General features: G+C 30.0%; 2 protein-coding genes across 6 annotated transcripts; one reads left to right on the top strand and one right to left on the bottom strand.

The window, feature by feature from the left end:
- Positions 1-5597: 5597 nt before the first annotated feature.
- LOC121124703 (uncharacterized) lies at positions 5598-11952 on the top strand. 5 transcript variants are annotated; one of them, XM_071891166.1, is made up of 6 exons: positions 5598-5767; positions 5822-6146; positions 7913-8232; positions 8304-8930; positions 9891-10119; positions 10193-11478. In XM_071891166.1, exons 1-6 carry the CDS (start codon positions 5705-5707, stop codon positions 10210-10212), a joined length of 1584 nt encoding a protein of 527 aa, XP_071747267.1. In that variant the 5' UTR covers positions 5598-5704; the 3' UTR covers positions 10213-11478. The 5 variants fall into 5 exon arrangements, with proteins under 5 accessions (XP_071747267.1, XP_071747264.1, XP_071747266.1 ...); XM_071891163.1 differs by having other exon boundaries at positions 5623-5767; positions 7916-8232; positions 9891-11952; XM_071891165.1 differs by having other exon boundaries at positions 5643-5767; positions 5841-6146; positions 7916-8232; positions 9891-11952.
- Positions 11953-13142: 1190 nt separating this feature from the next.
- LOC121124225 (uncharacterized) lies at positions 13143-44614 on the bottom strand. Its single transcript, XM_040719371.2, has 3 exons — positions 44297-44614; positions 15656-16077; positions 13143-13642 (listed from the first exon to the last, which is right to left on the bottom strand). Exons 1-3 carry the CDS (start codon positions 44306-44308, stop codon positions 13393-13395), a joined length of 684 nt encoding a protein of 227 aa, XP_040575305.1. The 5' UTR covers positions 44309-44614; the 3' UTR covers positions 13143-13392.
- Between the last annotated feature and the right edge of the window lie 27475 nt (positions 44615-72089).

Below are 72089 nucleotides of genomic sequence, written 5' to 3'. Positions count from 1 at the left end.
TTGTTTTCGATTTTTAGTTAAAAAAAGTACGGAATCATTAAATGGGTATCGTGACAATACTATCTGAAACCAAGAAGGAAAAAATATCTTGTTTCTTTCAGTAAAGGAAATTTTAATATAAAGCCTCTCAATTTTGGTTTGAACAACAAGATCAATACTTTCAATCTCTGTTGCTCGACATTGACCTAAGTGATCAATTTTTCATCTCCAGTCACAATCTGCTTCAAAAATGTCTCCCTTTTCCCTTTCAGATAATAAAAAAGTAAAATATGGCAAATTTCTTCCTTTGACACCTCCATACTCTACGCACGATAATTCACAATTGAACCGGCCAAGAGCAATACTGAAGACATACGTTTGTAGTATATACTCACAGCTTTACAACACTTCATAGTCTGATCCGAGGTTTCTAATAATGAACAAGATATGGTTAGTTTAAAAAAAAAAAAGACGAGAAATACAAAATTACTTAAATACAAAATTATATTTAAATATATAATTTGTAGGAGTCATTTATTATGTCTTTTAAACATGTACATAGATATGCATGAATTCTTCCTTCAAAAATAGATGTCAACACTACGATCATCGGTTTTAGAATGAAAAAGAAAAAAGAGAACGTGCATCAACATTTTTTGAATTTCCAAAATCGAACTATTCATAATCATAAGTAATTGATAGGGATGACGTTTCTAACCCGAATTTTAATAATTAGTTTGTTCCTCTAAAAATCCTAAGAGACTCATATCGGTCTATGTTTTTATTACCAAGAAGAAAGAATCCTTCTTTAACGATTTAATAGATGAATTGTGTTTTAAAATGGTGAACATTGAACTACAGCAACGTCATATGAAGTTAAATGTGTTCCATAAATCATATTTGTACTTCTCCAAAATCAGGATAGTGGAGAAAATCAACATGGTACTCCTGACAATTTGAAGAATATTTAGGAGGAGGGAAAGAATAATACTTATAACGTTTCATAAGATCCGCTACAATCAGCTGTGGCAAGGAGGAAGGAGAAAAGGATCTAAACAAGGACATTTGTTAGAATTACTCCGATTTTGGTCCCCAATTTTTCTCTGAGTCCAAGAAGGACTTACAATAATAAATCTGCAACAAATCCTAAGGGGAGTGCTCCGTCTTTTATGAGGACACGCAGATTTTGAGAATAATATAATCTATTTAGGAAAGGATTTTCACCACACAGGAATTAAATAACAATTACCAAAATAACGAACTGGCTGAAAATTCACGGGGATTATCATAACGGCTAATAGTTATTACATCCAAGATGAAAGAATTTAAAATTTATGTGGGATACAAAAAATAAAGACTTCGTGTATAAGGTGTGTGCAATACAGGCTTCTCAAAAGCATGAAAATGAACTCAAGGAGAAGGAAAGATAAATGGACCACTGTTAACCCTTTCTTTTATAACATTCCTCAGGAGCAATACTTCAGAAAATAGTCTCCATTATCAAAAAATATATAAAAAAAGGATCACCTTCAAGAATTATTGGGTTAATATTGTGTTTAAGGATAATTATTCATTCATTTGAGTATCGCAAATAACAAATTTTACTTTTTTCACGATTGTTTCAATCCTTTCAGTTTCATTAACCTTTATAGAATTCTGTCTAGAAAATTATAAGTTAATTATTTATATCTAGAATAATAATAAAAATTGTATTAATTTTGAAGATTTTTTAAATGTTATTATTTTTTTTACTTGGTGAATGATTCTTATATTGAAAACATATCTAAAAAGAAATAAAAAAGTTTATATTTGATCTATTTTTAGTCTTTCTCCAGCTTTATGTTATTCAAATTAAATTATTTGTTACTACATTTGAGAAAAATTAACAAAAAAAAAAAAAAAAAAAAAAAGGAGCAAGTGTTTGGCCCTGAGAACGATGCCTAGTGCCATTAGACTATTCGAAAACTGGAGTCTTCTCAGAGCTTGTTGGCACTTGTTGGTCGTTCTCAATGCCAGAAAAATAAGTTGTTTTTTAAATATTTCTTCATTTCCGTCTGGTTGCAGACTCAGAATGTTCAGTATGTTGGTGTGAATGGCGTATTATAATTAATTATCTAAAATAATAATAATTATTTGCATAATAATATATACACAAAAATTAGAAAAATTAGGGGAGAGCAGAGACTCAGGAATGGTTGCAACAGTTAAAATCTCAAGTTTGAGTAAAAAATTAAGGTAATTCGATTAAGTAATTTTTTTGACGAATAAAATATTAGAATCTTCTTAATGTTGAATTATTCAAATTCAATGTAGATTAAGATATAATACGATTTATACTGTGAATCACTGCTTAGTATTATACAGGGTTGTTCAGGTAAATCCTGACCATATTGATTACATCCTAAACAACAAGGAAATCATTTAACTCCATTATTTTTATTTTAAAGGGAAAGGTTGAGCGTTAGCTTTAAGTTGGTGGCGTAACTTTCAATTCAAAAGAAGTATTTATGATGGAGGAGACCCGGAGGAATACCATCATCAAATTTCATGCGTACATCAAGAAGGTATTCGGGTATGCAAAGATATATAAGAAAAAAAACCACAAGTCTCAGAGTGATAAAAACGCACTCTCTGATTCCTCGTAGGCCTAAAATGGTCTATGAAGGCATCTCCTGGGACTCCGAATAACGTTCATACCAAAAAACGCAAATTAAATCGTGCAATAGTCTCTAGGGCCAAAAAATTGACATGAGAATGAAGTCATACGACTTCTACAAAAAGAAATATCCTTACAGACAAAATAAAAGAGCACCCAGGTTCCAAGGGAAGAAAATTGTTGACTGATCTGAAGTCCCATGCTAACCGAATAATCTTTTATACGTCTTTAAAACCAAGTTTCCGGTCAGTACCCTTCGGGTAATTCGGAGCAACGGCAGTTTCATGCACCTATCTTCTTTGAGCCAAAGGAGAGGGTGGGTACTGATAGGTACTGTGAACTCTTGTATGACCAAGTGATACCTTGGATGAAAGTTGAGGCCAATGGTATAGAGTTCCTGTTTCAACAAGATTGGACCTCCTCTTACAAGGCCTGCAAGAACCAAAACTTGCTTAAAGCAGAGAAGGTGTCATTTTGACACCCCTATAGCTCCCCATAAATGAATCCCATCAATTACTTATTTTATGGGGATTTAGAGAGGAAGTTCTCTGCCAATTCACCCGACCTCATCGACTCTATCAAGGCCTCATTATCATGTATCGGAACAAAGTCTACCCGCGAACGTGGACAAGGCCTGCAAATACTTTAGGCCCCGTATGGAGAGAATGATTTGAGAAGAAGGCAAACACATTCATTGAGTTTATTCATTTGTATTATTATAAACTTGTAAATATAATTTCAAATCTTTACTTGCTTCCCTTATTGATCAGGATCCCGTTAAAGGTGGTCTGGATTTACCTGAACGACCTTGTTGATTGGCGAAATTTACTCTCAAAAATATTTTTAGGGGACTTCAAGATTTGATATGTAAATATACAAATAAGCAATTAAGCAAGGTTTATAATTGAACAAGGTTTTTTTAAAATTTCATAATGATATGACACATTTAAAGTTGTTTTTTTTTACACCGTTTTAAAAGTCATATATGATAGGTAACGTCACCCATTGTTCATACACAGAATAAACCCAACTTAGGTGTTTTAATTGCCGGGGATTTTGTCCTTTTTTTTGTTTCAATTTAAATAACTTCTCATATTTATTCATAACAAAAATGATTTAACACGGTTTCATTTCCCCACATATCTTATTTTATAATTGTTGATGATTATTTAGTTAGCTAATAGGTTATTTACAATTCCGCAAAGGTCATAAAAATGACTTGGTTTTTCGGGAATAAATCGGATTCCAATTTTTTTTTTTTTTTTTTTTTTATTAAGGTCTTAATTTTACAATATATAATATTAAAAAAATAAAAATAATATACATCATAATAACTTGGGAAATTACATTTAGTAAAAATATAAATAAACATTGTAGTTTAAAATTAGTTCCCAAAAACAAAGACCACTTTAGTTACACTAAAAATCTATACAATAAATAAGATTAACAAAAAATCCCAACAACAAATAAAAACACAATATAACCAAAAAAAGTCATAAATCTAAAACTAAGTATCTAGGATTTGCCTATTTTTATGTCTATTAAATATCTTGATAATGTGATTTAAAATTTTTATGTATTTAATTGAGTTCTCCAGAAAATACCGAATAATATCCAGCGCTAAATCGAACGTCAATGTATCGTCCTTGGGTATTTTCAATTCAAAAGCCAAGTATCGTGACGCAGCCGCAATAAGTATGCCTCTTAACTCCCTTCCATCTGTTGGTTCCTTCAATGCCAACTTTTTTGCAATATAAGCCTTAGAGTTAAGTAAGCCAAACCCGATTGCTTTAGCCTTCTTCGAAGGAATTAACTTATTTTTTGGAAGCCCAAAAGAATTATGCCCGAGATATGGTTTGGTGCGGTGTTTATATGACCTTCCAAGTTGCATTCAACAAACTTCCTCAATAATAGCAAAAAAGGACACTCAGCAAAAGCATGAATAACAGAATTAAACATCTTGCCGCAGTCTTTACAATAATCGTTAAAAATTATACAGCCCGTAGCCACTTGAAATTGGGCAGTGAATTTCGTGCCATCGGCAATTCCTTTAGTCGAATTCATTATATGACTTGTCCAATCGTCCTTCAAACTAAGAATACGGAGATATTTTCCACAAACCGTGATGGCTTCAGTTGATACTTTTTAAACGAACCCATTTTCATAGGCCAAGGAGTCAGCATACAGTGTGTTGCTGCTGTCCTTTGCAAAGGAAAAAAACTTCCCTTTCGAGAAAATATTATCACATTTTACATCATGAATTGAAATTACGTTATTATCCAACGCTTCCCTTTCCATGCTTATTGGATTTTCATGGTTTTTAAAGAAATACCTCTTTCCCCTGTTCTTATGTATTACGTCTATTGTCGAGTTCGAGTCAAAAACCGCATCGTTTAACCACAAAATTCTATGAGCTGCCCCAATAAAAGAAGAGAATTGGACCACTTGCGAATTTATCATTTTCGTTCCAAACAAAATCCACTTCCAAATCCTACTCGAGGAAATACAAGACTTCCAACCAACATCTGGGTTCACAATGAAATTAAGAAAAATCTTCTTGTAAATTTTAGGCAAGATAGTAGAAATCGTGGCAAGTCCACCTCCAATTTGTTCTTTGCTTCTTTTTAATGACGGAATGTATGTTTTATAAAATAACTTTTCAAGCCAACTTTTTTCCTCCTTAATCGAATTGGATTCCAATTATTTTATTAAGACAAACAGCAATTATTGATATGACATTCAGTAGTCATTATTCATGCATAATTTAAGGGCACACATAATAAGAAATAAAAAAGTTATTTGTGATGATTTATTTTACATTTGTTAGGGTCAACCCTGTATTAAACTGTTGTGGCTATTTGTCCTTATATAACTTTACATGGGTTCCCCTACTTAATTATTTCATATTCAACTGTCTGTTTATTCAACTCTTTTTGAAGTACCTTGACACTCAAATACAAAAAAGTAATTATTGTATGAATTAATTTATATCAATGTTTCTGCTCACAGTCTTGGATTCACTCTCATAGTGAGTGGGATTGACTGTTTTAAGCTGAATTCTCTAATAAAATGAACTTGAATCCATTTCTACAAGTCATATTATTAGTAATGGTCATTTCACTAGACTTCGTGGTATGTAACAGATTATTTTTGATTTATATTTATATTTTGTTCATGAATCCTTAGAAAACCATCAAAAATATAGTGTTTAAATCAGAATTCCCTACTCAAAGCCAAGCGGACAATACTTTGATCCTTAAATCACAAACGTATGCGAATGATTCATCCCCTCAGACTAATTTTACGTTTTGTATCAGCTTTCTTGTCATGTCCTCTGTACCTCAGGCAATTTTCTCAAGTCCCTACTTCAATTTTTGGATAGACGCTATGGCAAAAATGATTGGGGTTTTGAGTTTTGGGTATAATTATGAACATACATTTACCTTTGATTTCTTATTAATACCATTAAGAACGAATGCATTCTGCGTCTGTAAGACTGATTTAGACAATGGTAAGTAATAGAGAGTTGCTTTCATTATTTACAAAGGGGAACCTGAGGCAGTTGCAACAGTTGTCAACTTTTTTGAATATTGTGTAAAAAGCGTTTTTGAGGCATACAATTTATATTTTTGTGATAATGAAGTCAGTTTTTTTAACTGTTGATGCGTTTTCACAGAAGTTATAAATTGCATCATAATGAAAGAAGTCGATATTTTGGGGGCTCAAAGTTGATATTTTTAATACATACAATAGTACAAATTTCCAATAAATATTGATAAAACTTCATCAATTGGCTTTAAGAATAAGAAAAGGTAGAACATGTCCATTGAATACTACCTGACGTAAATGAAGTAATATTTGTAATACCTCAAAGTAATATGTACTAAAAATGGCTAGATTTGTATTATTAATTTTTTATTTGAAAAATTAATGACGACAAAAGTCGTTAGAAAATCAGAAAAATTAGAAATTAGATAATTAGAAAAAAATATTTTATGTTTTCCATTATGATTGCATTATGCAATCAAATGAAGGTCTTGGAATGCTTGCAGGCTAAAACCCACATTTATGATTGTTATTTTAGACGTAAAACACGAAAATGACCATTAAACTTGCAACCTTTAAAGCCTTTTTTTTAAAATTAAATTTTAAAGGTATAGCTACGATTACGTGCCATATTTCTACATGAAAGAACTATATAGATGAAAATCAAAGTAAATAAAAAAAGTTTATATAACCGTTCAGCATTTGAAAAATGAATTATTTATTACTTTATCCTGATTACAATTTAAAAAAATGTATATTGCCACTAAAAAAATCGAGTAAAATGAAGAACCTTATTTAGAAGCAAATATATTTTTTTTATTTTTGTTCAAGTGCTTTATATTCTAGCTGAAGTTATAAAATATAGCTTACATTTTAATTTAAAAGAGGGAGAGAACACATTTTGACACTTTGACGGACCTTGTTATTTATTGCTCACAAACTATTATGTAGTCTAATTTTCTTAATTTTTAACTCAAGCTCAATTTTTTGAGCTGTTGCAACTCTGCCTGGCTACAGGACAGTTGCAACATTTTACGAGTCGCATTCAAATTTAATTTATAGAAAAACTACTGAATTTTAACAGGTGTAGTAAAAACAAATCCATTAATTTTAATGGATTTCTTCCCCTTTCATGTGTACCTCCTTGCAAATCAAAAAAGTGCTTACATCACAATTGTCCTAAGGATTTCCATTATTGATTTAATTTACATTTTCTACAATTGGCCTTCCAGAGCTTAGTGCGTCTTTGAAAAAAATACTGGAACAAAATTGACGAAATCAAAATTCTGCATGATTGGCTGTTACCGTATCAGGACTATAAGTACTATTCCCTTTTTCAGCTCACTGGCTTGCATTTTCGTCTTGTTCGAAAAAAACTGTAAAATACGGCGACTTTTCTCTTAGGAGTTGTCCATCTTTGACGACCACTATAAAAAACTAAGTCAAACAATCACAACATTGTCTAATAAGTTTTTTATTAGGAAATCATATCTCTCTAATGTCATCTAGTGGGAACCAATTGCATTTATACAAGGCGAGATATACATTACTAAAGCCATCTATGGGAAAAATAAAGGATTTAATTTTTCTACACCTATTATATAAAAAAATATAAACCATATTTTGTGTTACATTTTCTAATGGCAAAATTGCAAAAAATGTTACAACTCTCCTGGGGTTTCTCTGACAACCTTGTTATATATACATATTGAATCTTTTATTTTATATAAGCAGGAACTCAGATTAGGATCACAAGGAACACGGAAATAATTTTGGATAACATAAAGAAATTTAAATTTAATATACCGCGAAATGTGTTTCATAACTTCACCCTTGGTGGCTTTATTCAGAATCCACTCAGCACATTTAATAACCTTCCATTTCAGGGTACATTTTTTGCTATATCCGCCTCCTCATCTGTAATCAATTACAGCATCGTGTTTTCTTTTTCTGCTTTATCAATAAACATTATTGATCCTGATTGGTATAAATGGAACAATGGCTCTGACGTACTACACAAAGGTAAATACGTGTCCTTAACGGAGAAAGAGGTAAGATACTTTCAAAATAAGTAGCAAGATGATTAAATCATGTTTTTTTAAATTTCTATTTGATACAAAAGAGTATACAAAACACTTTTGGGCTTCCAAGTGAAGAAAAATTATCCATGGGTCCTTTAAAATATATTGATGCTTGTCGTTCGTGCAGACATTTGCATGGGTATATTATTTATTTCGAGAAGTCTGAATTTGAATATATATGGTCAGGAATGGATAAAACGAATAGTTGTAGAACAATAAATAATCTCGGATCAAAAATGGCAATGAATCAGAATTGGAGGTGGGATGTGGGAGAGCCGAACGGAGGGTCCATACAGAACTGTATCATATATCACCCACAAACAAAGACGTTCAAAGATGACTACTGCAATCTTAAATATCCTTATCATTGTTTCGTAGAAATTCATCATATCTATAGCCTACGTGGACTCCCTCTAAACCTTACGCCTGAGATAGATCATCAATATATATCAACATTAGTTGATGATAGACTTATATTTTATGGGTTCGAAAATAATATAATCCATGAAAATAATGAATCGAAATGGGTCATATCATTGATGCATGACCCTAAAAAAGTTGTAGCTTACAACAATAGCACAAATTTGCTTCCCTTTGGTATAAATTTCTGGTTCTTTGTTAGTGATGGTAACGTTACTCCTGATGGAAAGAATTTGATACTAACAAAAGTAAGTTTTTGAGATGTATTTTTTAGTTCTAGGGCTCTTACCCTCTCCTAAACAACTAACCTCCATATTTTTACCCCTGAACGAATACCCACAGTCCTTTAACCTCCTAGGATTTCACTCTTAACAGCATTTTACCCCGTATTGCAATAAATAGTAAACTTATATACCCAAACATTCAATATTTAAACAATCATACAAACGTAATTATTAATTTAACATAATGACGCTGATCTTGGTGATGAATTGAACTTCTTTTCATTTGTCTCTGCAATATTTAAACTTTGTTAGTATTTTATCTGGGATCTGGAATGCCTGTATCCAATTAATGCAGTGAATATTTATTTTTTTTACAAAAAGTCATTTTTTTTTCTTTTGAGCATGGAATAGCTCGTGGCTGTGGAGTCAAGAGTAACAGGCAGAGTGAAGTCCATACTAAGAGTTACCCAAAGATTTATGGAAAACTTACATATTATCTCTTATTTTTTAAATAAATAAGAAGTGAAGAGACAGTGGCCGTTGAGGACTTAATTAAGTAAAAATACCAACTACTCATCTTTTCATTGAAAAATGATCCCTTAAGACTCAAGGATTCAATTCCCTTGATATATTTTGCCTGAGTCTCTCAGACCCGGAGACGAACTATTTCGCCTTTATATTAAAATATTTATTGATCATTTTTGTGTATCCTAATTAGTAATTACTACTTTCTTTTTTGAACTCTAAAGTAGCGTTGCCCAACAACCGCTCGTAACAACCATAACAATCATTTATAACTTTAGTCCTCTATCGTTTACAAGTTGTACTTCTCAATAATAATAATAAAAGACGATGGAGGGTAAGGGGTTCAGGGGGGTGAGGAGGAGGAGGGGTTAAATGTAGGGAATAATAGTCTAGTAGGTAGTAGTCCTGTTTCTGCATTTTTTTTCTTGTTTAAGTATAATTTATTTTTTACACATACAGTGCTTGGAAAACGAATTCTCATGCAATGATGGCTTTTGTATTCCGATGAATTTGGTATGTAATAATAGTCCTGATTGTTCTGATGCTTTGGATGAGGAAGATTGTTCAATTGTTGATACACTGGGATACAGAAAGGAGTTTCCGCCCATCCTCACATCAAAAAGTGAGAAATCCTTGGTCAACATTACATTTCATCTAAAATCCATCAATAGTATCAAAGAAATGAAAAGTATGTACGATATATCCTTTATTATAGAGCTTCAGTGGAAAGATCCTCGCTTATCCTTCAACAATTTAAACAGCAATGATCAGTTCCCACTAACAGAAATCGAGAGGGGAAAAATATGGTTTCCTCCCATAACGTTTGATAATTCTGCAGGGAATGATGATGTGAGGTTTACCATGGATAGAGATGTTCAAATTTCTGCTACAAAATTCTTTGGTACAATTGGAACTCTCAACTCTGTCTCTGAGCTAAAAAAGAAGCTCAAATATTCAGGAGAAAATGTCATATTGAAACTTAAAGTATCAAAAATGATGAGCATGCTCTGCGTCTTTGACTTTCATCAGTATCCTTTTGACAATCAAAAATGTAAGGTTGAGATTGGACTTACGTTAGAGGTTCAGGAACAAGTTGCTCTGAATATATTGAGAGATATGTCCACCTCCTTTGATCACATTGATCTATTACAATACAACATGAAGAATCTGACATTTGAGTTAGTTGAGTCTAAGGGGATTGTCGTCATAGAGTTACAGAGAATGTTTAACAACATTTTATGGACAACATATTTCCCAACATTTTTTCTTCAAATTGTGGCTATTCTTACTCTTTTCTTCCCTTCGAATAGATTTGATACAACAGTCATGATTACGATCACAACGACATTTGTCAATTACACTCTCTACCAGAGTGTCTCCATCTCCCTTCCCTCCACAGCCTACAACAAAATGATTGACTATTGGCTCTTTTCCTCTCTCATCATGCCACTTTTTATCTTTGTTTTTGAGGTCTACGTGGAACTGGGTGCACCAGCATTGTTGAAAAGTACCTCCAACTTTTTCGGGAGGGGTTTCATAGAACTTTTGTTCAAATATGGAAAAATCATCATCATTGCCTTTACTGTCACATTTGATATCAGCTATTGGATATATAATTTCTTACTTTATTACTACTATATTTAACATTTGAAATTTAAATAGGGATAAGTGGGTGGGCTCAAGGGGCTGTATCAAACCGAGGTTTTAGGGCCCCCTAACACAAAAGTATATAGTGCATTTTGTCGTCAGTTGTTGATGTTTCTGCTTCTTTTTCCAATATCAGTGTTATGAACGTTGACTAGTTAAATTAGAATTAGTTATTCTTATGCTACGAACAATTTCCTACCCTCATTGAACAATAGTACATTATTTGGGAAGAATTGGCTATCTACCGATTGATTTTGGTTTTTTTTTCGGTTCCTTTTCAATGTAAAGGTTATCCCATTTTTTTTTTTTTTAAAGAATAATTTTTGAAATATAATTTTTGTAATCTTTTTTCAAAAAATTAAATTTTTTGTCAACTACTGAGGATATATGAATTTTTTTTCAATTTTTTTTTTGTTAATGTCTATGGATTTTTGAAATTGTTCTCTAAAAATTTTATAATTGAAATTTGTTTTGAACAGAAGTACAAAATAGTTTCCTCATATTCATAAAGTAAATGCAGAAAATAGAATCTTCATCAACTTAGATTTTAACCATTTAAAAAAAAGTGATAGTAATAGAAAGTTTAATTTATAAACAACTATCCTTTCAGTCAAAAGGTATGAAGTATTTTTAATTTAACAAAATTTATAATGAAATACATCTACATTGTATAATATGGTTCCAAGACAATCAATTTCCTCCGAAACTAAGAAAAAAACGAATGGAAAAAAAGAAGAAGAAGAGGGAGAGAAAGAAAGCATTTACTTCTTGATGTCTGTTGGTTGCATAATTTAGTGATGTATGAAAAATGTGTAAAAGATAATAACATTTTTTTTAATGATTTTATCAACAATAAAACTGATTCATATTTAAATGGTTTGCTCTTTTTTTGTAAATTGAACACATACACTCACGCACAAATACCGGCTGATTAAAAACTTGTAGTTGTTTTTTATCACCAGCTATTTATATTGTCTTGCTTAAAGGGTCGTAGCGCATTATATAAGGCTGTGACGTCCCTAATATCATAGCTCTATACTACTCAACACATTTTTCAATCAAATGATATCAAATAATTTCGAAATCTTAATTAAATATTAAGGTTTCCGAAGCGAACAGCCAATTTCATTCAAAAAAATGAATTGAATTGTGAATTGGCTCCATTTTATCTTTAGTAATTTAGTGTAAATTGTGGCAAAATATTATTTCTCTAATCCTTCTTACAAACAAACTAGCCAAGAGGAAAAGCTATCTACGTTCATCTTCGTTGGCGGAGGTAATAAACATTAAAATCTGTGTTAACAAAATAATAAACCAAAAAATGTTTAATCAATTTTTTTTTATTAAATTTAGTATTTGAAATTTAATTCATGAATTTTTTCTAAATTGCTATGGATTTTTGAAATTTTTCCAAAAAGTTTCCTTTTTTAGAACAGCTGAGGATTTTTTTTTTCAAAAAATGTAATATTTGAAATTAAGTTTTAGAATTTTTTTATCTAAAAAATGTAATTTTAGAAATTTTTCTTCGCAAATTTAATTTTTAAAATTTTTGTTCAAAAATTTGTTGTAAATAGCTTTAAATTTAAATTTTTTTTTTTAATTGAATATTGGAAAAAATTTAATTTTCTCTAAATTAAAAGTGAATTTTCGAATTTTTTTTTCAAAAAAATTTAATGTTTTGATTTTTTTCCCAAACGAGTTCCAAAAGCCAAGCCCCTCAAAATATAATTCTGCGGATGCATCTGAGTTATTAGAGTTACCATGTTCATTTCAGTTCAATTTAGTGTTTTTTTGAAATAAAAAAGATTCTCATTTCTAGAGCAGAAACACGTTATACTCTATTTTACGAAATCATAACATAATAGGTAGCGGATTTTGACAAATAAACCTTAGTCAATATTACTGTTCCTCTCATACAAATACCCAGCCATAGTCGGAGATACAAAAGTGGAATCGGGTTACGTTTTAATGTATCTAGGGAAGTATCGTCAAGCTAACAGGATCGTTTTGCCATTTTGTTTTAACGCTTTGAATTATAAATACTAAACAAATAATGTACCAAACTTTTAGAGATAATTTATTTTTATTTTTAGCATTCGGTATAAAATAAGCGTATGAGAGTTGAAAAACCAAATATATGTGTAGAATCCTACATATTTATATGCCTACCTGTTTGGGAAGGCATACTATTCAAATCTGTATAAGGAAAACATGATAGTATATTTTTATCTAAAAAAGAGAGGATAAGATAAGTATTGATTCTAGACGAGTGCATATAGTCATATGGTATAGGAAATTGGTCTAACTATGCTCCTTATCCTTGACTACGTTGCCTTGACAATCGTCCACTTCTTGCATCCTCAAAACGTTGTAGAGCTGGTGGAAGAGGGGGTGGAGTTGGCAAGTGATTTCCAACAGGTCTGAATCCGTTCTCATCTGCAATAAACCGAATGGAATAGACTCGTCCATCATCTCCTACATACTCCCAACCTCCTGTTTGGACGTAACTGTTACTTCCCTTTGGTCGACCCGTCTCATCACGCTTCATTTCTGGAGTCTCAAAACTATTAAAGAAAGACAGATTCATAAAATAACATGGATTTGCGCTGATTGGGATTATATTCGTACATATATAACCTATGCAACAGTAAAATGAGCTACTTTTTTTAACTTTTTACTGTCATTATATCAGGGGGTCTTTACTGTTGGATCCTGTATTTGTTTATTTCATTGATTGTCTGATGAAGTATATAATAGTAGACACATTTAAGATGAGGCTCAAGCGCACCTCCTACAATTGGTGTAGAAGAACTGAGACTACAATGACATAGTTCATTAGGCCATTTGTCATATTTTTATCAAAAAATTACTCATTCATTAGATTTAAATAGTTGAATATTTATTATAGCTAAAAAAGAGGCCTCATAAAGTCTTGATATCGGAATGAAATAATTTCATTGAAACAGTGATTTATGAATTTCACAGCCCTGTTTTTATATTGTAGGTCTATATTTGACTATTTAAATCCAATATATATATATTTTTTAAAATAAAAATATGACAACGTAAGTTCATTTTGCCAACCATTTATGTCATTGCAGTCATTCCTAAGTGCTTCTTTAAATTATCCACTTTTAAAAAAAAGGGTCGTGGGTTATAGTGTCCAGCCCAATTTTACATGTCAATCCCTTGAAAACTCATTGAGGCGTTTGTTTCCTGTAGAAGGAGGGGGGGTGAAATTGCATAGGTAAGCTTCATTATAATGGGGGTACCTCGTTAACACAAAAAAAACCTATGTATTTTTTATTTTCAGCTGTCATTTCCCTTGTCTCACTTCATATGCCATGATTTATTATCTTCGGTAAAATAACGAAGTAATAAGTTAAATTATACTTATGCTTTGTTTCCAAAAGGACAAGAATACAATTTTTTTATTGATTCCTTTTCGTATTTAAGTAAGCCATTTTCTTATTTTATTCATTTACAATTGTACAGCTACGCTTTTAAAACAAAATTACTTAACAATATTATGAAAAAGGATCAAATAAAATGCCATGTAGGATTTTAATATTACGAAATATATATATTATATATATAATTCATTTTAACAATTGTGAAAAAATAATATGGTAGTGATAGTCAAGGAGGATTTAATAGAAAAATATAAATTGGTATGACTGACTTATTTGGCTAACTACCAGATGATTTCGGGCTTTTTTTGTTTATTTTAGAAAAGAGGCTGGGAATAAAATAAATGAATTATATGAACTGTATAAGGAGAGGGGGTTCAACAATTATTTGGTAACATGGGAACAGCAAAAAAAGGCTATATACTTGCCTACATACTTTGTACATGGCCCAAAGAATAAAATGTGTCCCTATTCAATTACTTTATAATTAAAATAGTAATATTCTTTTTAAGATATTTCCCATGTTATAAAATACATATCTGATAGGTATATATTCATTTGCTTAATACACACCATTTTTATGTCCCAGTACTTGAGAAACACCGAAATTGGATGAAATTTCAGTAAGATCTCTTATTTAAGTTTACTAAATACAAAATCAATACCAACTATGCCTCTAACATGGCGTCCCTTTTGGTTTAATGAACAATTTGTAATATCTGTAAAAATATGTAATACTTTTTTTTGGCATCTTAGCCATCTACCACAGGAGTAGCAGGTGCGTCCGCAGGGCCAGATCTTCCCCCCCCCCAAAAAAAAGGATAATAAATATATATATATACATAATCAAACGTACGCCCCTGAGTAGCCAATCCAATCTATAGTGCATCAGTGATGGTGTACTTGTATGTTAAAAAATTGGTACATTGTATGTAAACTATTGACCATCCCAGATCTACCCCTTTGTCCGCATATAAACTTTTAAAAAATAGTAAACATGAAAGTGTCCTTTTTTAATTAAATCGTTCACATAATCATAATTTGTTAAAAATAACATTTCCGGGTTATAATTTTAAACGTATGACCACCCATTGATTTTTGATTTTTTTTTTTTCAAATCTGACAGCTGGAAAAAATACACACATTATCCTATGAATTATGGATTACCTAAATGAGTAAGAATGAGGATCGTTGCTCTTCCCAATATTGATGTTATTATTGTTATTGGTGACCCCATTGAAACTGTTGCTGGGCGGACGACTCAGAATGGGAGCTTGAGGTACTGGATTGAATCCATTATTATTATTTCCGTTACTATTGAGATTGTTATTGCTTATGATGGGCCTTGGAGCAAAGTTATTGTTGATTTGTTGAGTGGGGCGAGAGGCAAAGGAGAGAGGAGGAGCAGAGAACCTTTCGCCGTTGAATCCTGGAGGGGCTGGAAGGATTTTTTGTACGCTTGGATCCACTTCATTCTCAATAAACTGTGACTCTATGGCTAATAAGTCATCGTAGGTATCAATTTCACTTGCGATTTGAGGTAGTCCAGATACTTTTATAAGTAAAAGACTACTTACTATAAATTTGACCTGGAAATGAAATAGAATATGGGTAATAAAGGGTTATTTATGAGGCACAAAAATAAAAGTTTTTTAATTTTCAATTAATGTTCTTCAATTTATATTATATACATAGATATATTTTCCAATTGATCTATTCTGAGCTACGATGATTAGGGTTATTATTAATAAAGTAAAAATCCCAATAGCTCTAAAGCTTTAAAAAGTCGATCTCATAGTGAAGTGGTTCTTAAACAATGTTATGTCAACTCCATCTACATATATGAGGGATTTTCAAGCTTTTTTCTTAAATGTACCAGTCTTAAAATATTTTGTAAGCCAAGTACTCCCTAACCAGCTCAATACATTTCAGTTAAAATAAATAAATAAAATCCTGTGGCAACTGTCAACACTGTCTGTTTTATTGAACTTGTTATTAGGATGTATGGCTCATACTCGTTAGTCTTCTTTCTCTTAACACTATTTTCCCCCATTAGATGACGAGATAGTCAGATCCTAAATCTCTGAACAGAAAACTTTTTAATTGATACTATTTTTTAAGTATACATATATTTTTCAAATCTCAAGTTCACCTTGGAGTGCCTCAAAGTACCACAAGGGGTATACGTACTCTCATTTGACAATAAATCACTGCTACGTGGAGGTCTAACCAAGGAAAAAGTGAGTTAAAGAATGCAGCCCCCCCCCCCCTAAATAAAGATTATTGCCAAATTTGTCTTAAAGAAAAAGTTATTTGTCAATTACATTACTTTTTGTTGTTTTGAAATGAAATATTTCTTTATTAAAAAAAATGTTCTCAAAATGATGAAGTAAGTTATCATCTTGTCTATAAAATTTCATTTGTCAAATTTGCCACTATAAATTTTTTTTTGACAAATTTGCCATTATAAAAAATATTCTTTGACATTTTTGTCAATGATTTGTCAAAACTATATTTTCCCACCGAACAAAATCCTACTCTCTGTAGAGGAATTAGAAATGCATTTGTTTTTCTAATGAAACACGTTATTAAACATTTTTTTTCACGAAGAGATAATACATATTTATGTAGATAGAAAATATATATTGTATCTATATAAGTTCTTTATTTTAAATTCATTTAAAATAAATGATTTTTTTTTAAATAAAAAAGAACTTACATGAGGTTAGGATTTTATAAAAAAAGAACTTTTAGGCTTACAAAAAAATCATCAAATATTGTCCAATTTTAAAAATACTTGTGAAACTTGGTGATCTTGATATTTTCTCATTGAAATATATAATCTTGCGGACGCCTATGCATTTACGCATTGAAAGTTTGCATATCCTGAACGATTTATTGATAAATTATTATAGGACGGAAGCAAATATCTAAGCATGTAGTACACACATATTCATATGAAATTTACTTCCGTATTTTACTAAATACATGTATAGCCTATTCATTCAATTCTTTATCAATATGAATAAAATCCGTCAAAAGGCAGTTTAAACCCCTTTGAATTTTGTACTTTATACATCAGGCAATTCTGTACCATTGTTCCTCTAAAACTTAGTGTTGAGACTATTGAGACTATGTCTAAACCCAATTTGCCCCCCCCCCCGCTCTCAATCAATAAACCAATTTTTTCCTCAATCCTTATTTATAAGTAGTAGAAATATGATATGTCCTACAAATTTAACTTCATATGACGTCATTGTAGATTGATGTTCACAATTTTGAAACACAAATGACGTCATGAACTGTTTATCTATATAATTTCAAGTGAAACCAATCCAGGCCCATTTTTTCTTTGGTACCGATTTGGGATTTTCAGACTGAAGCCCATTTACTAATTTCACAATTCTGATTTATGTGTTGTATAAGTAGGATTTATTCAACACAATTACATTCATATGAGATGATTGTAGGTAGATGTTCAAAATCTTGATATACATCAAAAATGCAATTAACAATTCATCTAAAGAATCCCTCTAGACCCACTACTCATTCTCACTAAGAGTAGTATTTTTTTTCAAAATTGTCACAATATCATCAAAAGGTTTATTTCCCAAACAAAGTCATCTTTCAAGAATTATCGCGCTCTGTCATAAAAAAAAAATAATGAAAAAAGAGAGAATTAATTTTTTTTAAGTATAATTTTTTTCAGATTTAGATTTTGCCTAAATTTGAAATAAATATGTATTTAATGGTATTTTTTTTTTATGCAATTTTTCATTTAATTTGATTAAATAGGATCTGTGGCCCATTATATAGTAAAAAATTGATTTAATCATTTTATACAGCGTTATTCAGCTGATGTTCACATTTTTGAAGTACACATGACCTCTTCAACAATTGATATATAGACGCGGTCTAGCCCAAGTTTTAAATGAGACCGATCCAGTGTGAATTTTAATTTTGGACTGATTTATTCCAAACTTTTTTTTATACCGGTACAGACCCCGGGCACTGAAATTTATTTTCGGAGTGGGGGGATTACATAATCGTGACTTCATTAGGAGTGTATCCAGGATTTTTTTTTGTGGGGAGCTAGTTTGTTTTGCTTTTTGATAATTTTGAAAGAATTTTTTTTTTGGATTTTTATGAATCCAAAATTAGACAAATATTTTTTTGTAAAGGTAAAAATATTTTTTTTTCTTCTCCAAATTATGACATTTAAATCTGTTTAGGCAAGAGAAAAATAATTATTTTTATAACTATTAAAGTTCTGCAAAAGTGGGGGGGGTCAAGACTTAACTTCTTTAAAAAGACTAAATTAGTTCGTTCATACAAAATCATAATGGTTTCAGACCGGTCTAGGATTTTCAGACATACACCCAACACTAATATAAACAAAATATGTACAAACTATAACCCAAAGAAAAACACAATAATATTATATATCCGTGAATTGAATTTTTCAATCATTATTCATTCTATATATATATATATATATCTAATCATATAATTAAGAAAAAGAAAACAGGTTCGATAAAACGGATATATAGAAAAAGTTGCCCATTTTTGAATGAGTTTACCTTTCAACAAATAGGTATGCATGTACGTATCTATCTACATACGATTACCCAATTGAGAATTGAGAAAATAAGGTTAGATTCTCTTTGGTTCATTATCAGTTAAGTAATCGTCATTATGCCTCACAACCATTCCTTACGTGACGTTAATTAGTTGAACTGATGTTAGCTCTTGATTGAACAAATTGGGCTCTAATGAATAGATCCCCCTCGACCACACATTTTAGGTGCATGCCGAGGAGAAAGACCGCAGGGTCTGTCATCCCAACATTGAGGCCCTCAAAGCCACTCTCAGCCAGCACCGAGACGCCATGACATATGACTACATCCGCAGCGGGTCCCAGGGCTTCCACTGCCACCTGGAATCCCTCATTGCTGCTTAGGAGAGCCCAAACACACATCTATTTAAAGTATTACCTTTGTTGCAATTCTATTGTCAATTAATATATTAATTTAACAGTTCAAAGTGTTCAGATTTTAATGAACCACTCGGTACTATAAATTATATAACTAATTAAACGTATAATATCTGGTACTTTATTGCATTATAACAAAAAGAAGTATATTTTTGGCAATAACTGTGCAATGTCCTTAATCTTATAAATTATACAACTAAAAATGTACAAGTTTTGTTATCTAAATTTAGATGCGCAAGAACACCATTGCCTAAGGATTTTAGAATAATAAAAATAACTTGCAAGCTGAAAAATTCTTAAGATTTAGAACCCGAGAGATAAGTACACAAATTAATAGCTAATAAGAAAATACATTGAAAATGTCTTGGGTTAATCATCAGGGGCGTCTGTAGGGGGAGTGCTGGAGGGGATGTAGCTCACCCGCCAAATTAAATACTTTTTGATTCTTACTAAAAAATTTAATATTTGAATTTGTTTTCCAAAAGATTTAATATTTGACATTTACTTAAATTTTTCAAATTTTATTCATCTTCTTTTTTTTATACAATACATTTTAAATTTAGTTTTAGGAACTACTTTCTAAAAAAATAAATTTTATGTGAATGTTTGAAATTTGTTTCCAAAAAAATTATCTTTATGTAAATGGCTATGAAAATTTGAAATTTTTTGTAAATATCTATGATTTTATAGAATTTATCTCCGAAAATTTTAATACTTGAAATATTTAAAAAAAAAATTTTATATTAGAAATTTAATTTTTTGTGAATAGCTATGGACATTTGAAAAAATTTTCCAAAAAAATTTAACTTTATGTGAATAGCTAAGGATATTTAAAAATATTTTTCTAAAAAATTTATTTATATGTTAATAATGATAGATTTTTGAAAAAATTTGTGAATAGCTTTGATTTTTAGAAATTTTCTCCTCATGAAGTTTTACATTATAGATTTTTATTGCAAATAATTTAATTTTTTGTGAGTAATTGCAAATTGTGGGATTGTTTTTTTATAAAATTTAATTTTAGAATTTTTTTTCGAAAAAAATTCCAAAAACAAAGCAATCACCCCCCCCTCCCCTCTTAAAAAAACTATATAAAATCCTGCAGACGCCCCTGATCATCGTTTACGGTTCCTCACCCATCATGGCTCGACAATTATTAGTAAATTTTCAACATTAAAAAAGGGAAGTATAGAATGATGATAAGATTTGAAACGAGGTTCATTTTATGACCTGGTCAAATGCACAATCAAAAATCAAGTCCCATCTTTGTTTTTGAAGTGATATCAACTTTAGTTTGTAAATATAATTAGGGTCATTATCAAGATAAAAAAAATTTAAAGTGTACCACAGGTAATCGTTCTTACATATATACATGTATATACAAGTTCTTTCCCACAAATCTCGTTTCTATGTACAGTATTCACATGAGTGACAGGCATCATGTTATGAGAATTGTTTTTAAATAGTTTATTCCGTAAAAAAAACCAGATTAATCCTTAAATCAATTATAATCGTAGTTGGAATAAAAACGTAAATGAAACAATGAACATGATTATATGCTATGCACTATTAGAGATGTTTTAAAAGGTTTGTACTTCTACTAGAAGGACATTGTACAAGTACCCCCAGGACCACCCAACCCAAGTTTTTGCTCATGTTTATAATGTTGGTATGTACATAAATATACAACACGGCAATGGACAACCCTCTTGGACAGATTCACAAATAATGCCTGTTATATTTTCTTAATATAGAAAGATTATGTAGGCACATACTCAGTTATTAGTGAACCGTTTCGTCGATAATAAATGATGTACTGAATCTTTAGCAATCCAAAAGCAATAAATGATCGTTATTTTGAAGAGTCATTCACTGTTATGTGTGTATATATGTAAATAAAGGCATTATACAACATGAAACTTTTAAAATAAGTACCAAATTGTAGTTATATAATGATTCAAAATGCATTGTAGTCAAATTATATTTAAATGACAGACACAATATAGTTTTATAAATATTATAATCAAGCAAACTGCATTTATATTTACCATGTACAAGTACATATATACAAAGCTTGAAACACAAAATATAGTTTTGAAAATGAGTTGAATTTTAAAAACAAAAAGCCTATTCATTAAACTTAAGCTTTGTTTTTTTCACATCATGCTGATTAGGCAAAACAAAAGTCATTCAGAGTGCTAGGAATATATAAGTGTCATCATGCATTCCATCTCATATCTAAAATACATACTCATAAAATTGCACATTTTATAATCAGATTGTTACAAACAATCTGATTAGTTGAACTTAACTTCTCTTAAAAATACTACTAGTATGAATAGACCAATGGAAAGAAGAATGGGGGTAGTTACCAATGGATTTTGAGGGTTTTTTTTCTTTTTAATGTGGTCTAATAATGGTTGAGAGATAAAATTAAAATTGCAATGATTAGAGCACACAAATCAAGTAAAATACCAAGAAGCTCGTGTTAAAGAATAAATAAAGAGCTGTATTATAGCCAATCAGCTGTATTGGATTGGATTAAAAAAAAACTTAAAAGGCTGGAGTCATATCCAGAAATACAAATTTGTTGCTACGATTTTAATAGAATTTAACTGAGCAGTATTATAATACTGTATTTATATAGATTTTAATATTATGAAACAATCGTGAAGAGATAATTTATTGGTGATAGACTGGGATCACATAAGAGATGTATAGGAGTTGGTATAATTTGCTTATTTGACTAACTATCAAATGATTTCGGGACTTTTTTTTTTGTTTCTTTTTGCAATAAAGGTTGCGTAATGCAATGAAGGTGAGGACGTGATACAGATATATATATATATATATTAAAGGTGGAGTTCGGTCTGGAAACCCTATTAATCATTACCATTTTTAGAGGATCAAACTAATTCCGTCCTGTAAGGAAGTTTGGTTTCGACCTGTTCGAAAGAAAAATTTGCTCTGGATTGGTCTTATAAAAAAATCAGTCTCATTTGAATTCAGTCTAGACTGATTCTCTAAGTCAATTGTTGATGGGGAAATGAGTAGTTCAAAAATGGCGAACATCCACCTTCAATCACATTAGATGTATACTTACAATGACTTGCATTTATTTTGATGTTAAGATAATATATTTCAGTAAATTAAATGTTGTTTCACGTTTAGTTGGTGTAAATGATCATATTGAATGAAAGAATTGTTGTTTTTGTAAACAAAGTACAAAGAATAGGTTACCTGACGTAATAATGGATTTGACTGATAATTAAATTCTCGGTCCACAAACTTAATTTTCTCCCGTTAGATTTTTGCTCGCCTTGGGATAATATTAAAACAGTGAAACCGGAAAGTATTTGCTAGTGGGTCCCTTTTCTTTAATATACATGTATGTTTAGGGAGGACCACTTCGTAGAGCAAAAGGAAAAGACGGGAGAAATACTTATGATACGCCAGACTTTAAAAAAAAAAATCAAAAATTAAATTTCAAATTAAAATTAAAAAAAAAAAATTAAAAAATCCACAACTTTGAACGAAAATTATTTTTTTTTGCGAAATAAAATTCAAAATTACATTTCCACTCTAAATTTTTTTGGAAAAAAATTTCAAAAATCCCCACCATTGCACAAAAAATTAAATTTCTTTGGAAAAAAATTCAAAAATTAGTTTTTTTGCTCTGCTGCAAAATTCTCCTGAATTCCCTTTTTTTTAAAATATAATTTCAAAAAAAACATAAAAATTAATCCTATTTTTGCTTAAATTTTTTCCCTCCTAACCCAATTAAATTCTAGTAAAAAGCAAATAAATCCTTAATTTGGAGGTATACAACCCCTCTTGCCCAGCCTTACGTACCCCCCTGACATAATTTACCTGTTATAAGATTTTAAGGTGATGTAAGATATTACAGATATATAGATCAGAACCTTTATAATTAACATAGCATTAGCTCAGGTTAAATATTGTAAAATTATATTTAAAGACCTTTAGATCATATAAAAAATCTGAAAATATTTTTGTACTTCGAATTTGAGACATATGTTGTCCATTAACACAAAAGCAACCTAGGAGGATATTTCTAGAAAATGAAATGATTTCTGGATTACAAATATTTGTTGGATTATATTCAACATATTATTATGATTCCTCCTGGGTGTGCCCAGTGGGTGGATTCAAGGGGATGTAGCCCCTCTCCCCAGGCTGAAGGATTTTTTGCTTTTTACTAGAATTTTCTTTCCTTATTCTGCCAAATAATGCAGCAGAGCAAAAAATTTATTATTTAAAATTTCTTGTGAAAAGCTATAGATTTTTGACATTTATTCCAAAAAAATGTCGTTTTTAAAATTTAATTTTTGAAACTTTTTTCCAATAAATATTTTGTTGAAATTTAATTTTAGAATTTTTTTTCAAATTTCTTGAAAATGTTTTCCAAAAAAATTTAATATTCTGTGGCTAGCTATTGATTTTTGAAACTTGCAAAACATTCAATTTTCTGTGTATAGTCATGGATTTTTGATTGTTTTTTCCATTTTTTTTTATTCGAAAATGAAAAAAAAAAAATCCGAAGAATTTAATTTTCCCCCCAGTATAGATTTTTGTTTTTTTTTTTCCAAAAAAATAATTTTTTGTGAATAACTAGATTTGTGAAATTTGCATCCAATACATTTAATATTATAAATTTAATTTTTGAAATTTTTGATTTTTTTCAAAATGATTAAAAACCAAAAAAAAAAAAAAATCTAATTACATATATATAATCCTGCAGACACCCCTGCTGCATAAATAATTGTAAGCGACAATTGTTTATCGTTACAATTAAAGTATTAAAAATTTTATTTAAAACTTCTTCTCCGGCCTACGTTAAGTCCCATAAATCAAATTGAGGGCTTCAAACTATACATAACATTATCAACTCGTCCAATAAATTTGATTACAAAGCACTCTACATATATTATGTATAAGGTATTATGTCGTAAAAAAATTATGTGGCATATCTCCTTTACTTTACTCTTTGTTCGAAGTTTTTTTATGTTATTTCATGACATATTTACTTTATTTCCATAAATTTATAAAACCTTTGTCAAATATTATATATGAACGTAAAAAAAATGAGTAAAGAGGCCGAGTTAGTAGATATTCATCCTCCTTTAATACGAGAGAAAGATCCCCTTATGTCATGCAATTGTAATGATGTTTGACTATTTTAAAGTAAATGTCATCTCTAATTTATTTAAAAAAAAACCACCGTATTTGTTTGACAGTTACCAACTTTCTACAACGCCTTAATCTTTTGTCATTAGGCCAATTATTGACTGGTCAAATTACTATAAACTCTTGTTAAGCTGTAGGTACAATTATATTTGATAAACAATATAAGCAAACAATTTGGAATAACTACGAACTGATATATATATTTTTTCTTTGTTGTTTTTTTCCCTTTACCATGTAATCGGAACATTGATTGGTTGAATTCGAATTAGCTCTTTTAAGCTACAAACAATTACATTATAATTCCAAGCTTGGGAAGGATTGGGTACTGATTTTGTGCCTTTATTTCTTTGTTTCTTCTTGAAGACATGGTTGCAATTTGCACGTATCAAAAGAATTTAATTGAAACACTAATTATAAGGGCCCATTACTATAATATTATTTGATAGGTTTAGTGTTGTGTGAGTCTCTATTTAGGACTAAAGACTGCAGTCCCGTCTAGTTCACTCTCGGTCCGGTCAAGTTCAGTACTGCATATCATGTGAGTCCTAATAAATCATAAAGTTCATGTACTGACTGTGCGAAAGACTGACAGTCTTAAGGACTGATAGGACCTGTTCTACAACTGGACTGAAAATATTGTAGACGTACCGGAGTCTGATATTAGGGACGTCACAGCCTATTTGAAGCCCGACAATACATATACTGGGTGATTAAATAAACAATTTTTTAATCACCCAGTATTTGTGTGTGAGTGTACATGTTCAAATTACAAAGAAAGAGAAATCCAGTTAAATATGAATCTTTTTTATTGTTGTTAAAATCTTAAGAAAATCTCTCTCTCCTTTTCTTTCCTCTCCCCCCTTCCCCCCCTTTTTCCTGTTTGGAAATGAGACCGACGCCATTTTTAGACCAACGCCAGAATATTAAATTGAAAAATTAAATTAATAGGATTTTTTTTCCAAAATCCACTGTTATTCTCAAAAAATTTAATTTCTTGAAAAAAAATATTCCAAAATCCATTCCTATTCAATTATATATTTTCATTCAAAATATTATATATTTGAATTTCTTTTTCAAAATATTATATATTTGATTTTTTTTTAAATCTTATAATTGAAAATTCAATTTTTTGAGACGAGTGATGTATTTTTGAAATTTTTCTCCAAAAATTTATTTTTATAAGAATAGCAATACATTTTTGAAAAAAAAAAAAAAATGTCCTCAGTTGCGGAATTTTGAATGTTTTTTTTGGAAATTTTTTATTTTTTGTTAATAATTATGGATATTTGAAAAAGAAATCAAAAAATATAATATTTGAATTTATTTTTTCATAAAATTTAATATTTGAATTTATTTTTTCAAAAATTAAACATTAAAATGAAAATAAAAGAATTATAATTTTCTTATTTTAATTTTTTGTTATGACCTACAAAATTTTGAATGTTATTCTCCAAAAAAATTAATTTTTTATGAATAAGTAGACTTTAAATTTTTTTTGAACATATTTATTATTTTCAAAATTTTTTTCAAATAAATAAATTTTTCAATTTATTTATTTTTAATTTCTAAAAACCAAGGCCCCACAAAATATAGTTCATGGGACGCCCCTGTATTCTTTGTAAAGAGACTCAGGATTACAGGAATAGCATTTCAAATTATTAAATCATATACGTACACGGAAGAAAATTGCCTCACAAGAGAAGAGTCTGGGGATTATGAGCACTAAGCCCGTTATCTTGATTCCATCCCCATCATTATCACTTTTTTACGACTTCGACTGAAAAATTGGATTATGTATGTACATAATATACATTTGTAGATGTAGATCTTTTTCTGTATGCCTATCTACCTAGAGAGATTTATCCTCATCATGTATTCATTGTGTCCCTATGTGTATAAATTTAATTCTTATTGTATTCATACAAAAGGTCGAGAATTTATTTCCTCATTATACTATTTTTATTTTACACTCTCTCACCCAAAAACATACATTTACGTATCCGCGTAGCGATATAAGTACATAACCCATGAAATCTTCAAAAAGAACAATAATCCTTCATAATACGTTTCAATTACCATTAATATTATAAATAACAGGGGCGTACGTAAGGGGTGGGGTTGAGCCCCCCCCAATTAAGAAATTTCCGCTTATTACAAAAACTACGGACTCTCCTGAATAACCAAGTGTAATTAAACCCACTACACAATATGTACAATTAATAGTTCTGGATTCGAGTCAACTTTTTCGTGTCGGAGCTTTGCATCGAGTTGACGTGTTTGTGTGTGAAGAGTACATAATCGTAGTTCAATCTTTTTAATGTCACTCAAGTAATTTCATTGTGGGCATAGAAGTACCGGAAGGGACGTGAAGGACCTCACATGACGCTCCTGGTGTTGGTCTCATTTTAAAAGGTAAAAAAGGGGTATGGATGGGAAGAAAGAAAAAAAGAAAAAATATGCGCAACAGAAAAATTGTTGCTACATTAATCAGCATGAGCCGTTAGGAAGTTGTCCTTAATGCTACACAAAAAAACTTGTCAAATGGATGAATTATCACGGCATCGGAAATATTCTTTCTCCGTACAAGGCAGTAGCAAATATTCTTGTCTCTATACCAGCAACTTCCTGTTCATTCTCAGCCCTTACTCGCTTTAAAACACAGCTGAAACCACTAACTTTGTTGAGACAAATAAGATGGAGGAGATGATCAACGAATTTGCGAAAGAAAATGAGGATCGTGAGCATTTGCTTTTATATAATTCTTGCATAATTTAGTGTTGCATGAAAAATGTGTCAAAGATTATAAAATTCTTTTCGTAATTTGAACACATAAACTGACACACAAATACTGGATGATTAAAAGCTTGATTTTTTATTCATCTAGTATGCATGGATACGGCTCCGAGGATGAAGGGTGTGTGATAAATATTTTTCCCAAAACTGATTTGGCATTTAAATGTATAATTAGGCTAAGCCCTTGAATATCTCCTTATTCATATTTCTGGGTGCCTCTATGTTTTTGCTATCCTATCCTTTAACGTATTTTAAGTTTTTCAAAATGTTTGAAATCAATTCTGGCTATGAAAAACAAAAACAAACAAAAAACAATATCCCAAACTTGTAATTCTATTTCTAATCTTAAAACTCTTATTTTTCTCAACATTTTACCCACCCCTACATAGGCGCTATTTTTCTTCTTCTGAAAAATGTTTTTATTAAATGCAGCGCATTAAATTACGGACGGTAACCGATCAATGATCGGTAGAAATATAACAGGTAATATCCGTTTTACCTTGATCATCATGACCGGTTCAAATGTATATATTTTTCTAAACATACATTTGGTTTTTCTAACTTAAAAACATATGTTGTACTCTGTATTGCGTTGAGTGAATACTTCTTATTTAGAAACTCTTTACAATTAAGACCGCCAGTGATCACTTAGATCGGTGGGTTTAAAATAATTATTTGCAGTGCCGATCTGAAATGATGTTGTGAGTTGGGTTTGTGCATCAAAAATTATGACTCCTCATTCATCCACACAGATTAAATACACGTACATGCCCATAATTGTATGCATGTATAATTGAAAAATGAGTTTGCAAGATTGTTCTTTTGATAATAATACTTAAAGGATTTCAGGATTACTCACATACAACATACATATACAATTAATTAATAATCAAATTCAGATTATAAAAAGACACGCATGAAACTTCATTCATATTTAAAGATTTAATGTTAGAGTGAATTAATTATGTAGAGGTGGAAGAGTTCCTTCTTACTAAAAGGACAGATGAGCCATGGTACTCCAAATACCTGGAATAAAGACGGCATTTTTCCTTTCCCAAATGAGTCATTTTTTTATATTATCTATCTACTGTATATAGCAAAGCTTGTCTTTGTGTCTGTCTGAATATATGAAAACGAGTCATCGGGTAGATTGTATATAGTGCTCACTGATGTATATCATCAACATATTTTGATCTAAGAAATGACAATATAATCGTACCTATAAAATATTGCAGGCGTGTTCATATTGCATCCAACGTGTCTCTATATTGTAATCCCTCATGTAAATCATATAAATATTTTGATTTATGAGAAATATAGTCGTATTAATGAAATATTGCTGGCGTGTACACGGTTAACATGAACACTGTTTCTGTTTATTTTTGTTATTACTCTCATATGTAATTAATCTATGTACATTTTCAGAATATGTTAAGATTTGAATTATATATATACGCTGGTTTGTTGAAATGAATTTTGTTCGTTTTTTACACTCCAAAGAATAAGTACTCATAAGTCATTCAATTATAATAATTTTTTTGCTCAAAACTTGTACTACCCCTAGTAATTAATATTAAGATTGAAGGCAGTTTGTTTATATTATGACTAAATGTCAATATTTAGTATTACTGGTAGCTTCATATTTGAGGCTTGCATTAACTATACATTTATATAATCTCTAAAGTATCAGAGATTATCCAATATAAAGTATCCAAGTAAATTGGGAACATCTTTAAAGGCTTATACCATTGTATTTGTTAGGGTTTTGCACTTTTAATTTACATTCTCTGGATGGATGGAGGAGCTCAGGGAAGAAATTATAAAACAAAATAGTGCACCGGCCCACAAGACCAAAAAAGTGCTGGATGTCTTGACCAAAAAATGTCCTCACTTTTGGAGTACTGTTTTTTGGTATACAAACAGCCTGTACTTGAACCCATGCAATTGGGGAGGGTCGGCATAAGCCCTATGCCAAGAATCATTCGTCTCTGGAGGCCCTCAAGAAATTATTATCCATACAATGGTAAGACTGGATCTGCACGAGGTTGCCTGGGCTTGCAAAAGCTTCCGGGACCGTGGGTCTAAAAATATTAAGAGAGGGTATTCAGCTGGCGGCCTGTTGTCCAAATTTGAACCTCCTGAGTGTTATAGTTGAACTCTGGGCCCAATCTAACTCATCTCTGTCTGCAGATATGATCTCAGATCATTATCTTGTTAGATGATACGTTATTATTTTACTTTTAATAAGATATATGTACTTATTGTTAAATTTATGCTCACTACAAATTGCATTGCCCTTAAACAATGCAATTTGATGTTCCAAAGTATTAAATATTCCATCTCTCTTGATATTTTTGTGATCCACTAAAAAGAGTCATTGGTTACCATAGTACAAATACAAATTATGGGATTTTGTTACTATCGCAAACTCATTATGTCAAATAAAGTACATATATTATATACTTATGTTACTTATGGATTAGAACATTTGTTTGATTTATAGTACTTATATTGGTCCCATATTTATATTTAAAGACATTTTTTTTCCAAATAATTTAACATTTGAAATTTGTACCAAGAATTTAATTTTTTGTGAACAACTGTGGATGTTTGAAAAAAAAAATAATTTCTTGGAAATAGGTGTAGAGTTTGAAATTTTATTCAAAAAAAATTTTAAAATCCCAGTCCCCACCTCTTCTTCAAACGCCCTGACACGTAACTACTGTGACCGTTTTTCATACATAAAGATAAACTTTGCTTTATTCATAAGAAGATAACTTACTTTGTTTAATGCTCATAAGGTAACTTGTATTTTACGTAATAACATTTTTTTTTTTGAAAAATACATGAGTAATCCTAATCTCACACATGTTCATAAAGATGCAATATATGATATTGATGATACCATATATACATCTACAAGGTATGAAAAGGGATTAATGGAATACAATGTTATGTTTTGATCGTGGATTATATTAGTCTTATGTTGTAGTGTTTTTGAATTGTCTTTTCCTTATTTTGAAGATGAATCATAAAGTCTGTAGGTACGTACTATATTCATCTTAATGGTGTGTAGTTATAGTATACTCCATAGTAAGTAACTGTTGCAAGTCAATTTGTACCTGCTATTCCTAACGTGGGTGCACATATGTATGATATGAGTATGGTTTTCTTAATTACAACCAAACATACAATAGGTCGAACAGACATAAGTCCTCTCTTTTAAATATTCAGTTCATGATTATGAAACTCCTTTCAAGAGCGTCTAGGATGATGATCATGTCATTGAAATGCGGAATTCATTTGACAATTACAAGAAGGACTTCCATTTCTCAGATCCCCTTTTGAGAAATGCTGAACTAAGCGTTTCTCATAGCAAGCTGAATAAGTGGATTTTTAATCAATATAACACAATTGGACAACAACATTCTCGTATGCTTACAAATGAAAATTACCTTAATGTAAAATGTTTATACGATTCGGAATGTATAGGAATTTATAGCACTTAAAATTATAATCAAACCATGTTTCCTTATCCCGTAATATATTAACAAAAACATCAACCAGTCATATATGTGAAGGTTCAACATAAGAGCAGGCTGGATTTTTTTTTTGTTAAAATATTTGAATAAGATAAAATAATTGATTAAGTTCTGCTCTTATATTAGTTGATTTGAAGCCCCACTTTTAAAGTTTAATTTGAAAGTTAAGTTCAAAATCATCTGAATATATAATATAGTTTCAGATAAGAAGCACCATCAAAAAAATGAAAGTGTTAGCTATAATTTTCTATTACCGCCTAATATTACTTGTCTGATACTGGAGTGAATAATGGCTTGCAAAAAATTATATGAAACATACACGAGTATTTATGTTATATGCATAGAATAGATATCACTTCTGTGTAAAATTTATAACTTGTATAAACAAAGTGTACAAATTGTAAACAATTGATGATATATAAATTTAAAATGAAGGATTCGCGGTACTTTTCCTGAAAATAGGGCAATATTCTTTAGATGTTGGATGTATTAAGAGTATTGTTTTTGACTATTTTAATGAAAATTAAGAATCTATATGCATTCTCTGTCACGTTTTCATGTTCATATTCTATATTATTCGTAAAAACACTATTATAAATGGATAATTATACCGGACCAATATGAATTGATAACGTCAATTAATGTTTGGCAATTAAAATGACTTGTAATTAAGTAATGCGTTATGAGACGTTGAAATTGTAATTTGCTGATATAAGTTACAAATGGCACATAACATCCTTATTCTAGGTTGTGTCCGGCTCAAGTTCAGCAATTCTATCGGTCCTGGTTCTTTATTTTCAAAGGGTTTGATCTCGATTCTTTTTTATATAGGCTTTGTTTAGTAAAAAGCTCTTAAAACAACGGTGTCGGTAAAAAATTTAGAACCAGTAGGGGGTATTTAGTAGGGGGCTCGGGGCAAAGTAAAGTTTGGGAAACTTAAAACAATGGCTTTCAAATTAGGGACCGTGAGGGTGGCTACAGGGAGTTGGAGAAAGATGGAGAATTGAGGATTGCTTTCAGTCATAGTACACATGTTTCGTAGGGGGTCCTTGGCATAGTAAAGTTTGGGAAACCCTAGCTTAAAAAATATTATAAGACCCCGACAAGCTGGCTAGCGGACCTGGATCCTTTTCTACCCCACCCCTTACCTCTTTTATTTACACTATCTGGTGCCTAAAACCACTTTTCCAGATCCATAAGAAACCGTTAGATATTTGGAACTCAGATACAAATGTATCACCCTAGCCACGTAAAAAAATCATTGGAAAACGTTAGAATTGTACAAAAAAACTTGGAAATTTACTTATTGATTGAAGCTAATTTATATTTTATAATATAAATTTTTTTCATAATATATAAAATATAGGAAGAAAAGCACAATAACCGAGGCCGATAAGCAATATATAGCAGTCTCGGTTCGAATTGTTCGGTTCCGGTTTTAGCAGTTCAAGAACTAGGACAGCAAGAACCCCTAGACCTTGTAACTTGTTCCTATTATTAAATAAAAGACTACTCCAAGAATTGGTAAGCATGACAATTTTACCTAACTACCAAATAATTTTAGGCCTTTTTTCTGTATTTTTTTATCAAAAAAGTGGAGTACCACATTTATATAATTACTATGTAATCCCTCAAGCAAAAATATATATATTTGTGTTTGTTTTTTTGCCGATGAAATGTTAACTCGGAACAATATTGCAGTTTCTTCATTAAGAGAGGTAATTAGTATAGGAAGTCTAGATGATAAACTCCACTATGCACATTGCACCAACATAAAAGAGTGTAAAATTATAATTATTACTATATTATTCTGAGTCCTTGGAGTTAATGAAGGTGGTTGGTTTGAACACATTGCCAATTGTTTTTTTCTTTGTTTTTCTGCTCGTTAAATTTGCAAAAATTAATTTAACTCGTATTTATTTACGTAACAAATAATTAAAACTCTAGGTTGAGTGATATATTTATTTGCCAAAAATATAAGTAACTGGCCGTCGTAACCTGCATTGTTATTAGGCGTTAGCTAACCGAAAAAATTTGTTGTATTAATATAGAAGATAACTCCCCACAAAAACTCTACGTTTCTCATGAGCACATTCATACGACATTACTCAATACTTCGATGTTCTCTTCACAAGAATGAAACAATACTGATAACAGCTTGATAAAAACAACAATATCATGAAGTACTCAATTCATATTTTTAACAGCTCTAAACTACATAATTATTCCTTTTCTATTTTAATATGACGACATTTTTGATGCTACATATAAAACGTATGTATTTTTTTGAAAAATTATTTCCGTATTTTTATTTTTTTTAGTATCAAGTTTTTTTTCCTATTAAAATAGTCTCAAGTCGGTCTGAGATTTTTAATCTCGTGACATGGAGTCATTCATAATAGAGTCTCAGAATTTTTCTAATAAGTTACGTTTGAATAATTACTAACAATCAAAAATTGAGGATATCCGCAGGGGTTGGGCTGGAAGAGCTGTCTGTATCCCACCCCAAATGATGGAAATGCCCTTTTACTACATAATTTAATATTTGAACTTTTTAAAGAAAATTTGATATTATAAATTTTATTTTCTTAATTTGTTTTAACAAAAAATTAATTTTTTAAATTTGTTAATTAAAAAAAATAATTTCCTAAATTTGTTTTCTAAAAAAAATTAATTTATCAATCTTTTTTTAAATGTTAGATTTTGTCAAAAAATTACTAAACCAAGCCCCCCTCCAAAAAAAAAAAAAATATATATATATAAATTATTATTTCATTGTCAATTGAAATCATCCTTGAAGGAGGTCGGTCTAGTCTAAGATCTATGTATGTAGATTGTATCAGACCAAAGTACTATGTATTAAGTAGTCAATTAAAAATATACCTTGAAAAATCATAATTGAACGGTACTTTTAGAGCTTAAGATATACATATTCCTATATAGGCATTCAAAAAGTAATAAAGAAATATATGTACTACTGCTTTTGTGGGTAAATTATCTTGGGGCATATATTTATTTATATTGCTTTTTTACAAAGTAAACCAGGAAATATTGAGTTTCCATATAACGTGGTTACCTGTATTGTATCATACAACCTTAACTTGAAATATAAATGAAAAACATGGGCTCAAAATCAATTGCCATATTAAAATTTAATTAAACCTTAGCCAAATCTTCCCAACTATATAATTAGTAGTCAATTATATCTCTTCACAGCTAAACTACGTTCGGAACATTGATTAGGAGAAGGGAAGCGGAAATATCGACAGTTAAAATCAAAATACTCTGTAATTTGGTACGTTTTTGAGGTAAGGTCGTGAATTGTATTAAGCTATCAATTGTTTTTATTTATGAAAGTAATCTTGCATCATACAAAATCGCCTGTCGTGATAAAGAGTTTTTTGGATATGCAAATCTGTGTTCAAAAACTACGAAGGAAAAACCAGTAAATAACAATATTATATCTAAATAACGGTCATGACACAATTATTATGAATTACTTTAATATTATTTTGTATCTGTTTAAATAGATACATCCGTGGCTCATCGACACAAAATCAAGCCAGTATTATTTTTTCTCGAAATTAAGTCTGGATTAGTACATTAAACAAATGTTTGCTAGTGTCAATCAATAATAATTATTCTGATTAACTCTTTGGAGGAGTCGCAAATTGTACTTCAAGTAGCGAAAAGGGATCATTAAAATAAACGAATTTATATTTATGATACAAAAAATGAATTGAAATAATTTACCTGATGTTAACGTATCACATATATAATATTCGAATCTCTTTGTTGCTTTAAACATAAAACGGGATGAACAAACGATTAATAGCACTTCCTGAAAGTCATTGCCACCCATAACTATATAACATATATATACGTAGATCCTAATAGTTGGTATAATAATTATTATTTTAATCCATGAAAATATATTTGATATTGATTTGAGTATGTGAGATCCTTTGTTTCCCACTAACCATCAAAAAGTGGATTTATAAATGTATTCTTTTTTTTTGCTAATGGTATACCAAATAAGAGTAGATTGTTTTCTAGAACAAGGTCATAGTAGCATGTTGTGTATGATAATATGAGGGAAATCGACATCTGTAACCATGATTAACCATTAGTCATTGCACAATTAGAACTATATGAACAGATGATATATAACTTGAAAAATGAACACAGAATTTCACAACTTTTTATCCTTGTTTTTGTAGATATATTTGTACATTTAGTAATAACTCGATTGAATCATTTATATCCAGTGCTCGACAAACACCCTATCCTGCTAGTATTTTCCTAGTGAAAAGCCAATCGGACATGTGCAGTTTAGCCTGTATCTAGCTCGTTTGGCTACGTAATGACGTAGCCAAAAATACCGCATATACACAAGCAATTTTTGGTTCATATCATGAGTATTAACTGCTGACAACGTCCATACGTTGAATAGACATTGAAAACAAATATTTATTATTGATGATTTTTATGTAAAACCTATTTTAAAAAAAAGAAATTTTACAATATTTTCAACAAACTCACGTTTTTTAGTGCTGAACACAATTTCAATTCCAGAACCAACTGATATTTTTTACATATTTTGTAGAGCACTTTGTGCCATTGTTTCTGATTGGACAACACGATATTGTATAGGGGTTTTCCTTCAAATCTAAGCCAATCAAATATCTTTGTATATAGGTATACCAAGTACATAGGTAGTTAATATTTTGTGGTATTCTGAGGTAGTACATTTTTCACAAGGCTATGAAGAAAAAAAATCACTAGCCCTCTTGGCTAGTGGCTATTTTTAAGGATCGTCGAGCCTTGTTTATATCTAACAAACAATGGATTCTAACCAATGAAGAGATATGATGAATAAAAGACATTCATCACCTAAGTAAATGCACAGACCAGCTACATAGATATGATTCGAACTGGAGACGCACATAAGTCTGTTAATTAAACTGAGACTCCAGACTAGACTAACAAATAATCGAAGAGGAAATACTATTAACTCGGCTTAGACTTGAGATAAAAGACTCAAGACTTAACTCAGACTCTTCAAAGATGACTCGTGAACAGATCGGACAAAAAAGCTATTAACCTAGTGAAGAAACGAAGAGCAAATGATCAATATTTTCCATAAATTATGTTCTATTTAACACCTTTTTTGTAACACTAGGAATGTTGAGTTTGATTATAGTACTCTATAGAGTATCCTTCATTAACGTCATAAATTTCGTTATTGTAATTGAAGGAGACACCATCTTGAAGGATTATATTTTTACAAGATAAAATGTCCAAATTTCCAATAAATCTTCATTAAACTTCGTCAAATGGCTTTATGAATATAAAAAAGACCTAACCCCTTTAATGAATATTACTTGATGCCATTGACAAGCTGTGATATTTGAATTAAATCAAAATAATATACACTGAAAATCCCTAGAAACTTGTACATTTTTTTAGATCGATTAGGAACAAGAATAATTAGGAGAAACAATTTCTTATCATTTCTATTCTAAAGGTAATAAATTGTCTACAATATGGAAATAAGTTTATATAACGTTGTAATATCATATTATGGTCTGATATACATATAATAAAAACTAGTCATTCGAGAGATGGTTGTTTGATAGACAGTAATATTTATGTAAGTCCTTTTATGGGTTGATTCCAATAGTTCACTATTTTCTTCCATATTAAGTAACAAAGAGTTTTTATTGTTATAAAATTTGATTGTTTTGGTTCCCAAATTCGTCGACATTAATAATGCAGACGTCTCATGAAAACACTTGTCACATATACAGATACTAACTATGCAAAAACCTGCATAAATCCACCGTCACCAGAGCTCATTGTCCAAATATCTCGAAAACCCCAAGATTCATCTTCTTCAATATTATATCCTTCGCATTGCGAAGTTATTTCCTTAGTACTAAAAGGTTGTGATATTTGAATTTCAAGTATCAAGTGTCTCCAATTCCGAGATATAATGAGAAGTGCAAGCAAACTTATAGAATTATCCCAAGTAATGAACCATGTGGTAGCAATACTTTGTAATATTTTTTTCTAATTTTGTTGTGTGTTTCAATGTATGTATTACAATAAGATTTCGAAATGTTAAAAAATAAAAAAAATATTTATAACATTTGGACATTAGGCAATGCTATTTAGAGTATTTAGAAATGACCTTTTTCTAAATAAAGATACATATTATTAATGTATATTTAACATATATATACTCCATAGATTGTTTTTCTATAACTATTAACCAAGGACTATGATGCATCGGTATTTGGAATATTTAAAAAAAAATATTTTTCACCCATAATTTTACGTATTTATATTTTTTTACCGATTTTTATTTATATAAAATATATTTTTTAGCAAAACATGTCCTTGAAGGTACGTATTAAGAAAAAAAAACTATCATTGTGGAAATCTTTCATATTTATTATCAATTTTCATATTTATTATCAATTTTCATTAACAATATTTGAACATAAAGTCAAATAAAAAAAAAAATTGAACCTGAGGCATTTTTGCATGAATAGTTTAACCAATAATGTGCATACACTTTACTATTGAGGGGCTATATTTATATTGAATGCAAGGCGTAGATATTACATTCAAACAATCTCAAGTTCAAAATGGAAAAGGTTTTTTTTTTTGTTGTTATTTTAAAAGATTTAAATTAAGGTAATGTCCTTTGATTTGTAGAAATCATCCATCATTAATTTATGGATTAATCAAAAGTCCTTACGCAAATTTCGATAAACGAAAAGGTTATTATTTAATACATTAAGACCATTTGTATATAAACAGTAATACCTTGAGATACGAGTGTCCCAACATATAAGTTTCTTGAGATACGAGAAGAATTTCGTGCAAAAAACTTTCATTGACAAGGTTCATTTTTACATTTTTTTAGAAACGAATTTTTGTATGACCTTTTTTTGAAAAGGGTATTTATTTATTTTTTGAAAAATTTTCTGAACTTTGTCGATACTTAATTTAAAAGAATATTTAGATGTGCATGGCAATGGGGAAGTCCAGACATTTTTTTTTGGGGGGGGGATTGTATATTTTTTTCAAATTTTCCAACGGACAACTTATTAAGTTAGTACTTTTCTCAATAAAAATAACATTTATTTTAAATAACAAATGTTTTATTTATTATTTTAATGACCCCCTTTCAAAAAAAGTCAACACCATTTCGGGCTTTTTTTCTAAACTGTACCAATACTGAATTTGACAGAATATTTATATTCATTTCTAATGAGTTGTTTTTATAAGAAGATGGTATACATTTTTTGTCAAGGAGCCCCAAAATTTGTCAACAAGTTCTTTTAAGTTATTATATATTTATAATAAATATAGTGGAAATTAATTAACATATGTGGCTTGTCAACACAAAAGTAAGCTAGAGGGATATTTTCCAAAATTAAGTCGGCTATATACAATATAAAGTCAAATTTGGATCTAATAAAAATCCGCTTATAAATTTCTATAGAGTCATTTTATAAGAAAATTGCATATTTTATTTTTTCAATGGCCCCCCAAAAAAATTTGTTACCAAGATTTTTTAATTCATTGCAAAATTAATCCCTAAATATCCTCCGAGATTGATAATCCATGGGGGGGAGGGGTCTCGTAGCACCGGTCCTTCATTGACATTTGACTTGTTATTTATGTTATTTAAATTGGATTTACGTAAGTGGGCCACATGAATTCGACTTATCTGGGATCATGAGGACTTAAATCCAGATGTAAGCATTCATGTTGAGGATGAAAACTATGAAATTATGTGATAATTTTTAAATTGATTGAATTAATAGCTCAAAAAGGGTCTAATTTGATGGTTAAAAGCTATGGTATGGCTAATGTGCAAGGGCTTCAAGGGATTCAAAAGGCCACTTTTTTAAAGAAATACTACTATTATTTTTTTATCTATTGATTCCAGGATCCCTTGTGTAATATTTATTTGCTCATTACAGCTAACCCTGGGCACTGATCTTATATTTAAAGCGGTGAGGATATGCCACCCCTACTTCCACTGAAGGAGGACACGTTTGAACGACTTTTTAATGAGTTACAAGTTGATTGAGGGTTGGCAATAGGGCCAGAGAGTCGCTTCAAAATTAGATAGTTTCTTATTGGATGAATTACTAAAGATAATTACTTCAAGAATGAATTCAACTTTTTCAATTCAAGTTTTTACTGTAATTGAATAAAAATTATACAGACATAATTATTTTAAACTTCATGCTTCAATATCCTGGGTATCATATCCATAAATTGGGAGTCCACTATGAAGGTAAGTATGTATTCAGGGGCGTCCGTAGGATTATTATTATTTTTGTAGAGGGGAGGGGAGGGGCTTGGTTGTTGGAATTTTTTAGAAAAAAATTCACAGCTGTTTACAAAAAATTAAATTTTACGGGAAAAAAATTCAAAAATTAAATTTCAAATATTTTGAAAAACTCAAATAATAATTTATGAAATTATATTATCAAATATTAAATTTAACCCTATTTTGGAGTTAATTTTTTTCATCCTGAGCAAAAAAAAAATTTAGTCAAAAGCAAAATTCCTTAATTGGGGTGGGCCTACAGCCTATCCAGCGCAGCCCCTGCAGACGCCATTGGTACAGTATATATTATTTGAAAGTAGAAATTAATGACTAGTTAGACTGATATCCCTTCTTAATACCACATTGCTACAACATTCAACATGTTGTTGCGATTTATTATCGGAATAAGGAAATATGATAAATTCACAGATAAAATCAGTATCTGTTTTTGAATAAAAAAAAGTTATATTTAATTATAATTTGTGACAATGCCATTTGTATGGATATTCAAAGGTAAACACGAAGGTATACGCATGAAATAAAAAGTCATTCATAAACAAATAACAGGTTGGTGAATGTTATATTAAGAAACATTTGATCAACCATAGGTTGACGAAATTTCATTTATTTCGAAACTTTCTAAGGTATGGATATTTTATAAATATAGTGAAAATTAATGAACATATGTAGCCGTCAACACAAAAGCAAGCTAGAAATTAAGTATGGATTATCAGGGGCGTCTACAAGATGTGGGCTGGATGGCCTGTAGACCCCCCCAACAAAAAAAAAATATCCAAATTTCCAAAACATTTAACGTTTCAATTTTCTTTTTTAAATATAGTTTAGAAATATGCAAAATCCCCGGATACAGTAAACCTTTCATGGACAAAAAAACAATTTCCTTGATACGGCTTTGACTGTATATAATTTGAAACACATACAATAAATTATGCATCCCTATTTTTTAAGAGGAAAACTTGAAAGGCTTTTTACTCAATCCAATACCAACAGTTATTCTTTTTATTTTGATTTGTCTAGCAATGTGTATCACACCTCACTCAATTTCCTAATTGCTTTGAATCAATTCTAAAATACCGTTTCTACGAGACTTATCATTCCATTATGATTACATGGAATTACCTTAGAATTGATTGATAATGTATATGTATATAAAAAATCAATTGAATTATATGATTACATTTCTTACTTAAATAAGAACAGATTAAAAGAATTCCTTTACATTGACATTAAATTAAATTACTTTAACATAAAAAATATATGATATTAAGAATGTAAACAATAATGATATTGATAGAGTTCAATTGAAAGATAGATATTAGTAGGATAAACCTTTCAAAAGGAAAAATACTTTCTGTCATCGTTGTATACGTACAGGGTCCACCCTAGTTACTATGAGAAATTTAACTACGAATTAAAGTTATATCACTTCAAGAAATTTGAAAACAACATTTGTACAATTTTATATCAATTGTGAAAAAAGTTTGCTTAATAGATTTTTTGGCTATCCTTCATGTCAAGAGAACAGAGAGTAAAATGAAACAAAAAAAAAAATCCTCAATTTGCTTATTAAGATACTATGATCTACAGGGACCTTTTCTAGGTAAGTTGTAGACCCCCCAAAAAAAAAAGGAATTTTTGTTTTTAGTAGAATTTTTTGGTGAACAGCTATGGATTTTTAAATTCTTTTTTGAAAAAAAATTATGTTTTTATGAATAGCTATAAATTCCTGAATTTTTCTTTCAAAAAACTGTTGATTTTCGAATTATTTTTCCAAAAAAATTTAATTTTTAGTGAATAGATGTGGATTTTTGAATTATTTAAAAAATTAAATATATTGAAATTATTTTCCAAAAAATTTAATTTTGAATTTTTTTTTTCAAATTATTTAATTTTCTGTGAGTAGCTTTGAATTATTTTCCAAAAAAAATTAATTTTTTGTGAATAACTGTGGATTTTTTTTTTTTAAATATAATAATATTTGAAATTTTTTTCCATAGAAATATAATTTAATTTTTTTTTCCAAAAAATTAATTTTCATTGAGTAGCTGTTGATTTTTGTTACAAAAAATTTTTTTTTTTCAAACCTATGGGATACTTTTAAAAAAACCTAGCCCTCCCCCAAAAAAAGAAAAAAATCATGTGGACGCCCTGGTCTGGCACGCCTCCCAACATTTTTTTAGTTATGGCCAATTTTTTTTTCTGTTGAGGCTCCATGCAACCTCACAAAATGATCCAAGTAGGATCTATTGGAAAAAATAAATCAGAGTCAGTGTTAGTACAAGATTCCATCAGCTGATGTGGTAAGGTGTTACTTATCCTTGTGCACTCAGGGTTAAAATTACCAACATTGAGTCGGAGAGCACCGTCTTAAGAAAAGTATCCAACGACGTGTCAATTCCAAATTCAAGGAAGATAGTTATACTTTTTAAGGGTAAGGGTGCTCTTTCTCACACGCGCAATATGTATGACATAAAAGTGATGTGAAACTCATTTATCTAGCTTTTGGAGCAGAATCTATTATCCTCTATCTATGTAGTTTTGATTATAATCCGATAGATTTTGGAATATGGTCGATTTTAGGAAGAAATGTTCTACAAGAAGCTGCATCCTACATTTGGATGTACTGAAAGCCTCCCAAATTAAGGAATGGGCAACGTTCCCAAGGCAGCTGCCTGTGCCCATTGTGGAGCTTATCCTAACAGACTCAAGGATTTAATGACTGTAAAAGGTGGCCATTTAGATTTTTTTGTCACCTATTGATATGATATTCATGTATAATTTTAAGTTACTTATTATAGAAATTAAAAAAATGATATACTACCATTATTAATTTTAGAGTATTTAAGGTACACCCTGTAGAGTGTACATGTATGAAAATATATGACGACTTGTGATGGAGCACTCCTTCTATCTCTTAATTGGAAATTTAATCCTTATTTTTTATATATACTCGTACATATTATATCCATTCTGAGTACGTTATAGGTAGGTACTACGTAAGCCCTGTTATTATGTAAATTACTAGATAATCAAATAAAGTACTGTTCAATAGCGATATAATGGAATTATGTAACTAAAATTCTCATTGATTACCTATATACAAATCCATTATTATTACTTGAATATTAATTACAAAAAAAATTTAAAATAAAATAAGGAAATATATTCCACGAAGCATTTATTGAATATACCGTAAGCGTTATTGTTTCTGGTAAAGGACTACATCATATCATAACCACTCATTAAAAATGTGGCCCTTCAACACAAAAACAAGTTAGAAATATTTTTTCTCAAAATGGAGTCGGAATTAGTACATTATTTGTATTCTTAAATGAATGATCGCTAATGTTTATAAATAAGAAGCCTTTTGATTAATACTTTTGGTATATTTGCATTCTTGAACAAAGGATCACCAATTTCTACCAATAAGAAACCACCCTCTGGAGCCACTGCAAATTGCACTCAAGAATTAGAAACGAATGTGTTTATATTGAAAAAGGTCAAATCGGGGCCAAATTAATCAACTCACAAATCAAATTAAATTTCTCAAATACAGACAACATTCTTTGATATTTCATCTCATCTTTGAAATTTGAGTAGAAAGTCTATAATTGACTGAAATATGATTATAAAACATTGGGTTGGGACTTGTCTGTACAAATAAAAAATAATTAGACAATTGATTCCCCCCGCCCCCTTTTTTGTTCTAGATTATTGCACATATATATATACTTTAAAAAATAAATTCAGACTCTTATGGATCCCTCACTCAACCTACGTATAATCAAACAAATAACAAACACATTCATTGACTGATGTAATACATAGATTGTATGAGATGAGATAAAACAAGATATACATTCCAATGTGCCTCTGTCCATCACATTTCTACATATCAATGCATGTATGATTTACATTCGATTATGTAAATACTTGACTTATTCAACAACATACCATATATTAAATAACATATATATAGATAGATCCTATCACATATTGAAAAAATAAAATAAATAAAGTACATAAAAGTCAATCATATTAATTTGACAGAATTAAAATACGTTACGTCATGGAAATAAAAGTTAATGACCTATATGATGTCATAAAGAGTTTACTTATTGATATGTATATTAAAGCGGTTTGATTCTTAACTTTTTTCGAATTTGGATTACGACTATCAATGCCAAATTACATTGTTCTACGACGTCATCTTTCGGTCACATATCTTGATCAAATTATGAATAAAAGGCAAAAACTAAATTCTTAATGAATAAAGATACTTTGACGACATTTTTAGTACTTTAAATAAAATAATTTGAGAAGACATTTTTTAAGCTATAAAACGTGTTTAAAAAGGTTTTTTTTGATAAAATTGTTCTATGGAACACACAAAAAAAAAGAATAACGTTAGAAAAATTAGTTAACCCGATTATAAAAAATTCAGATCAAAATTTTCTGATGTCTTTTCTCTTTTTGCTCCATAGAGTAGCTTTAGAAAAATACTTTAATAATGTTTTTTTATATTAAAATAATATGTACCATAATTCATACATGCAAAATTATGATGAATACTGTATTTTAATCTGTATTGATAAAATAAACAACTTTTATCTTTTTTCCAACTTAGACATGCCATTGTAGGCCAATAATTTTTTTTTTTAGGTTATTTCGTTACCGAACGATAGCTTTTACGAACAGGCCGTTATCAAAATTCGAGAAATATTAAAAAACAAACTATGTTAATGTAGTTACTTCATATTCCCCCAAAAACATTCAATTATCGCTAAAGAGACCTTGTTTATGCCTCTATAATATATAGTAAATAATTTTGTTTGACATAGGAAGTACAAGAGTTGAAGAACGGTAAATATAATAATGTACAATGGCATACTCACAAGTGATGTCATGTTTAAGATGAATAAAGAGGTCTACAGAGCACAGCTAAGATACTAATGACCGTAATAGGTGATGATATTCAATGTGTATGTAGATACTAGATAGAAGATCCGAAATCACAGTTGATGACTAAAAGAATGATTAATGTAGTGTTTTTGGTTGTGAGTTACAGAGTTAACTAGTAATGGGAGTTTTCTGATCCTCTATGTATGGATGTATATATGTAGGTATGTCGTGATACCGGAGTGCAAAGAAACAGAAAAAACCTTTTTCTTCTTCTACTCGGGCATGTAAGATCCGCTATTTTTTACAACCATATTTTGAATGGTTTTTTTTAACTACATATATATTTGTTATATATAAGAGTAGGAATCATAAAAATAAGCTACAAGCAACAAGGCGCGCCTCCCATCTAAAGAAATAATTTTAAAGTTCTAATTATTCAGAAGGTCTCCTCCTTCTTCAATTGGAGAAGAAATAGTAAGTAACAGAGCAAGTCACGAGTCGCGATTAGCAAGTCCGAACTAATTCTAGACTTTTCACTTCGAGTCCGGGTTTAACCTGAAGTCCCAGTTTAATATAACGTATGTACGACTTGAACTCTGAGTAGTAGTCTATGAAACATTTTTCAAAAATCCACTGCTACTCACAAAAATATTAAATTTCTTTAAAAAAAATAACAAAAATTATATTTTAAATATTATATTTGTTGGTAAAAAATTAAAAAATTCACTGCTATTCATAAAAAATATCAAAAATTTAAAGATGTTAACAAAAAATGAAGTTTTTTGGAAAAATATTTTAAAAACTAAATTTCAATTATTAAATTTTTTGGAAAAGGTCCAAAAATCCCTAACTATTTACGAAAATTAAATTTCTTCAAAAAAAATTACAAAATTAAGTTTAAAATATTATACTTTTTAGAAAAAATCAAAAACAATAGGTTTTTTATTAAAAAATCAATTTTTTAATAAAAAATATCAAAAATTCACGGATGTTAACAAAAAATAAAGTGTTTTGAAAAAATATTTCAAAAACTAAATTTCTTCAAAAAAAAATTACAAAATTAAGTTTAAAATATTATACTTTTTGGAAAAAAATCAAAAATAATAGGTTTTTTATTAAAAAATCAATTTATTGTAGAAAAATATCAAAAATTCATAGATGTTAACAAAAAATAAAGTGTTTTGAAAAAATATTTCAAAAATTTAATTTCAACTATTAAATATTTTGGAAAAAAAAATCCAAAAATTAACAGCTATTCACAAAAAATTAATTTTTTGGAAAATAATCCAGTGCTATTCAGAAGAAATTTTATTTTTAGGAAAACAATTTCAATAATCCACAGCTGTTTTGAAAAATATTGTCCCTCCAGCCCAGCCCTTGCACATGCCCTTGATATGATCCATCGTGTTACAGCTTTTCTTGAGTTCAATATATAAAGTGTTGTGTTGGTCCTGATTTCGAACAGAAGACTGCAGTCCCGTCCAGTTCAATCTCTGTCCTGCATATCAGTCCTAAAACTCCTCAAGTGCATTCCTTGATGACGTTCTTATTTATTTAACAGTTCCAGTATTGATAGTCCGATTGACTCGTCCAAAGACTGGACTGGATCGAAGAAATAAGGACTGACATAATATTAGGAAAGGATTACAAGTTAAATCTCGAGTCTTTGATCGTGAGATCATGTAGGATTGCAGGAAAGTTAAATAAGTTATATATACGAGTCTATATACATACATACATCTGTTTTCAGCGGTACCCGAATGTAACATCATTTGTTAATGGGTGATCTTTTTGACAATTTTGATAAAATGTGCTTTTTTATAAATAGCAAATTTAAGACAAGTAATTAATTAAATATGAATCCCATTAACTGCACAACAGCCTCAAAAGGGGCCCTAAAGCAGAACAAGTCATCAATTTTGTACATGCTGCAATGATGGAAGTTTTTGGCCATCCACATTCCTTTGGGAGGTTCGGCAGGCTCTCCTCTCTGCAACGCTCTATATGCTGTAATCTAATGAGATCTGGTGATGATGAAAGGCCACATGGATGCAGGCCAAAAATCACATAAATTTGACTCAAGCCAAACTTTGTACTTAAAGTGGACCCAAATGCCTCAAATCCCAAACTGCATACTTAGTTATGTGGGAGCACGCCAACTGGACAGAACTCTTCCTGGGCTTTATTCCAAAGCCGAGAAATATCAGGATGTTGTTTCGTTTTATTTGTTCCATGACTCAATTTAAAGAAAATAATATGAAGAGATACTTGCAATATTCTTCATACAGCCTTAGTAGAAATTTCAAAAATATAACTCTTCCTCTTACTTTCCATTTTAAACTTTGTATGCTGTTCAGATTTCGGTTATGCACACTGTCAATACGATTAGTAGATACGTGATATTAACCAATTCAAAACGGAGGAAAAACAAGTCTAATATTACCTATGTATTGTACAATGTACATATTTGTGCAAAAGTTATCTTAACTGTTTTTGGATGAAAATAATATACGATAGTCATTCTATAAATTTTATTGAATAGACAGGATTTCACGATTTTTTCATCATTAAAATGAACCGCTATGAAGTTTTGTTTGTTGTCTTTATTCCTTCAGGTTGTTGAAGATTATTGTAATTTTTGAATATCAGTACATTATTTCAACACATGATCAGGTTTGTTTTGAAAGACATATAATAAAAAAAAGCGAATTAAAGGCCTTTTTTTGCAAATAAAAAGATAAATATTTGTATGTATGTGGATTGGAAACGACGAGGATGATACTTGGGAGGGTTTAAGACCAAACAAATTGAGTACCCATATAAGAAAGTTTATTTGTGCCTATTTTTAACGCATGTGGGTGACTTCATCCTTTATTTATGTATAAAATGTCTCTCTCTCTATTGTTTTTTGCACAATCAGACCAAAAACAGAATCTTTTCTTTTCTTGGAAAATATAAATATTTACATAATACGCACACATATTAACCCAGTGTTGAATGGATATGTTAAAAAAAGAAACCGAAAATTGATATGGTAACCCTGAAAATTTCAAGAATGTTTAGAGGAGAGAAAGAATAATTAGCAAAAAGTTTCATTAGATCAGCTGTGCAAAGAGTGGAAGGAGAAAATGATATAAAGACTTACAATTATAACTCCGCAACTCATCCTCAGGATTACGGAGTGTCTTTTATGATCACACACGAACGTTTAAACAGGTTTTAAATATAAGTGAATCAATTTAGGAAAGTATATTCACTAATCAAGAATTAAATAATAATGACAGGAATGAAAGAAAATGCCTTCTTCATATTACCAATTGCAAATTCACGGCCCAGCTAAAAAACACACCTGAATTACATCATTGATAATACCTATCACAAATCATCTTCCTACTTCCACCTCTAGATGGCTGAATGTTATTATTGGCTTATTTACAAAAAAGAAACAAAAAAACATTTGTATCAATGATGTCTTTATTGGATTTCTCAACCTTTCTCCCAACTAAGAAAGAAAAAAGGTTCGTTGTTATACAGTAGAGCTTCCCATAGTTGGATCTGGCAACCTTTCCATAAAAAAGGAATAGAAAAAAAATCCCACTAGTTAGCCAATTTTTCCCAATTAATTATAATTGTTGAATATTACTTACAGCTTAACCAGAGTTAATTTTAATTTAACTTATTAACGGGTAGAACAGTAATAATAGGAAAAGAAGCCTAAATTCGACAACTGACAACAAAATATCCTTTTTTGCTGGTGAGGTTACGCCATATTACATACCTAAACAAATTTAAAAAAAATAATACATTCTAAATTGAATCCCTTAAAAATTGACAACTCTTTTGTAAGCTGTTGATACCTTTACTCTAATTCCATATTAATGTTATGCATTTCTTGTTAAGCTTTAAATATCTTTTATTAAGAAAGAATACGACAGTTGGAGAGGGTGACCAGTTCATTTCTGCTCTATTTTTTTCTTCAGAAGAATGTTATGATATGCCATGAAAAATGTTGGTTGTACATGGTAAAGATTGACACTTGTACAAGTAAAAGAAGGGCAACAGTTGACGAGGCTGACATTAATAATTTTTCAGCTAATCGTATGTCTATTTTTTTTAACGCCTTGTAGAGGGAAGGATGATACATTTAGCTATGAATATTGTGTGTATTTTTTGACTTGCCGTTTTCCTTTTTTTTTAGAATTAGTAATCGAAAAAATGAATTTTCTATTCCTGAGTTGTTGTCATTATTATTTAATTACTGAGTAATTAACTTCCTTTTCTACTACATTCAATTATGTTCAAACACTGATTCAACATTCGTGGCTGCCCGTAAAAGACCTTAATAATTTGTGTGGAGTTACATATAATTGTAAGTTCTTGTTTGGCTCATAGAAGAATTGTGAATCGGCATCGGTGTAATTCTTACCGACGTCCTTTTTTATTACGTTCCCCCTCCTCGTTCGTCATATCTGATTGTACAGGATACAATGAAACCAAAATATTCTCCAAATTGTCAGGCTTCCCATGTTAATTTTCGATTTCTTTTTTAAACATACCCAAAATAATCATGCTTTACATCACAAGTAAAAAAGCGGCGGGGGCTAGACTTATGATATTACTAAATTAAGACCCTTGTTAATATCAGATGCCTCTTAGGTATTTAATTATGAAGGCAGAAAATGTATTACTGTTCTAGAGAGGAGAACTTTCCACTTTAAAAGTAACATCAGTGCCAGGGAAATATGAAAGTTATATTTTCAAATACATATATTTAATTTTGTATTATTAATTTTTTTTTTTAAATACACGAATTAATTCTTCAATAATAATAGATGTTAACACGATGACGATTTATTTAAGAATGAACAAATAAAGAAAAAAGAGCGCGCTCACCAACAGTTTTTTACGGAAATCTCATTCCTAGACATGGCCGAACCCTTGGAAGCTCTCAAACATTGAGAGGAGGTACAACAGATTTTTTGCTTTAAAGAAGTAAAATTTTAATTTTATTAACTTTCAATTATTGAGGCCCACTTAATAATTGAAAAATGTATATTATATCGTGCACAAGTGCAAATCAAAAATGAGATGATGTATTTCATATAAATAAAGCCAATTCAGTATTTTTCATCATGGTAAGCCAATGGTTGTTGCTCAATTAGATGTTTTATAAATTATTATACACATTTTGAAAATTACTTATTGACAAGCATTCTTTAGTAAAGGATAAAATTCAAATGGTCATAGTTATACAGTCATGAATAAAATAAATAAATTGATCAAAATAAAATGATGCATAAAGTCATTGTTATGATAAATAAGAGGTTTACACCGTATATGGTAGTTGTAACTAGTCAAACCTGTATCTACAAATTACAATTCATACAGAATACCAATTAATATGCAACATATACGCTACAGGTCCTGCTGCAATGGAAATGAAATTTACATATATAAAAATACATTGGAAATTACTTTTTTTTTTTTTTTAATAAAAGACAATGCATTTTATTCAGTCACCCAAAACTTTTCCACATAGATTTGAAAAGTTTCCCAAAAGTAAAATCTTTAAGGTGGGTCTGCACATACCAACAAATAACAAACATTTTTTTAACGATATTATGACACGTTTTATGGACATAACAGTCCTCGTTACATCTATCAACCTTTCCTTTAAAAAAACTAAGAAAAAAATAGGCAATATTAGTCCATAGTTATTCAATTACTGCTAAATGTGGGATTATTTTTCATTTATAGTCAGGGGGGTTTACATAATTTTTTTTATGGGGGGGAGGGAATAACTTCTTTCCGCCATTTTCAAATTGAAAATTATTCATACAGAGATATATTTTTTCAGGTAAAGCCGTAAAATCCTTGATTTGGGAGTACTAAAGCTCTTCCACACCCCTCCCTGCCGACACCCCTGATAGTAGACTAGAGGGAGTAGTACCCTGTATTGCTCGGACTTAATAGCCGTCGATGAACTTTGCTTTAATATTATTGAAAAAAACTCCCCTTCTCTTTCTTTTTTAATATAACAAGCTGAGCCTTGGCTTCACACACTCCTTGTTACTTCTTCTATGGGGGGTTTTGAAGAGCGTAAGGAAAAGCAGGGTGCGATATTTATGGTATTACTGAATTGATACACCTGTTAATATCGGCAGCTGGTTATTTGAATTTGGGAGAACAAAATGAATTACTGGCTTGAAGAGGAGAACGTTCCACATTTAAAGTAGCCTTAGTACAATGAAAATAATATAGTTACAATCAAATAATATAGTTACATTCAAATAATATAGTTACATTCAAATACATACTTATCATCATTCTAAATACAGCAAAGTTTAGCACGAATTCTTCTTTCAAAAATAGATGTTCACACATCAATGATCTATTTAAGAATGAACAAAAAAGAAAAACAGAGTACAAGTACCAACCTTCTTTTTTTTTCCAATCTCTAAATGTTTTTGTTTTTTCTACTTAACCCATCTCCTTAGTTATTGCTTAGATTACGCAGTTCTAAGATATTAAAGTGTACACTCAAAAATGAGCTATCTACAGACAAAAAGACAAACTTTTCTTGATTAATATAGATGAATCCCTTCGAGCAATGTCCAATACTGCCGTAAGTAGTAAGTAACTACATGGGTTATTTACTTATTAGTAGTTTGTTTACATAGCCAATGATAGGGCGCTACCTTGTGTATATTATTGTTAATTTGTAGTGTATATACTTATTTGTTTACTATTGGTAGTACCCGGTATTGTTAGTCTTATTATGCGTCGACAAACATGCAACCATTGGCAGGGATTACATTACCTACATACGCTCGTTGGAAAAAAATAAATCTTCAACGGATATTTTATAGAAATTTCATTCATTTTTACATACCGTTCTTATACAACTCTATACCTAAGCAGTTATTTTTCTCCTTTTACATGACGCGCACGCTCGATTACATTTTTATCTCATAGATTAAATATCTACACTCAAAAATGACTTACGGATAGAATAAACCTGCAGACAAATCTTGCTTGAATAGTATCTATTACGTGAACTTAGTACATCTATGCCATCAGACAATTTTTAAAAATGAATATCTAAAATATCAAATTTGAGGAATTTGTATTTAAAGAAAAATAAAGTTTTATAAGGATAATTTAAAGTAATTTTGCCCTTTTATATCAACAAATCAATATTTTAGTGAAATTGCCTTTTGTTAATTTTTGCCTTCGACACATGGCTGAAAAGTTCCAGGCTTCACACATAGATGGCTCTATTTTTTTAAATTCACCTCAATTTCAGTTAATACCAATCTTCAAGAGACATTTTCCAAAATTTAATGACCATTTTGTTACTAAAAGACTCTTCGACATCCACCTTACGTTGGTGCAAAATTAAAGCTGGCGTGATTTTCAAGAATCTCATCATCACCACCACTCTGATTACACGTTCAAACCTTTTTCATAAATGGAAGATCTGTATTTCGCAAGTTGGCTCAAAAGTATTTATCATATGTCGGAAGATTCAAAGGGGATGATTATTTAACAGTTATTTTTGGGCTAAATTCATATTTTCTCGGATTTACTGTTGTTAAAATCTGGATCCCTCACATATCTGATCATTACATTATGTACATATAATTACCTTCTAAATGAGAGCCTAATGAAAGAGATTTTTTGCAGCTGGATTTTCCGTCGAAAAACATCAATAAAAGAATCATCAAAAGTTATTCTTTAAGATAACTTAACCCCAAATTCTCGCTATTTATTTTATACCAGCTGAGAAAAGTAAACAGTTTTTTTGAGCAATTGCTCACAAATCCTAAGTCTTCTCATGACCTATTGTTCACAACTAAACAAGAGCTAATACGCTAATAAATGGCATGAGTAAATCAACTTAACTTCAAATTTCGTAAGTTAGTGAGATAACGCTATGAATTATGATTCATAGGTACATAGGAGGAAATCAACAAGCCGACTCTCAAATTACTCTATAAGTACAACCATCATAACTCGTAACCTTTTTCAAGACACGTATCTGACCTGCACGATATCACGAGTGTTGGCATTCATTTAGAAGTACCACTTTTATTTGGAAGCCTACATACATTCACATGCACATAGATATTCATCGTTATTCCAATCATAAATTTGATCCCTCAATGCAGTTGTTTTCGCCAATGGATGCGTTATCTTAATTTATACGCTTTTGATCAATCATAGTTTCGAAATGGCGTAATTATATGAGTATTGTATACTGTAAAAAAGAAATCCTCATCGTTGTTTCTTAATGCATTACGAGTGGATCGATAAACATATATACTTTTAGGGGATTTTAGGTCAACTTTCTATAAAAGAAAACGGAACAACAGTTATTATGTAATCCATTGTCGATAATGTTTAACCAGTCACATAATTTCCAAAAAATTATAATGTATTCTGCTATAAATAGTCGAAACTAAATTACGATCTATGTACAATGTACACTCATAAAATATATGCGGCTATTTTCCAAAATATTTATAGAGAACTGCATCTCAAGTGAAAACAAATCCCTTCAAAGACGAAGAAAATCCATCCTTGCTCATAGTTATTACTCTTCGATTTCGGTCTGAAAATCCTAGACTCTTATAATTTTTAGTGAACCGAACTCATTCAGTCCTTTAAATAATTTTGGTCTAGACGAGTGTCCAAGATAAGTTCAATTTGGATCGGTCTTACAAAAAAATCGGTTTCCATCAGTCTTATTTAAAAATCAATTTCCTTATCTTTATTCGAAGCCAGGACCAATCAGTATGCATAAAATATATAAAGTATAAGAAATGTATGTATGTATTTGTGCTGGGTTTTGCTTTAAAAATCCTGCACTTATGATCTTTGGTGGATCGAACAAACTTGTACCTTTAAAGAAGGTCGGTCTCAAAGAAAAATCGGGTTGAATCGGTCTCATTAAAAATTTGTTCAAGACGTATTCTATAGATGAATTGTTGATGATGTCAGTTGTGATACAAAAATTGTGAGCATCAACCTTTAATAGCGTCATATGAAGGTATGTGTGGTCTAATAATCATCTTTGTACTATTCATAAACAGGAGTGGGGAGAAAACTGGTTCATTGATTGAGAGCGGGAAAAATCGGTCTACGATTTAAAAAGGATTATAATTCGATTTTTGGTTTGCGATCTCTGTCTGAACCGAAATATTGGTCCAAATCGGTATATTAAAAATTAAGACTGGTTTGAATTGGTCTCATTTGTAATTCAGTTTAGATGGAAATTACAAATAATTTGTTTATCATGTCAGTTCTGTTCCAAAATGTTGAAAATCGACTTACAATAACGTCATATCAAGTTAAAATTGTTGTATAAGTCATATTTGTTTAGCTCATAAATTAGGAAAGTGGAAAATATTTATCCATCGGTTGAAACCCAACAAATTGGTCTACGATTTGAAAAACGATTAAATTTCGGTCTACGGTCTTCGATCGCAGTCTGGGTACAAATATCAGTCCAAATCAGTCTAGAAAAAATCAACAAAGACCAAATTGAGAAATAAAAATTAGTGGAAATCAGCCTGATTTCAATTTCAGTGCAAACGTATTCGATAAATGAATTCTTGATGATTTCAGTTGCGTATGAAGTTAAATGTGTTGTGTAATTTAAATTTGTGCAACTTGCAACTCAGGAGTGTAGAAAAGTCGATCCAAAAATTGAGGACAAAACAATAAGTACTCGATTTGAAAATGATTAAACTATGGTCTTTGGTATGTAATCGTTGTCTGTGCCGGCATTGTTTTTAGTAGATCGAATTAATTACGTCCTTAGATAAGTTCGATTTGGACCGGTCTTAAAGAAAAATTAGATCACGATCGGTGTTAGAAAAAAATCTTTTTGTATATAATTTGATATATCGGTGCAAATTTGTCTACAACAATGAATTAAAATCGAACTTAGGCCCGGGGGAATTCGGTCTTGAACTGAGTTCCAGCACTAATAATTATATATATTTTTTTCGGAAAAACACACAGTAGCGAACAAAAATTATTGAATCGTCCATTTAGAAAGTTAGTTACTTTACTGTCATGTTTAATTTCTCTATACCTCTAAGGTGTGTCTTACAAAAAAAATAAAAATAAAATAATAATACATTGATCCAAGCCTCTATATAACATGTGTGCATACCCATGTTTATAATTTTGCAATGAAACTATTCCTTTAAAATTCTAACTGATCTCTTGACTTCTTACATCCGATACTCTAACGGAGTTATATAAAGCGGGATCATGGCCCTTGTAAATCTATTATAAGCAACACGTCATTTATTGTAATGGCATTATGGTGCATAATCCGATATAACTATGTAATTAATATGTGATTCGTCAACATAAAAACAATCTTGAACAAAAATCATGAAATGGAGAAAATCCCAATTTATTTTTTTACTACATTAATAATACCGGGTGGCCCATTACAATCTGTACACTTTGAATTTTAAACTTCAACAAGATATAATTTATTAATTAGCAATACTTCGTTAATCACGTTCAAGTGTCCTTTTCTCAACTTGCAGATAAGTCAGAGAGCTCTGGCTTGTTTTGTCTGATAACTAATTGTTTATACTTTAATATATCGAAATATAAATTAATTTCAATCACTCAAATTCCTTTAATTATTGAATTAGTATATGTTCAGATTTGAGTGGACCAACCGGATAGCCAATATTTCATGGACATATTTGAGTCAATTATAGGCTTTGTTTTTTGTTTGTTTTCAAACTAAGATACTGAAGAACTTTAGATTTAGTTTATAACCTTTATTTGATTTAAGAGATTTTATTTGAAAGGTGAAATAAAATCATCTTTTTTAGTAACGATCAGTTTGGACTACTTTAAGTGCAAATTGGGGCACTTCTAAAGGGTTAATATGAAAATTGAAGATATGTCATTGCAGAATACAAATGTAATACAAAATCCATTTTGAAAAAAAAAATTCTAGCTTGCTTTAATGTTGACAGACACATAAGTACTCCTTACTATTACACAAATAATTACATTCAAATAATTTTGAAAATATTTGGATTAAATTCCAGATTTCGAGTACTCGTGCTTGCTATATGAACTCGAGTCGCACTTGAGTCTCATGAATAAATTGTCAGCTGAGACTCATCTCAGACTTAAAGTGAACAGTTTTGGGACCTAGCATGACATGATTTAAAAGGTTAAATTATAATAAAAAATTAGAAAAATCGAATATAATTAATTTTAATATTTTGTCAAACTGTATCAAACAATTGATCATTTTTATCTTAATTTAACGTTTTATTAATTTCCTTCTAATGATTTTTAAATTCGATTATATTTAAATAGTAACTAACATATCCACAAATCCTATAAAATAAATTTATAAGGACAAATATTCTTTGTATAATATCCAACTTGATGATGACTTAATCTGGAGATTTTTGGCAAAACTCTTACAATTTTACCAGACTTTGTTTTAAAAAAAAAATTAAAATAGACATTTAAAAAAAATCGAAAACAACGAATATCCTCAATTTAAAATAAAAATCCAAATTTTGGTAGACCAGTTATAAAATTTTGTCATAAATGCTATCTTTTTGACAAATTTCACAACAAAATTTTAGTTAACCCGGGATGAAACACCTCCCCATACCCTCCATATTCACGTGTCTAGTTTATTTTGTTATTTATTTCATCCTATCCCACCTAGAGCTTAGTTCTTTTGTGAGCAGATAACTGTTGCTTGATAGTGGTTCATCAAAGGTAAGAACTACAGTTTCATCGAGATGAACTTTAACCCTGCATTTTTTCTTTGAACTTTCAATTAAATATAAATATCACTTAAATATAAGGCAGAAGTAATGAGACTTGAATTTGCTGGACTCGGGACTTGATATTGACTCTTGAAAATGACTCAGGAACATATCCTGTCAAGTTGCTCGAAATAGGTTATTTTAATTGGAATAAAATACAGACAAGTCTACTTAAATGGAAATTACTCGCACTATCTGAATGTAGATCGTAGCTGTTTGATATTTTTCAAATTACCTGTCACATTTCTATATAATTAGATAATTATAATTACCGTAATTCATCAGTATATCAAGTTAAAGAGGCCTTTTAAAAACATGATTGATTAAACTTCCTTGCGGTGTGATTAATGGTTTCTGTCACTTAAATATGCTCAAAGACGGAAGACATTATATTTTACATAGAGTACAAAGCATTTACATACCTACTGAATAGGAACTAACGCTCATTTGGTGGTCTCATCAGAAGTAAAAGTAGGGATGGGAAACATGTAGAGAAAAACAACAGTTTTGAGATTAAAAAAGGAAAAACAGATGGTGCTTTTTTGTTGACTATTTCATAGATCGTCGTGAATGATAAACTCCAGGCATAATACTATTTTGAATGTTCTCCTCTCTGTAGCAGTAATGAATTTTCTCTCTTCAGAATCATATAAAGGTAGCAGATGTTAATAAGAGTATAAATGCAGTACTGACATAATTCTGGTGCTGTATGAAATGTCCATCTTTATCAATAGGTTATTGAGCATAAGATCATTTCCACATACTTATGAGGAAATCTTAACTATAAATATCGTGGGAGAGGGGAAAAAATCTGAAATCATGATATTATATTGTTTCTGTAAGTATTTATTTGTTCATACAAAAAAATATTTATTTTTTCTATGAACAAATAAATCGACCCGTAGTGAGTGAGGGATTCCAAAAGCCATACATTTAAGGGAGTCCTTATCTTCATCACAAAGCGTTTAAAAATAGCCAAAAATAATAATTAAAAAAATGGAACTTTCTGAAGGGCATGAGGCTAAATGAAAATAAATAAGGCCATATTAGGAATTAAGTGATCAAACCTTACTAAGTTTAGTATATACTGCTCTATTTCTTTAAAAAAATGTGTGATTTTGTTGGATAGTGTAATTGAAAGTTTTTTGTAAAGCATTTCTACGTTTTCAGAATGGATAACGATTAATATCTTATATTGTAAGTAGTTTTCTTGCTTTAGATATTCTTTCCAAAAATACTTTAGAATGAAACTTCCTCTGACTCTTAACTTTAAAAAAAAAATCCAATACATATCCAAAATGAGTTAGAAATATTTTACATTTACACTCTTGAACTAATAGCCCCTTCCATTTATATTAACAAACGATTATCATTAATCCTTCGAAGGTGTCAAATTTATATTAAGTTCAGAAATATTAGGTATTAAAATTTAAGGCAGAATAAAATTATATGTTAGATGTTGACTAGTGTTGAGCCTTGGTCCAGCACCGAATTCTATCTGTTCGATCTGAAGGAATTTTTCTATTTCAATTTTTTGGTACTGCAGACCATGAAATCAGACACTGGACCAATATTTTTCTGTTTCACTTTATGGAACAAAACTTAGGTCTCAATTTATGGACCGTTTTTTTTTTGCAATAGATCAACTGTCAATGATGTTTTCTTTAGATTAAACAAAGATCTGACATAGATTAAAATGTCTGGATAACCTTGAAAATCTAAGAAGTTCTCGATATGTTGTAGAACATATATTATTTACATATAACAATCAGAATAATTAAGAATCCCTCCATCCATATTAGGTTAAGTCAGAAGTTCTGAGCACTTTTCAAAATAGAAGAAAATGGGCACTCATCGCATCAACCATTTGTTTTCATCCGTTTTCGAAACTAAGTTTTATCATTACAAACATTTCAAACTGTTAATTGACATAAATTTGTAAAAAAAAGGAGCTCCTGAGAGTTGCGCCATCTTGCGGGATAATAATACACTCCCTCAATTATCATATTCTTCAATAAGAAATATGTCTAGGTATATGTTGCTCACATAGAGGGCGCTGCAGAAAGTCTTATCATGATTCTCTTTTTCTTTTTAAACAACTAATTTAAACAATCGTCAAACTCTCACTGACTAAACAGATTTTTGTTTACTTACATAAAGAGATTGTAAACAAATCAATATAAAATGGCACCATCTTGTTGCAATATAATACCCTGAATAATAATATAATTCAATATAAAATATAAGTATGTTACTCACATAAAGGGTGCTGTGAAAAAATATATTTTACCTCCCAAGGCTACAAACTATCACAAGACCACTTTTTAGTTTGCTCATGTCCTATTATTTTTTTCATTACAAACTACTCGGCTCTCTTTCAAAGCTGCCATATTTTTATAAAATTCTCTCAGCCGTTGTTTATTTGCTCACCGCTATTCAGACAATATTCACATTACCAGCTATTATATGACAAATGAGTAACAACACGGCCTCTATTAATTTATCGTTTTTTTATTGAATTAACTATGTGAATTCTGCGAAAGGAAAACAAAATTGTAGAGAATTATTATTGATTAAGTCATCTGCTTTATCTCAAAAACGACATCATGCAGAGTGAAAAAAATTCAAATAAACAAAGGAAATCTATTCAAACTAACAGGCACCAATTTGTCCCTTTAACAAATTTAAATAAGGGTACAAAGTATTTTAAAATCAAAAACTGACAAAAAAGTACAGGTGTTAAATCAAATTCAATTTTTACCCTGACATTCTAGCACTTTGGAAAAAAATGAATCTGCAGCCAAAAAACCTGCTCCGAATATTACTTTTTCTTATAAATGGTGATTTGATCAAATTTCACTTTTGATGCTAAACTAATCGTTTTTTTTCTACAAAAATTCCATCCCCAATTATAATATTATTATAGATTAGTAGTTTTTTTCGTTTTTTTTTAATACAAGGTTTTAAAGTGTATATTTTTCTAAAGAATGCCTACCTTAGTATTCTTATCAGCATAGACAAAATATATGTTGTATATCTTGATTTGGGACTTTGCTCACATCCGGTGCGATATGAATGAACAAGTGCAAAAAGTAGATCTGATTCACAAAGTAACCATACAATATACAATGTTATGTATGTTCAAATATACATAACATTGCAATATTACAATTAAAAAGATACTTAAATCGTGATCCAAGTCTAATTACAAAAGATCCATAATTAGATATTATATTGCTACTTCCTCTCATGATTTAATTATCCATGCATATTGACACAATACCACCAGTTCCAGAATAGCAGGAAGCACTGGGTATATACCCCTGCTACTGTAATGAATGTTTTATAATTAAGGATGCTATTTTTGTAATGAAAAAACACCAATTAGATATTAGAAATGGAAAAGAAAATCTGTTTTGTGTTCTTTATTTTTCAAAAGGTAATAGGTTCCGTTAATTTCTTTCTCTCTCTCTCTCTGAGGTAAACATTTTTGCCTTTTTTTTATGTAAATTAAAAAAAATTAAATTAAATTTCAAATAATAAATTTAAAAAAAAATTCTTCAATTTTCTAATAAAAAGCAAAAATTCCTTTATTTGGCGAGGGGGCTATTGTTCTCACAACTTAGAAAAATAATTAATAGTTAAATACCATTAATAAATAATAGTACATAAGAATTGAAATGGGAAATTAAATATTATTTACCCCATGCCGATTCTCCGATTTTCAATTCCGATTTACTGTCCTATCATTTTTCTAGTGTGTAATTTAGGGTCCCTCTTAAAAATGAATATTGTTTTTTGTGTCTTGTTTTACCTTTCCATTTTATTCCCCTCATAATAAAAATAAGCTGTAGAAAATATTTTTGACCTTAATTAATATTTAAAAGTGGCTTTCGCCTCTTAATGTTTGCCTGTTATGAAAAAATTAGACAATTTTTTGTTGTTGATATCTCCAGTTTTTCCTAATAACATAAAGTTAAAACACATTTTCTCCCAATGAATGTAGGTCTACTGTTTATTGTCTAATTTTAGATTATCCAACATTTATATTAATTAAAAAAAAATTGTAATTTCTGAATGTCTAAAAAACAATCTCATATCATAAAATTGTTTTTAATCCAAGAATTAACAATGTAGTCGAACAAATAGTTAAATATTGCAGGCCTGAGTGTATATACAAGGTACACTGTATATGGTGATCCCTGATATATATCATATACATATTTCTGATCTAAGAAATTATAATGTACTGCTATTAATAAAATATTGCAGGAGTGTGCATATACCGAGTGGTCCATTAAAATCTGAAAACCTTGAATTTTTAACTTCAACAAGATATTATTTATTAATTTGCAATAGAATCTCAACAAAATTAATACTATAAATAGATTTGTGTTTGAGCTCTCTTAATAATTAATGTAGCCATCCTTAGCGGGAATGATTGCTTCCAGGTGGTTGATGTAGGCCTCTGTCATGGCATTATAGTGCTGACTGACTGCAGCTTTGATGGCCTTTATGTTTGAATGACGGACACCTATCGATATGCATCCAAAAGGTGTAGTCAAAGGGGTTGGCATCATGGCTCTAGGGGGCCAAAGAACCAAAAAAAAAAAAGAAAAAAAAGGAGTTCAAAAGACTCATTCAAAAGAGTCTTCCAACGGAAAAGATGGGACTCTTTAATTGTTGTTGTCAAAAATGGTCTCTCATCCACGACAAGGCTCTTTCTACCCACTTTTTTGATAGTTTTCTTGACAGTCTGGGGTAACCCCCAGGGATCTTTTGTATGGACCTTTATGGACTTGAGGGGATAGACTTGGGCTTTTTTCTTTTATTCCTTCGGATCCAGCTAAGCCTTCTTGACAGAGTCTTTCTTCCTCTCCAACGTTTAGAAGTTGCTGATAGCGTAGACAGTAATACTGGAGACGTCCCATTGCTTGGAGTGCGGAAATAGAAATTCGTCAATCACGTTCAAGTATCATTTTCTCAAGCTGGCGAAGGAGAAGGTGTATATAACGCAGACATCACTCATCTATATGCCATTTATATCAATTCCATTAATAAGTTGGACCTCGGGATATACGTTGTACAAGAATAATTATATAACCTAGACACTTCAAGCTCACACCTGATTTCTTTATTACTACTTTTATCATTGTAAAACATGTGATTCTAGACTTGTAAGGATAATGTACTTCTCTTTTCTTGATAATTTGGTTCTGAATGCATATTCCATTGTGCTAATAATAGCACAATAGAATATGCATATAACTAGTTATTTGGCGCAGTTAAATTATTACGTCCTTTCAAAATATATAAAAAACCTCATGACTTCTATAGACTTTTGTTCAAATATCAGAATTTCATTGAAATTGTCAAACTTATTGAGTCAGGAATCCTTTTCTATACCGACAAATTGCTTGTCACCATATTGTAAAGATAAAAGGTCTCCACACAAATATATAAATTATTAAATGTTTGTCATACTAGCAAATTATAAGATGTTTTACTGTTCAATGCAATAGTTTAAATGTACAAAAAAAAAAATACAATTGTTTTTGTATTGATTCAAAAATAATAAAGTATCAATTATATTCTTCAAAATTTACAATCCTTATATATGAGTACTCCGTTATTTTATTATTTATTTCATTGCTTAGTTCGCTTTTATTTTAGGGATACAAATTATATTGTGTGATTGTTATCAGGCGAGTAGAAATTTCAAAATCCTTCTTAGTTATTATCTGTAGAACTATCATTGGTCTGTATTATTAACTATTGGAAGCAATAAGAAAGTGGGGATGCTTAAAAAAAACTGATTTCCCGAGTATTATTTTAATATTTACTAAAATATATGTACAAAGCAACTGGGGCTTATTCAATGCATCATCTTCAGTCATTTTACCAAGATAAATACATTGAACTCTATATCAACATAAATTTAGATATTATTCTAAGTTTATTTTTTTCACATGAGTATTTCATGCTTAGTACATAATATCCACTTATTCTTAATATATTATTAATTTCTTCGCTATGCTGATAGTTTTTTTATTATAAAAATATACCTTGTAGGTCAGCTAGTGAGGTCATGTTTGTTTTGCTAAATAATTAATTATTTATGCCTTAATATATGGAAATATGAATTAATTTCGATATCTCAACCCTCATAAATTATTGAATTAGTAAGTGTTCAGATTTCAATGGCCCACTCGGTAGCATCAGACTATATATTTTTTATACATTTCAGTGTATGTTATGATTTGAATAGAATATAACCACTTGTATGTAAAAATAAATTAATTTTTACATGTGTTTTGTATTTAGCATACGGAGAGCACTGGTTTTTTTTAATTATGAGCGCTTTAGATACTAAAGTATTCATTAGTCAGTTCATCATATTTTTTCTCAAAATCTTCTTACTATTCTGTCATTTTTGAGGCCAGAATACATATAAATTGATATAAATATTGACATGCTACGCTTTAGTGTGCGCATGAAAAATTATTTTCACTATTAAAGGGAAATAAAATATAAACATTATTTTTTTAAGTATACAATAAGAAACACTCTGTCGTCAATGTAAATTACAAAGGCCTATAATATTAAACCACTCCCCAAATATGTTTACATTTTATTTTGTCTAATTTTTTTATCTTGGAAGACCATTGTAGTAACATTTTAAGAATGATGTTATCAAGACCACATTGGTGAATTGAATAAATATTACATTATCGTCTAATCCAAAGTAATCTCAACCATTTAATTACTCTTCATTATATAAAAACTCAACAGATGACGAATTGAAATATCACTTTTGTATTGTCAAAATGTCACAGAACTCGGTTGTGTCTATACATAGTACGTAGTGAGTAAAATTAGCCCTGAAGGAACGGAAATGAAGAGTACTTATGTTCATAGAAACAAGTTTTTGCTCCTTGTTTTTTTTCATAGATATTTAATGTATAACTTTTTGCAATGATTTTGTAAGACAAAAGTACATAACATTGATCTCGTATCAACAAATATTCTAAATGTTGCTCGTTAGTTGTCATATTTTTAATTTTATTTTTCCAATTCAATTAGTATTTTCTGAACTCGTATTAGCTTTTATTAAGATGCGAAGAACACAATGCAATTTTATTTGGATTTTTCAAAATAAATTAAAAACTACAATGGGCAGATGCTAGAATTTAAATCTCTCCCTAATTTTTTTTTTTTTTCAATATGAACCAACTTTATTAAACCTACATAAAGACACCAACTTGAGTTATGTACATTAATATGCTCTAAAGTAGGTCAATCGTGTATTTTAAACATTTTTTAATAGACTGATCAGGAGAAAAGAAGCAGAAACATATTTATGTATCGCAATTTTTCCAAAGTTATAGACGATAATGTATTCTTAACGTTTTGTGCAACCTTTACATCTCAAAATTTAATGGTATCTTACTGTGACAATATTTAATCTTCCTACCAAGTAGTGAAATTTCTTTACCTGACCTGTTTTCATTGTTATTCACTCCAGAGAAGTGAACTTCCTTTCCTACTACATTCAATTATATTCAAAACCTGATTGAACATTCATGTGTGCTCATAAAAGACAGAGAGTGAGACACTTTGAGGATTAGTGACAGATTTGTAATTGTAAGTCCTTGTTGGGCTCAAAGTAAAATTGATGATCCTCATCGGAGTAATTCTTGCCAATATCCTAGTTCATTTCCTTCTCCCCCCTCCTCCCTCGTCAAAGCTGTTTGTAAATGATCTAATGAAACGTCATGATAGCTGCAAAATTTTTCAAATTGTCAGGGTTACCATCTTGACTTTCAGTTTCTTTTTTTAACATACCCGAAATACGCATTACTTTCATCACTACCTATTGCATCCCAAACATTTTACGTTGTCGCAAAGGGTTACATGAATGATTAAGAATTGAAAAAAAAAAGTGTGCTAAAAACTTCAAACAACATACAAACATATATGATAAAAACATTGTCTTATGTTAGAAGTGGATTTTTTATTTTTGACAAAAATTATCAAATTGATAATCGCACAAAAACGGTTTTGCAATAATTTTGTGAAAAAGTATGAAAAGTATTTTTTGGCATTGTAAAGAGGAGCACAGACATACCATGATCTTTTTGTACTTACAAAAAAAAATATGGAGAATTTATGTCCTCAAGCAATGAACCCCCTATTACACAAAATATGTAATAAAATTTTCCAGAAATGCAAAGTTATAATTAAGTAAGAGCTCATCTTTTACATTTTATGTCCAAAATGTATCGTTTTCTTTCATTTCTTCATAAAAATTGAAAGTTTACAAAGAGAATAAAAATGAAAAAAACAAATATTTCAGTTATACATCAATTGTTTTGTATTAATTCTATATGTAGACGAATTTCCACAAAAAAATTTATAAACTTTATTTTATCTGAGAGTCCAATATTTCATTAGAAATTATTTTCTTTTTTTTACCCTAAAAAAACGCAAGTGAAATTTTTTTACCCATTTCTTATTTTATCCAAAATTTTTTGATTTTGTATAAATTTAGAAAACGTAGTTATTCGTATAGTTGGTTTTTGAGACACCAGATCAGTGTTTAAATTATAATTCAAAACCCTATCTAGTCTCCTTGAGCTCCAAAAAGCAATGTTTGGGATTTGGGTACAGAATAAGCCTCCCAAATATGACCCGACCACCAAAAATCGGCACTCCCATTTTAGTGTCACCAAGTTTAAAAGAGGCAACTATGCAAAATTTTAGCCTCCTATGGCCAAAGTTGTGTGCTCCCATAAATGACACACACACACACAAATTCAGTTATTTGTATATTATACTGTACCGTAATGACAAAAGTTTGGAATTTCGTATCGCCTGATATTTTTTATTCCTCTAAATAAGAAAATAACCATGAAACGTCCAAAAAAAAGACCTTCATGGACGTATTTTGATTTGAAAATCTATAAAATGTCGAAAAAAATGAAAGCTTGATGTTGTTTTTTAAAAGTTCTCGATTTCAATCAAGTAACAGTTCCAAATATGCTGCCCATAAATTAATATTCTCTTTTTGTACTGTGTATTACGCGCATATATTTTGATGTTTCCCATGATTTTTACTATTCAAATCTCATTTTTTTGATAAAAAGTGTGTAATAAATTATCAGCAAATAACCTTAAAATACACATGTATTTATGATGTTGGACAACAAAAGCTGTCTATTAAATTCTGAAACATACGACATTTTATTGATTATCCCTTAATTTCCATGGTTGATTTATTTTTATGTAAGCACATTTATATTTTAATATTCTATAAGTTTGACAATTTTCATTTATTATGAACATTTAATTATTTTTTTAATAACTTTTCAATGAGATACAATGAATAAATATTGCTTCTAATTGCTTTTTTGTTTCATCAATATTTAATATTTCTTTGATAACGCCTCTCTTGTTCATAAACTTAAGCTGAAGTGTTAATTACTTATTTTACTGGACGTTCAAAACTTTGTGCATGGTATGGTATTTAGGTATTTCGAAGCGGTGAAGAGACAAAATTTATTCATCCTTTTTCAAACGTTTTTCTTTTGCTCGTCTGTTTAAAAGATAGAATGATCTATATTAATTAAACAAAGTTTATCTGTATGTATTAGCTAATTTTGAAATAAAAAAATCCAGTCATTTTGATCAAAGATTTACAATGTAGTTGTATTTACGCCTCCATTGCAGGCGTGTGTATGTAGCATCGAGCATATAAATAAGGGAGCATTGTATATTGTGCTCACTGGTGTATAGCATATTTATATTTTTGATTTGAGAAATAACAAGGGAAATGACTGACGTGATACAAGATTAAGTGGCGTTGTTCCAATCCTTGGTATCAATAATTTAAGTAGAATCCCAAATCGAGTTTAGGTGAACAGTATAGCCGTACACTGATATCTCCCAAATCCCTCCTATCTTTTATTTTTGATATACCAAATTATCAATCTTCTTGCTTAGAGCTTGATAGTAAAGGTATTAAATCAGAGTGAGCATGCAAGGCTCAATACATTTCAGGGAAATATTTTTTACTTTATTTGAAAGTCCATATTTTTTACCTTCATGTTTTGAATTAATTGTATTTGATGTAACGTATGTTTTGGACCGGTTAAAATTTTTGAATTTACTTTAATTTCCACCACATGGAAGTAAAAATTCCCGATGATAAGGTGCAACTTTTTTGCTTCATCTCAAGTCAACCCATGCATTGAGATGTAGAATCGTACGAAAGGACTTGCTCTTGTGAACCATCTTCAATATGAAACAATGCCGATTTCCATTTTAATAAGATGTTCATCTGGAATTCCTCAGATGACCATTTTTGTAATGCGATAAATATAAAATTGCTCATTATACAAATCATCAACATCACTTCCAGGAATTTCAGGCAGGGGGAAAATTACAATTATTTTTTTGAATTTATAAGAAATTCGAAGTCTCCAACTCTACTATCAACAATTTTCCCAAGTTTTCTTCTTTATAATAAATAAACACATAAATGTGTTATATATTAATAATATAATCTAGAACACTTGAAAACGAGTTAGCACCATTTTGGAAGCATCGAGCTCAGTTATTATGTGACATACTGGTAATTAATTGGTATGATGATTTGGTATCTTTTTGTTTGGGAGCAAGATGACCAATATAGGAAATACCTGTTATGGATGGTAAAGTTACACGATTTTGTTTTCTTTTCGATGTATATCTTTTGCTATTATTACGAGACACAATGGAATTTGTTATGTATAATTGGCCATAAAAAAACCCACTCAATTGTCTTATTTGAATCTAATTTTAGCTCTTGATTTTCTTCAATATATTTTGAAATTTTTCTACCAATTTAACCTTTTGATATTATTCTTGGGTCTGTTAAAATAACTTTGAAACCAATTAAAACACTTGTAGGAAGGGCAGTAATAGCTTGTATGAAAATGGCATGTCTAATAATTATTTATGTGAATAAACTATTAATAATAGTGATTGAAAAGCTTTCATAAATCATATATATGTGGATCAATAAAGGAGTATTAAGGGTTACAAGAAGATAGTTTTGATAGTCCAAAATTATAAATAGGGTACCTTATTTGGCACAAATAAAAGTATATTTGATAATAATATATTATACACATGGTATCAAAACACCTGATTTGAATGGTAAAAATGAAGAAAAGTATGAAAATAAATGCGCTTAAAGATGAAATTGATTTATGGGCAGTATGTTCGGAACTGAAATGTTCCTATCATGAGGCAAGTTAGAGAAAAGTTGTTTACATATTGTTAAAAAGTATATGTTTCATCTATAATAATTAATAAACAAAAGTGATATTACTTGATTCAAATCAATAATTTTAAAGAAATAATATCAAAATCTCATTTTTTTGCAACATTTTACAGATTTTCAAATAAAACCCCTCCATGAAGGCATTTTTTTCGGGCCTTTGATTGTTATTTTCATGTTTAGAGGAATAAAATGCAAAATCAAAAATAGCCTGCAATACAAAATTCCCAATTTTTGTCATTATGGTACAGTCTAATATATATACAGAGGATAGGATATTTCATTAATTTTGGTTATTTTCGAGTAACCACACCGCAAATTGCTCTAATATTTTGAATGACCCGATATTTCCGCTATCAAATGATAATAAGTCAAATATTGAATTCGTTACTCATGAGTCCGTAATGACATTTAATTACTTTTATGTCTCAAATATATTCAATTTTTTTTAAGTTCAAAATATTTTGTAATATTTTTTGTGCCTACAAGAAAAAAAAAATAACAACAATAATAATTACAGTCACCTTCATAGAATGCCTCATCATGTCAATGTCATAAAAACAAAGTAATTAATTCCAGAATCTCACTCTCTCTCTCAAATTGATATAATTATTATTTTTCTTTAATATGAATGACATCATTAAATAACTTTAACAATTTTTCCAAGGAACTTCTTTAACACTAAGTGCCTAATTCCATATTGTTTTCTTGTATATTTACGGGGGTGACCCCCACCCAAAACTAAGGAATTTTTGTCTTGTTCTAGAAAATTTAATATTTGATTTTTTTTTCCAAAAATTTAATAGCATGTTTGAATTTTTTTTCCCGAAAATTTAATTTAATTCTTCAAAAAAATTTACCAGGGTTCAATAAACAGAATGCTTTTTTTTTTAACGTTGACCGTCCCCATCATTATCGCAACATTCACTCTTAAAGTTGAAATCACTTGCACGATCAATGTTTACAATAAAAAAAAATTGTCTTTCAAGGATACCATCAGAACTTCTTTTGAAATGTTTTCGAAAATTAATTCTTGCCAAGGAGGCAAGATAACCTATGATCCATACTTTTTTTTTACATTTCAGTACCTTTTCAACATGATTTCTATGTTATCGCCCAAAATCTAAAAATATATATATATTTGACAAAGAGTATTTCAACTTTTGTTTGTTAGGCTTTTATATACCTCTGCATCATTAATATGCAAGCTTGTGAGCGATCAGTAAAAAAATTGCCATCCGATCAAAAATTGCAATCAAAAATTCACTACGATAAAGCGATATAACGATCAGGGCTATTTGTGATCAGTGACCCCATCAATTTAATTGCAATCAAAATCAAATATACCATTTCTTTAAACCTATCACTAAAACTATGTACCTGTTTAAATTAAATAATTATTGATTTATGCTCCTTTTTCAAATGTATTTATTTACAATATTTTATAATAATTATAAAATATAATATATGTGGAAACAAACTAAAATATAGTCGGTCGGTGAATAATAAAATATCTTCATAAATTATTTATACTTTAGGTTTATTTGACATTAACAGAAGTTGCTTCTCAAAGTTATTGTCTCTTAACCTCTGTCTAGTCCTCCTCAGGATCAAATGCTTGTTGGTGGCACTACTGGGAACCACGACATTGTATCTTTGAAATACCTTTTTTTATTTCACTAAGCTTTTATAAGAAACTTACCAATTTATTCACATATGTAGCTTGCAACCACAACTTATTTTTCTACTTTATGAATTGAACACTGAACGGAACGTTAATAACAGTTGAACACTAAAATATAGGGGATATATATTTATTACGTCGGAAAAAAGTACAATTTTTGACACTCCTTTCTGAATTTATCCAAAACTTGATGCCTCCTACGATTAGACATCTTTAATTTTTAGATATGTATGTATTTGTAAATAAAATATATTGGTTATCTTGAAGACCACTGATTAGGGGCGTCCACTGGATTATATATACATAATACAGGTAATGTGAAAAATGCACGTCAGATCGGGCAATGTACAAAATGCCCGGCAAAACTTTTAAATCTCCAATAGAGTCGTCATCAATGGTCGTTTTTACTTCATTTATATTGGTAGGTAAAACGAAAGTGAGTAGTTTTTTAGTAATTAAACAATTCATTGCAACCAATTTGATCATGAAGGATTTGATTAAGATATTATTTCATTGCAAGCAATTTGATAATCTAGTGCAGGGATGCTGTGGATCGCAGGCAACATTGTGGCATTTTGCAAAATGACAGATTTTCCACATTGCCCGTAAAATATACATATATATATTTTTTTTTTTTTTGGGGGGGGGGAGGGTTTTTAAGACGAAAAAATTGCAACTTGTACAATTTGCTTATTCAAGTTGCAACTTGTACACAACATATGTATGAAAAAAAACTAAATGCTCACTTATTTTATATAAATTTATTTATATTTAAAAGTACTATAACACCAGAACTTGAGATTTTACGAGTCCCAACTTTGCAGCTTAGTAGTCATGGAAGATATTCCGCAACAATACTCCACTATAATGAAAATTGACATTGTATTTTTTGGGTCAACTCTCAATTTTCTACTACTCTTGGCCCTAATTAGTATTGTTGTGAATGTTTGATTCGTTGAACCCAAATGAGCTATTGCTGTAAAGCTGTTAAACATTATGTACTATCATCCAATAGTTGGGAATAATGGGTTGGGTAATAACTGATTTTGGGCCTATTTTTCTCTCTACCCTAGTTAATATGAAAGTTAATATTTAATCTAATGGAAATAATACCATGAAACATACTATTTGCACATCTGATTCTTATCTTCTTTTTGGATATTGTTGAATTATGTTTACCCATTAGTTAATGACAATTTACAATCATTTCAATATCTTGAGGGCATAACTACATACATATAACATAGTCGGTTACAGGAGAGTTTAACCGAAGATAAGTTCATCGCGAGTAAAATTCATCCCAAGACAAGTTCATCTCGAGGAACTAACTTGTCTTGGGATGAACTTCTTTTGGGATAAACTTGCCTGGAGGTGAAAAGAGGGAGATTCAGTTTCCGGGGATGAAAAAAGTCCGGGAACTTTCCGTACACGAACATAGTCTAGAAAATAATTTGTTTTATTAAAAAGAAAAAAAAAAAAACCGTCAAATTATAAATTGAAGACCATAGTTGTGAAAGGGGTTCGTTTTTAGTTTTATCATCCTCTGACCTAAGAAATGTGATCTTGCATATTACTAGGTAATTTATATTAAGCAAGCTTTGGTCTATGAAACCTTCAACTCCATACAAATGACACTGCTTATCATCTAAGGCTTTGTTGTGTCCTTTAAACATAATTCTATTTGTAAATAAGAAAATCAGTTATCATAATTTGTTATGTACTTAGAGAGTAAATAATATAATTAAATAAATGGAACATCTGACGAGTTTACAATAAATATCAAGGCTCTTGAATTACATCACTCCAATTCTCTCCTCTCAAAAATAACAATGCGTACATACATAAATACATGTATGTATAATCTTATAAGCAAAATAACAAAACATTCAAAACTGCAATATGGCCAAGCATGGGGTACGCAGGATCATATATATGTTACTGGCAATGTGAAAAATGCAATCTATAAAATTTCCAATAGAGTGGTCAATTTACTTTTATTTCCATTGTCAGGTAAAATAATTTTGGAAAATTGGATTTTTAAACAATTCCCCTCACTAAATTTGTCTGTCTGCGTACATAGCAGATAAATAACGCAGAGGAGGTTGCTGATAATTTACTTCACATCTTTAGTGACAAGGGAGCACCACATATATTACAAGGTGACAATGGTAGGGAGTTTGCTAATAGAATTATTGTAGAACTGGTTACGATGTGGCCAAACTGCAAACTTGTGCATGGAAAGCCCCGTTACTCACAATCTAAGGGATCCGTTGAGAGAGCCAATCGAGACATCCAGGACATTGTTATGATGTGGCAGCGTGACAATGATTTATTTACAATTGATTATGTGTAACAAAAAGGTATTTAAAAGTGTTATTGGCACTCCACTCGATATAGCGAATAATGAAAAATAAAATAACATAATAATAATTTTAAAAAAAATGTTAAGCCCAGGACTTTTCGGTCCTTGTGTTATACATCTGCATTGAAAGTATTTCATTTTTGAGTCTAAAGAGTGCAACAAAGAAATTTTCCACATCATTAAAATTATTTTTTTGGGCTAATTAAGGTGTCAATAACATCTCAACCAATGTTCAGATACATGTGTTGTTTTTCGTCACATTGTTTTGATTTGATCAAAATCGGACAAAAAATGAGTGAACAGGAATCAAACAGGCAAAGGGTTACGGATCTTCTCGACACGGATTTTGATACAAAAATAATTTCAGACATTGTTGGTGTGACTGGTAGGACAGTCCGGAACATCAGGGTGTTCAAGGAGAATGGGAAAGGAGTCAAAAGGAAGGGAGAAAGTGCCAGGAAAGGGTTTGAAGCGAGATGAACAATTTTACAAGTCCCTGGAGTCCAAAATCAAGGAATATTCAATAGCATTAATGCGCCACTTGACTGACGAGTTCAACGTGGACGAAATCACTATCATGAGG

The sequence above is a fragment of the Lepeophtheirus salmonis genome, chromosome 9 (genome assembly GCF_016086655.4).
Source record: "Lepeophtheirus salmonis chromosome 9, UVic_Lsal_1.4, whole genome shotgun sequence".
In the NCBI taxonomy this organism is placed as follows: domain Eukaryota; kingdom Metazoa; phylum Arthropoda; class Copepoda; order Siphonostomatoida; family Caligidae; genus Lepeophtheirus; species Lepeophtheirus salmonis.
The sequence above is the reverse complement of the archived record's forward strand: the minus strand, read 5'-3'. Positions and strand labels throughout refer to the sequence as shown.

Bases quoted from the DNA above. Each gene is read 5' to 3' on its own strand.
- LOC121124703 (XM_071891162.1), top strand. From the start codon at position 5,705: ATGAACTTGAATCCATTTCTACAAGTCATATTATTAGTAATGGTCATT. The intron at 6,147-7,912 runs GTAAGTAATAGA...ATTTTATATAAG, and splicing joins TAAGACTGATTTAGACAATG to CAGGAACTCAGATTAGGATC. The intron at 8,931-9,890 runs GTAAGTTTTTGA...TTACACATACAG, and splicing joins AGAATTTGATACTAACAAAA to TGCTTGGAAAACGAATTCTC.
- LOC121124225 (XM_040719371.2), bottom strand. The intron at 13,643-15,655 runs GTAATCCATAAT...TTTCTTTAATAG, and splicing joins CCTCATTCTTACTCATTTAG to TTTTGAGACTCCAGAAATGA.